Source organism: Oryza glaberrima, chromosome 7 (genome assembly GCF_000147395.1).
Source record: "Oryza glaberrima chromosome 7, OglaRS2, whole genome shotgun sequence".
In the NCBI taxonomy this organism is placed as follows: Eukaryota; Viridiplantae; Streptophyta; class Magnoliopsida; order Poales; family Poaceae; genus Oryza; species Oryza glaberrima.
Window position 1 is genome coordinate 15,130,326 of NC_068332.1, and position 64,798 is coordinate 15,195,123.

The 64,798-nt window shown below is 42.1% G+C and overlaps 3 protein-coding genes and 1 pseudogene across 4 annotated transcripts; 3 read left to right on the forward strand and 1 right to left on the reverse strand.

Moving 5' to 3' along the window:
- Nucleotides 1-542: 542 nt before the first annotated feature.
- LOC127780947 (protein SET DOMAIN GROUP 40) lies at nucleotides 543-3,854 on the forward strand. The gene is made up of 6 exons (XM_052307942.1): nucleotides 543-724; nucleotides 815-968; nucleotides 1,680-1,811; nucleotides 1,894-2,034; nucleotides 2,401-2,658; nucleotides 2,787-3,854. Exons 1-6 carry the CDS (start codon nucleotides 606-608, stop codon nucleotides 3,420-3,422), a joined length of 1,440 nt encoding a protein of 479 aa, XP_052163902.1. The 5' UTR covers nucleotides 543-605; the 3' UTR covers nucleotides 3,423-3,854.
- Nucleotides 3,855-8,326: 4,472 nt separating this feature from the next.
- On the forward strand, nucleotides 8,327-15,004 carry LOC127778680 (protein argonaute 18). Its single transcript, XM_052305302.1, has 21 exons — nucleotides 8,327-9,297; nucleotides 9,379-9,722; nucleotides 9,824-9,954; nucleotides 10,051-10,172; nucleotides 10,257-10,363; nucleotides 10,484-10,616; nucleotides 10,722-10,838; nucleotides 10,940-11,047; nucleotides 11,139-11,210; nucleotides 11,842-11,964; nucleotides 12,051-12,213; nucleotides 12,520-12,644; nucleotides 12,735-12,869; nucleotides 12,954-13,057; nucleotides 13,151-13,213; nucleotides 13,310-13,373; nucleotides 13,566-13,698; nucleotides 13,794-13,867; nucleotides 13,983-14,077; nucleotides 14,177-14,208; nucleotides 14,579-15,004. Exons 1-21 carry the CDS (start codon nucleotides 8,434-8,436, stop codon nucleotides 14,731-14,733), a joined length of 3,264 nt encoding a protein of 1,087 aa, XP_052161262.1. The 5' UTR covers nucleotides 8,327-8,433; the 3' UTR covers nucleotides 14,734-15,004.
- Nucleotides 15,005-26,601: 11,597 nt separating this feature from the next.
- On the reverse strand, nucleotides 26,602-29,897 carry LOC127778721 (uncharacterized; annotated as a pseudogene).
- Nucleotides 29,898-55,913: 26,016 nt separating this feature from the next.
- On the forward strand, nucleotides 55,914-62,772 carry LOC127780792 (transcription factor bHLH123-like). 2 transcript variants are annotated; one of them, XM_052307761.1, is made up of 7 exons: nucleotides 55,914-56,385; nucleotides 57,511-58,345; nucleotides 58,653-58,781; nucleotides 60,221-60,292; nucleotides 60,701-60,766; nucleotides 61,958-61,996; nucleotides 62,399-62,772. In XM_052307761.1, exons 1-7 carry the CDS (start codon nucleotides 55,979-55,981, stop codon nucleotides 62,567-62,569), a joined length of 1,719 nt encoding a protein of 572 aa, XP_052163721.1. In that variant the 5' UTR covers nucleotides 55,914-55,978; the 3' UTR covers nucleotides 62,570-62,772. The 2 variants fall into 2 exon arrangements, with proteins under 2 accessions (XP_052163721.1, XP_052163722.1); XM_052307762.1 differs by having other exon boundaries at nucleotides 57,511-58,336.
- Nucleotides 62,773-64,798: the final 2,026 nt, after the last annotated feature.

Sequence of the window (64,798 nt, forward strand, 5' to 3'; positions counted from 1 at the left end):
GCCATTTCTGAAAAATGGTTTGAGAAAATCGTGCAAGAAAAAAAAATACACTGTTTATAAAAAACAAGCCGCTTATTAAAATAGAAACATTATCATTGACATGATTATGCATGAAAAACATATATTATCATTAGAATTTTTTTACCCGTTGCAATGCACGAACATTTTTGCTAGTAACAAATAAGTGTGAAATTATAATGGTATAAGTTCAAATAGCTGAATAGTAATGATATATTTCAAAACCGTAAAAATTATAGTGGCATAACCCATACAAAATACTTGCTATACTAGTTGCTATGGTTGTACAGCTATGTTTGGTTTCGAAACTACTAATGATAATCAGAATTTTAAAAGTTTAACTAAATCTTATCCAAATATCGAATATTTATAACTGTAGAGTACTTCATATATAACACATATTAGAGTTATCAAAAAAATTCAAGGTGGAAATTACAGTAGCAGAGTAGAGCCAACAACAAAATAATTCAGCTTGGACAATTAGTAGTAATGACTAGTGGGCTTTACACAGCCAAATAATTCAGATTACCGTAAAACCTCCGCCCCCAGCTAGCGGGCTGGTGTTTCCTCCGCCGCCGCCGCCGCAAATGGAGGCCCTCCTCCGGTGGGCGGCGGAGCTGGGCGTCTCCGACTCCCCGTCCGCGCCCTCCCCCTCCTCCTGCCTCGGCCGCTCCGTCCTCATCGCCGACTTCCCCGACGCCGGCGGGTAAAAACCCCTCCCTCTCCACCCAAACCCTAATCTGCCTGTGTTCACCGCCTTTTGCGCTTCCTCGCGCCGTTTGGTTTCCCACCTCAGGAGGGGCTTGGCGGCGGCGCGGGACCTCCGGCGCGGCGAGCTGGTGCTGCGGGCGCCGCGCGCCGCCCTGCTCACCAGCGGCCGCGTCATGGACGATGACCCCAGGATCGCCTCCTCCGTCGCCAGCCACCTCCCCCGCCTCTCCTCCGTCCAGGTAATTTCATATGCCTATGTCAGGCTGTCTTCGAATTGACTTGAGTTGTTGGATGGTTTCGATTTGGAGTGCATTGCTCTCGTTGTTTCCGCAACAGTGGAGTGCGTTGCTCATGGTGGTGGTAGGTTAATACCATATTAAATCTTTGGATGCACCGGAGAATTCGCAAAATGTGCTGGCACGATAAAGGCATCATGAATACTGGAGTTGGAATAACCATATGCTTCTCACAATAAATCTTGTGAAATAAATTTGTGCGAAGAGGCACGGCCTTGGCTTTGAGAAGACCAGAAACAAGTCTGGCCTTAAGCGCACCGCAGTTGCAGGAACCAAATGCTGCAGACAGTTGGTGTGCTAATCCATTAGATTGGCTCTACATATGTTGAATTGGTTTCACTATTATGTTTCAGTTTGGACAAAAAGATTGGATGGATTTGGCAATTTTGGGGAGGGTAAAAAGATCACACTAACACATACTAGTAATTTACTAGATAAAATGAAAATGAAAATCTTCGACACAAATAACTCTATCGTGATGTCTTGATGATTCTATTTTTTATTTGACTTTGAAAGTGTCAACTCAATCTTGGCCTTTCTATGCCCCTTTTGATCTTGTAAGGGCAATGAAAGAAACTTTCATGCTTGGTCTCCTTATCACATCTTTTCAATTGCTTCAATGCTTTCACTGATATTCCCTTTGTATCTGAGCAGACCCTGATCATATGTTTATTGTCTGAAGTGGGAAAAGGGAAGAGTTCAAATTGGTATCTATATTTGTCTCAGCTGCCCTCCTACTACACTATCTTGGCTACCTTCAATGATTTTGAAACTGAAGCTCTCCAAGTACAACTCGGTAGTTCTGTCTACAAAATTTTAGTTTTCCATTTCGATTGCTTCATGTTACATTCAGCTCACTTCTTTTCAGGTTGATGAGGCTATTTGGGTTGCTCAAAAGGCTCTTCGCGGAATAAGATCAGACTGGGAAGAAGCAACACCACTGATGAAAGGGTTGGGATTTAAACCTAAGCTTTTGATGTTTAAATCATGGATCTGGGCTTTTGCAACGGTATAGTTTTTTGAATTTTAGCTCAGTTTATACCAGTTCTCTTTGTTGTTTGACATACCAGCTTTGCTGTCTAGTTTTTTGTAAGGGAGTTTGTCGTCTAGTTTAGTTACTGCATAGAATGAAAGTAATGGAACTCACCTTACCTTTTGTTTTTTAACATGGCTCTGAGTTTTGTAACGTTACATTTATATATTCCTTGCACGGGGATAGCCTTTCTCTTTCATATTTGACATGCTAGCTTTGTAGCCACTACAATGAATCTCTGCTGACTCAAGAATTTTATAAGTTTGTTAGTCTTAATTTCTGTTCTATATTTTCATGGTGGAAAGATATGAGGTTTCTGAAGTTTCTTTTGACAACTTGAAGGTATCTTCAAGAACATTGCATATAGCATGGGATGATGCTGGTTGTCTATGTCCTATTGGTGATTTGTTCAATTATGCTGCTCCTAATGATGACAATTCATCAACGGATGAAGATAGAGATGATATGATGCATCAGGAGACAAATAAGATGTTGGACCAGACAGATTTTGATTCATCTGAGAAGTTGACAGATGGGGGATATGAAGATGTTAATGAATACCGTCTGTATGCTCGGAAAAGATATAGAAAAGGAGAGCAGGTTTCTTCTGATATTTGCCTAAAATATATGCCCTTTTTTGTCTATAGGATGCTCATGTTCTCCCGTATCACATTATCTGCCTTCTTGTTGTTCTGTACTTTTGAATTAAACTTTGTCCTTTCGTACAGGTACTTCTGGCTTATGGAACGTATACAAACTTGGAACTTCTTGAGCATTATGGTTTTCTTTTGGGTGAGAACCCTAATGAGAAAATCTACATTCCATTAGATTTGGATTTATGCATGATCGGTTCTTGGCCAAGAGATTCCTTGTATATTCTGCCAAATGGACATCCCTCATTTGCATTGCTGTGTGCATTAAGGCTTTGGACAACTCCCAGAAATCGTCGGAAAGCCTTAAGTCATCAGATCTACTCTGGATCATTGTTATCTGTTGAAAATGAGCTGGAGATTCTGAAATGGTTGGTCAAGAAGTGCAAGGAAACTTTGCAGCAATTACCTACGACTATAGAATTTGATGATAATTTGCTCGTCCTTTTATGCAAGCTACAGAACAGCACTAGCTGCATAACAGAAATGAACCGGTCAATCTTTGAGCAAGAATTTGCTCCATTCTTCAGATTTCATGGCTTCAAGCTGGATTGTTCTATACACAGTAAACTCCCAGTTCGTCTTCTACGATCCCTGGAAAGATGGGGATTAGCTGTCCAGTGGAGATGCAACTACAAAAGAACCCTAACCAAGTGTATTGTGCACTGTAAAAGTTTAGTTCACGAGCTTTCGTTGCAACAAAATCAACAATAGCTCAAAGATTCAAGCTAACTATGTTCTTTAGAATGCAGAAGTTCTTGATACAACAAAAATCAACAATAGCTCAAAGATTCAAGCTAACTATGTTTTTTTAATGCAGAAGTTCTTGATACATTTTTGCTTAACAGCATGTCAAATTGTCAACACTCAATAGCAGGGCGAGGTGCTTTCATAGTTCCATGCATCACACTTTTTGGGGTTGCATAGTTTAAGCAAAACAAGCGTTCTGTGGAATGCCTTCTGTGGAATGCCGCTGAGATACTGATAATTGATTATCAGGCATGCATATGATCTTGTCAATTACCTCATTCAAAGTGTTTTTATGACGTGCTTATTTTGTTTTCTTTCACTGCTTAAACAGTTATTTTTATGATGTTGCAAGCTTTTTAAAACACAAAACTTTGGATATTGCACATACAAACAAAAACTTATGTATTTTAGAAATTATTTAATTTTCATCTAAAAAGAGAGAAGTTATTTAATAGCATGCTTTACGATTAATAACAAATAAAAATCTAAGAGGCTCTACATTTTGCTATCGACAAGTGTCCGGTTTTACGAAATGTTACCGATGAAATCAAGTTATACACAATGGTATGGTACAAACGTCTTTATCTTGTTTTTGCCACCATAAGGTTTCTGTCACTTTGACATTAGTTTGTTTTTGTGATTGTGGACACGCCTGACCTGAGGCCCGATGTCCTAGCGCTAGCAGGCACAGTTGGATTTATTTTCTGCATACGAGTACCCGAGGGATTTTAGCCCATTCTTACATCGTGCCCTATTTGATCCATGATAGTAGCCATATGTCCATATATATGCTATTGTGATTGGAACCCTAGCTGGAGCCCCTCCTAATCCCCCTCCCTCCCTACTTGGTCCCATTTGTAGTCTCCCTCCCACAGCGACGGCCATTGCAGCGGCGCAGATGGGCCATGGACGTCGCCACGTCGGGCCATGGATGCATAGATGAATATCTTAAGATCATTTGAGTTTGATAAATGTATTATGTCAAATATGTGGCCGGTACCCATCGGTTTCTAGGAGCTTGACGGGCACAAGCGTAGTTCTATGTTGTGCCATCAAAGGTGTCAGGTTTGGGCCGGGCACAAGTACAGATATATTCGTGTTTGACCTGAGCCTAACCCAACTCTTTGGCATCTCTAATCCTGTGTTGACAGAAAACACGAGGTCTGGGAGATCTGCTTAACTCCAGTGCAGGTCCAAAACTCGCCTTCGGATACGTGAGCGTGTCAGTTGATTTGATCCTGCAATCAACAAGAAACAGAGACAAAAAAACCGTGGTTAAATCTATAAATGATAGCCGATCGGCCAGGTGCCGATGACATATCATTTACGTTTGGGCCGATGTCATATATAGATCGATCGGCAATGGAAAATAGATAATAAAGAACTAAATCTATTCGATTCTTATATCGACATATACTTAAGTGATTGGGATAGATCGGCCATCATGCCGAGACAGTATAAATCACTTGGACTGAAAGATATGTTAATAACAGAACTATATACGTTTACAGCATAGCCGATCAAATAAATCTAGCATGCATCGGCTAATACTCCGATGCAATTCTATGTTAAGATATTATAAAAAGCAGAATATACCAAACAAAAGCTTAATATATGTAAATGCAATAATATTTTGGCATGAAGGGTAGATTTAACATATCAGTGCGACATATAAAGGAAATATGGTTAAATCAGATAAGATCGGCTGAAACCCCGATACTATCCTAATCAACAACCAGAAAGCAGGCTAGAGATTGCTATTCTAAGCACGACTTAATAGATCAAACTCAACTGATGCAGCATTAAGTATGAAAAGAAGAACAATATCTAGACAATCAAGCCACTGGAAGATTCATAGAATGGTAGATATCTTATATAATCCAAATCAACGTCGAAATCTAACCTAATCGGCTTCTTTTATATGCAAACGTTAACCGATGATAGATTAGACAGAGATATTGATGAGGATTGTGTAAGATATATGATAACTCGGCAAATTATATAAACGAGATTAGAGTGTCATAAAGATGTAAGCACTAATCCCTGAAAACACAATTTGTCATAACGAGTTTTACCTCTTGTTGAAGATCGAAACCGATGCAGCTCAACCCGAAAGCAAGAACTCGTCGAAATAAAACAAAAGCAAAAGGTGGCGATGCACCGGAATTGTATTGAATGTGTATCTCTCGTTACATAGGGTTCGGGGTCTATTTATACCCGAGGATTACAAGATATGTTCGTACCGGCCACGACCATTATCTCTAACAAACTCTAAAATATCACGAGTCTTTGCGGCAGACTCTTGCCCACACTTATCTATAAGGAATTTACATAAATAATCTAATTAATAGATACAATCGCCTTCTCAGGACTCTATCCATACATGGCAATCATCTTGAAGCACATCAACCTGAGCCCGATGTCGCGCACAAGTCGTATTATCAGAATCGGCTATACCAGCCTACTTAGCCTAGCTCAACCTTAGCCGATCCTAGCCGTAGCCGATCCAGACTCTAGCCGATCCTTGCTCTGTTCCAGAACTCGATCTCCGTCTCCAACTCTTCTCCGATTAAATCCCTTTTCCTGATACGAATACTTACCAAATTTGGTTGTTAACATCCTGGTACTATTGAACAAACCTAAACGTTTTGGATGACCTCACCATAAAGACCAACATTTCAAAAGGTAAGTGGGGACCACTTCAGGACCCTTGATTCTTCCCCTCCCAGCTATAAATACCACCCTAGTCTAGGACTCCATGGTGCAAAACTCCAAGCCACAGAGCTAGCGACAGATAGAACGCCTGCAAGGCCAGGAGCGGAGGTGCTCTTTGACCAGTTCGACCGCACGCTCTCCCTTAGGCTTCGGGCCAAGGTGACAATACACTCACCTCAAACCCCATGTTTCCATCGTTCCCTTTCTTTTTCCTACCTAATTTTTTGATTCTTCATGTTCTTTTTATGTGGATCCATGTTGTTGTTCTTGGATGATGCATTTTTGCATCAGAAGTGGATTCCTCTCGTTTAGTTTGATATGATTTTCTTGATTATACTTTAGAAGGGTTGGACTGATTAGGGTTTTTTTTTGTTTTGTATGATGGAAACAAGTTCTTTTTTTTCCTCTTGTTTTTCATAGTCCTCGTTGGTTCCTATGGTGGTTTTTCAATCGTCTAATATATATTTGGGAATCTTGAATTTGGTACATAGTTTGTTTGTGTCGATTGGTTTTTTTATAGATCTATTTATCTCTTTTTTTGGAAGTAAAACTCGAGAGGAAGGACATGGTTTGTATTGAGATGAATAGATCTATGTATTGTTACGGTTGTTTGTATGTTGGTTATGTCGTAGAAATGATAGCTTGGCTTGACTCTTAGGTGAACGAGATTATGGGATATGTGAGATAGTTATATTTTCACGGTATTAGATTGAACAAGGATGCACCAAACGGTTTTAACCAAAGATGTTGGACATTTAGAGGGCAACGACAGCCATGCATGGTAGATGAGGCCATCATAATATGTGTTGATGGTGGTAGCAAAGGTGAATGTAATTTAGGAGGAGAAAACTTGCGGTAATAGAATATGGATATATGGGATGAGGAAATTAATTGTTGAAAAATATGGTGACGGCCACGGTGGTGGTGGCGGCGGCGGCGGCGGAGGTGGAGGCGATGATGAAGAGATTAGGAAGGGGTGGGGATTTTAGGGTTATGGAGGGGTCTTGTTGGGCCGGGCCTAATATCCATGCCTAAAACGGTAGGTTCACATTGGTCTTGGGTTTGAAGGGTTACAAATCTCAAAGGATGATCAAATGGATCAAAATACACTCGAACAAAAATTGAAGGCCCTTCATTTATAGAAAATTATAAACAAAGGACTCCTGATATATGACAGTAGCCTAAAATATACTCCTTCATTTATCAAATGAGCTAGATGGATTAGATTGTGGGATATGTGAGGTTGTAATAAATTCACCATATAGTTGTAGTTAAGGTGTAGGACAGATGGAGCAACACTAAACATGTACTCCATTGATCGAAGGAGTTACGCAAATTAAATTATCATTATATTAGAAAATAATATTTTACTGTCTAGTTATAATAAGTTAAAAGGTGACACAACCAATAGTTTTGGTACAAGGATGGTGCAAAATTAGGGACAAACACCATGAATAACAGATAGAGGAGACTAGGAATGTAGGGAGATGGTCTTTTGTGGGTTGAGCCTAACTTTTTACTCCTTGTAATAGTGATCTTTACTAGAGTTGTCGTGTTAGGGGGTCATGATGTATGCAAACATCGTTTCATTCCGCTATAGTCTCGTACACCCTATATCACATAGTTTAATCACTAATAAACACATGCATAAAACTATTTATTAGGAATATATAACTGACCACATAAATCCCAAGTCCCAAACTAAGCGCTGCCATATACCAAATATGCCATACATCCACGAAGGCGAAGAGGTTTGACTTCACATATTGACTTCCTTCCCTTCATTTTTCTTTTCCTAGTTAATTAATTAATTAGTTCCTCAACCAAGATGAGAAAGAACAAGAAGACACCAACATGAACTTGATGTTGACGTAGTCGTGCCAACCGTGCACACATGACGTCTTTAGATTTGGAAATTACTGGAAGGCCTTTTCTTCCTCTTCTTTTTTTTTTTTTTGAAAGAAACTTATTTGGAACTTGGAAGGTCTTTTCGCTCGTTAGGAAAGCGCGCCCGCTTCCATCCCAGAAAAATTTCCACGAAGGCCACGACCCGCGTCGCGCGCGCCCGTTTCCATCCCAGAAATTTTTCCTGTATAAATAAATAACACCCACACGAAGTCCACGACCCGCGTCGCGTGGGACCCTTCCAGAAGCAGAGCCCTTCCTGTAGTCGTCGTCGTCGTCGTCGTCGTCGTCTCCTCTTCGCGTTGGGTTTGATTCCTCTTCTTCTCGTCTCCCGCAGCGGCGGCCGTCGATCGGAATGGCGAGCCGAGGAGGAGGCCAGCACCAGCGCCACCAGCAGCAGCAGCAGCAGCCCGGCGGGTACGGACGCGGCGGCGGCGGCGGCGGCCGCGGGCGCGGCCGGGACGGGGCGCCGTACTCGGGTGGTCGTGGGCGCGGTCAGGACGGGTCGTACCCTGGCGGCCGCGGTGGGGGCTATGGCGGTGGTGGTGGTGGAGGTGGGCCGCCGTACTATGGCGGAGGAGGTGGTGGTGGTGGAGGAGGAGGAGGCCAAGGGCGTGGGTACTATGATGATGGCGGCGATGGCCGCGGGTACCAGCGGGGCATGGAGGGAGGCGGAGGCCGTGGAGGTTATCGCGGGGACGGCGATGGTGGCTACGGACGAGGCGGTGGCGGTTATCACGGGGACGGTGAGCGTGGCTACGGCCGAGGCGGTGGCGGTGGCGGTGGAGGCGGCGGCGGCTATCGTGGGGATGACGAGGGTCGTAGCAGCTACGGCCGAGCCCGTGGCGGTGGCGGTGGCGGCTATCATGGGGACGGCGAGGCTGGATACGGCCGTGGACGCGGCGGCAGGGACTACGATGGCGGCCGCGGCGGCGGAGGAAGAAGAGGAGGACGCGGCGGCGGTGGTTCGAGCTACCACCAGCAGCCGCCCCCCGATCTGCCCCAAGCTCCGGAGCCGCGCCTCGCCGCGCAATACGCCCGCGAGATCGACATTGCCGCGCTCCGGGCGCAGTTCAAGGGGCTGACCACCACCACCCCCGGCGCCGCGTCGTCGCAGTTCCCGGCGCGGCCTGGGTTCGGCGCCGCCGGAGAGGAGTGCCTCGTGAAGGCCAACCACTTCTTCGTCGGCCTCAAGAACGACAACTTCCACCACTACGACGTAAGCATCCACACTACTACAGTCCACAGCATCTCCATTCCCATCTCCTCGTCGATCACCTCGTCACCGTTTGTTTTGCAGGTGGCGATCGCGCCGGATCCGGTGCTGAAGGGCTTGTTCCGCACGATCATCTCGAAGCTGGTGACGGAGCGGCGGCACACCGACTTCGGCGGCCGCCTCCCCGCCTACGACGGCCGCGCCAACCTCTACACCGCCGGCGAGCTCCCGTTCAGGAGCAGGGAGCTCGAGGTGGAGCTGTCCGGCAGCAGGAAGTTCAAGGTGGCCATCCGGCACGTCGCGCCGGTCAGCCTGCAGGACCTGTGGATGGTCATGGCCGGCTGCCCCGCCGGCATCCCGTCGCAGGCGCTGCAGCTGCTCGACATCGTGCTGCGCGACATGGTGCTCGCCGAGCGCAACGACATGGGGTAGAAAGAACTCGATCAGCTGCCTCGATTGAGATCTCTTGAGGATTTCGTAAACTGGGAATTGATGAATTCGTGTAATCGTTTTCGTTTTGAATGTGCAGGTACGTTGCGTTTGGTCGGTCTTACTTCTCACCGGGGCTCGGATCGAGGGAACTCGACAAGGGCATCTTTGCGTGGAAGGGGTTCTACCAGAGTTGCCGGGTCACGCAGCAGGGCCTTTCTCTGAACATAGGTCAGATTTGTGTTTCAGTTTGTTTCTGAACTTGTACTTGATCGAGTTTACCTGCAATTCATGAGAATGATTAGGTGATGGCATTTTTTTTTGCAGACATGTCTTCGACTGCTTTCATTGAACCTGGTCGGGTGCTGAATTTTGTAGAAAAAGCTATTGGACGTCGAATCACTAATGCTATTACTGTGGGATATTTTTTGAACAATTATGGGAATGAAGTGTGTAATCCAAATGCTTTCCCCCATGATTTGTTTGCGTGGAGTTGATCTTGACTTGTTTTTCCGTGCTTCGTGAATTTGCAGTTGATGAGGACCCTTAAGGGTGTTAAGGTTGAAGTCACTCACCGAGGAAATCTACGCAAGAAGTACCGCATTGCTGGCTTCACCGAGCAGTCTGCAGATGTTCAGACGTAAGGAGCCTAGCTTACCTTCTCCCTGATCTTAACAGTTTCTGTGTAATGTTGCTATTTGAATTCTCTTGCATAGCTTAAATCTTACCAATTATTTTGTTGGATCCCAAAACTATTAAGGTTCACATCATCTGATGGTATCAAGACTGTCAAGGAGTATTTCAACAAAAAATACAATCTGAAGTTAGCTTTTGGTTATCTTCCATGCCTGCAAGTTGGCAGCAAGGAGAGACCGAATTACCTGCCCATGGAGGTTCGTGCATATACTTCACATTTAACTGAAATGTTCGATTCTTTTCTACATCCTCTGCCTTTACACATGCTAATTCTTTGTGTTGAAATTTGATTTGGATTTCAGCTTTGCAATATAGTTCCTGGACAACGATACAAGAACCGGCTCAGTCCGACACAGGTTTCCAATCTGATTAACATAACCAACGATCGTCCTTGTGACCGTGAGAGCTCCATTCGTCAGGTTCCTGCTTATGCTTATTTTCTGTGATATTTTGTCAGGTTTTTACTGTGTGGGTAAATACGTTTTTTATTTCTCTCTAACCCATCTTTCCTTTTTCTTAGACTGTTAGCAGCAACCAGTATAACAGTACGGAACGCGCAGATGAGTTTGGCATAGAAGTTGACTCTTATCCTACTACTTTAAAGGCTAGAGTTTTGAAAGCTCCAATGGTAATCCTACTTATTTTTTTCTCATCAGTATCTCCTTTTGTTTTTCAGTTTTTCCGTACTTCTGTCCTTACATTTGTGAGTAATGTTGTAGCTGAAGTACCATGATTCTGGAAGGGTGAGAGTATGCACGCCAGAGGATGGGGCGTGGAACATGAAAGACAGGGTACATCATGTTGAACTGAAACATTTCTTAAACTTTTTCTATAATGTTTTGTAAATTTATTACTATATCACAGAAAATGGTTAGTTTTAGTGATGGGGTTATTGTTCTTCATCTCTCTAGTTTTCAAATAAAAGTATTGATGACTATTACTGTTCCATTTTGACACCTAACAACTCTTAAATTATTAAACTGATGAACTACCGAAGTTTCATGCCTATATGTCTAAGATACAATACACTTCGATAATACTACTATAGCATAAGTTTTCTTTTTTCTAAAAGAGATGAGTGGTCTCGATGACAACTATTTACAAATGGATGGAGTACCTGTTTATTGTCTATAGTTGAGTGTTGATATGTTGCCAGACAAGCTACAGTTGGTTCAGAGTCTTGGTTCCCTCAAACTTCTTATTTGCTTAAACAAAATCTGTAGAGCTCTTGTGGATTGTTCCCAAAAAGAGAAACTGGTTGGAAGATCCTGGTCTACCAACCCTGTGCAATATTTTGAAGTTTGCGCAAATAGTTTTAGGAACTGATTTCTTTTTAGGTTGTATGCTCTGTCTATTCCATTTACCCCCTTCTATATTCTTGTCTTCTCTCCACACTGTTTGAACAATTCTTTTGATGCGCAGAAAGTAGTTAACGGTGCTATAATTAAAAGCTGGGCATGTGTCAACTTGTGCGAGGGTTTGGATAATCGTGTTGTTGAAGCATTCTGCCTTCAATTGGTCAGAACGTCCAAAATAACTGGACTGGTAATTTAGCTTTTCATCATCCTCTTTTTGCTGTTTTGATCATTTTATTTGATGTACTCTTAGCTAATTTTTTACTTTGATTTCAGGACTTTGCGAATGTGAGCCTTCCAATATTGAAAGCTGATCCTCATAATGTTAAAACTGATCTTCCTATGCGCTATCAGGAAGCATGCAGCTGGTCGAGGGATAACAAGATTGACCTCCTACTTGTTGTAATGACAGATGATAAAAATAATGCCAGCTTATATGGTAACTAGCATCCAAATTCGCTCTAATGTGTGGAATAATATTATTCATTAATGTCTCTTTATAGGTTAGAGTTATATTGGCTATTCAATATAGTATCTTCTTCTACCATGCATCTACTCTGTTATAATTTTAGCCCCAACAAAGTTCTTAAAATCTCTCTGATTAACTTGATGTTTTTTTTTTGCTTTTTTTAAAGGAATATGCAAGCCCAGTTTAACAAAATTAGAATTCGAATAGCAAATATATATTTCTTGTCTTGAAGAAAATTCTCACTTGTGCCATGCCTGATGACACTTATAACCACAGGTGACGTTAAAAGAATCTGTGAAACAGAAATCGGTGTATTGTCACAGTGTTGTCGAGCGAAGCAAGTCTACAAGGAGAGGAATGTTCAGTACTGCGCAAATGTTGCTATTAAGATCAATGCCAAGGTAAACTTGATCACCTCCCAGAATCTTTGTTTCGCAAAGCTTATTGAACCACAAGATTCAAGATGTAATATATATTCACCATGTCTGCAGGCTGGAGGAAGGAACTCGGTATTTCTTAATGTAGAAGCAAGTTTACCGGTTGTTTCAAAGAGCCCAACTATTATATTTGGTGCTGATGTTACCCATCCTGGGTCCTTTGATGAAAGTACCCCTTCCATTGCTTCGGTAAGATATATATATTTCTTTCTATCAGAAAATATAATTGCATCTATTACTGTAACAGCTTTCATCTGACGGGGTTCCATTTAGGTTGTTGCCTCCGCAGACTGGCCTGAGGTGACCAAGTATAATTCTGTTGTTCGTATGCAAGCTTCTCGTAAGGAGATTATACAAGATCTTGATAGCATTGTTAGGTGAGATCTCATGCTGCTCAGCTAACTTCTAGAATTGCATGCCAGTGTGCCACCATTTGGCAGTTCTTTAATTTCTAAAATATAAAATTGCAGGGAACTTCTCAATGCATTCAAAAGGGACTCCAAGATGGAGCCGAAGCAGCTCATTTTCTACAGGTTCATATTCTCCATGTTTGTTTTTTTTTTCTTAATTGTACGTGCTCCTTTGTTGATCATACCGAGACACTGATAATTGTCCTGTTTCATCATCAGGGACGGCGTAAGCGAGGGTCAGTTCCAGCAAGTTGTAGAGAGCGAAATACCGGAGATAGAAAAGGTATAAGCAATTTTTTTCTTTTCCTGGTTACGACTCTCCATGGTTGTAATCTTGTACTTTTTTCCTGCTCTATCAATAGAACTTCGCACCGTCTCGTGTGAGTCGTTCAAAAAATTTGATGACTGAACAGTGCAAAACGTTTTGACCATCTGGTTAAAAAATATTTGTTATCGTAGTTCACTGTTTCTTCAGGCTTGGAAGTCTCTGTATGCTGGCAAGCCACGAATTACCTTCATAGTGGTGCAGAAGAGGCATCATACAAGGCTGTTCCCCAACAATTACAATGATCCACGCGGCATGGATGGGACTGGAAATGTTCGTCCAGGTTGAAAATCGATGGCCTCTCCCGTAAACGTTGTTTAATTACCCTGTTTGGTCAATTGCCTAACTCGTTTTTCTTCTTCTGTAAATAAATTCCAGGCACAGTAGTTGATAGAGTGATCTGTCACCCTCGAGAGTTTGATTTCTTCCTGTGCAGCCATGCCGGGATCAAAGTAAGATGCCTATTGCCTATAGCACGCTGCAGAGTACAAATGAGTGAACTGTCCTCTAGTCTAATTACTTAATACAAGAGGGTGCCCTAACGATGTTTAAATTGTAACATTGCAGGGGACAAGCCGTCCTAGCCATTACCATGTGCTGCGCGACGACAACAACTTCACCGCAGATCAGCTTCAGTCTGTCACAAACAACCTGTGCTACATGTAATTGTGCTCTGCTCTTCTTTGCCGTGATTGCTGATGTCTGCATTTTGCACTCGCGCGGTTGAATGATGACTTCTTTTTTTGCTGTTTACTCGACAGATATACAAGCTGCACTCGCTCGGTGTCCATTCGTAAGTCACTTCTCTCTTAGCTATGAGCTCTGTTTTATCACAGAAGAGTATTCAAATAAGCTTTTCTCCTAAAAAACCATGAATGTCTGCATTTTTGATTCTTTTCTCCTAAAAGTCCATTGTGCTGCAAAGAACTTGAAGTTTTTGTACAGTCATAAGTCGAGTGAAATTCTATCAAACTCAAGGGTAGTTAAATAAATGATAGAACTATTGGGCTTTCCAAAGAACATGAAGAGGGATTTAGGAATGCATGAATGGAACTAGAGATTTTTTTTTAAGATAGTCGATAAAGTCCGGCCTTTACTACTGCTACAACTATCTCAATTTGTCATGCTGTTCTGTCTTAACATTGTCTTGTTTGCTGTTGCAGCACCTCCTGTTTACTACGCTCATAAGCTCGCATTCCGCGCTCGTTTCTACCTCACCCAAGTTCCCGTCGCCGGTGGAGATCCAGGTGCTGCTAAGTTCCAGTGGGTACTTCCAGAGATTAAGGAAGAGGTGAAAAAGTCCATGTTCTTTTGCTAGTCGTCCTTGTGCCCCCCTGAAACTGAAGCCTGGAGCCAGCCGGCAAGCTCTGGAAATGCTCTGAATAATCAAACTTGGAAGAATAAGCACCTGCCCAGGTTGCCATTCGTTTCCATGTGGCATGGAGGATGGCATCCTGAAAAGGATATTGTCATGTTTGTGTGGTTTTTAAACGACATTGAAGTTTATCTCCGGTGTTACTATCTCAGCACTTTGGATGTTTTATTTTGTTATGTCTGAAGATATAGACACAAAACTTCATTTTTGTTTCTGTTTCTGGTGATTCTGCTTGCCGTTTATTTTTCTGGATATGCAAGCTAATTTATGCGTACCACAAAATTGTTTTTTAAAAAAATATAAAACCTCAATTTGTATTTAACCATCTAACCTTGGCACCTCGATTGTGTTTAGTATAAATAATTTCTAAAATTTAAATTCTTTAGCCATATGGAGAGACCTAATAACAGGCAGCAATATGGTCAAGATGGACTCTTGTAGAGTTGTCTGTTGTGAAGACAAAGGGCTCCACCAACGTCATTTCCATTTATTTTCCCCTTCTTCAGTTAGCAAGAAAGTGGCAGTGACAGCTAAAGAGAAAAAGCCTGCTTGTATAATTCAACCGTTTGCTGCCTTGGAGTCAATTATCACTTCAATCTCCTGCCTTTTCTCTTTGATTTTTCCTTAGATTTTGTCTCTCTTTAAGAAAGGAATGCTGGGCCTATCTTTCACTTTGGCCACGTTTGTCTTCTTGGGGTGAGCTAGTATAGCAGCTCCAATTTAAGCCCTTTTCTTTTCAATTTTTAGCAGTAACATAGCTACTGTAATGAATGACCAATTCTTAGCAGTAGCATAGCATTTTAAATATAACATCTAACAAAGGTGAAACGATATAATCGTGCCTGTAAAGAACATTGAGATAGATGAATGAAGATAGCTTAGGTTGAACTACATGCATGCACACAAATACACGATAGTGTTTAAGGGGAAGGGGCCGGTTTTCCCAATCCGCTGTTAACATGTGGTAACTACGATAACTATGGCAAACTGTATAAAATTTATCAAAATTTTAAATTATTTTTAAAATTTATTTGAATATAAGGAGGTTACCGTGGTTTTTCTTTTACCGTACCTGTACCCTTTCAGTAAGTGCGGTAACCATGCGGTTACCAATGGTTTGGGAAACAAGATGAATTTTCTAGCTGGTTAATTTGATATTGATTTGTCTTCGAAAGTGATATGTGTTTAACTTGAAATCCATTTTAGAAATTTGATTCTGTTTGAGATGAAAGGAGTTTTGAGCACCACTGTACCATGGCACAATTTCTGTAACTGAAACTCTGCCGGCAGAGGTCATTACATTCAAGGTCTAATTATCTATCGGTAAAGGCTTCCCCCGACCATTGTCCGACAGAACTTGTGGGGTCATGGTGTCATGTAGTACTCCTCATGGTTAGGGCATGCAGCTTGAAATAAGTGCTAAGTACGGTCGATCGATCGATTAATGCAGTTGCATAAATCAGGACATACACATCCACGAAGGCTCTACATATTGAGTGTTATGTTTGGTGTACACAAAAATGTCATTGTACCGTGGAAACTGTATTACGATCAAACCTTTTCTTTTAAAAAAAATCATAACATAAGACACGGCACAAGGGTACTGTTCTTTTGTTTTACCGTAAGGTTATAGTTTTCAGATAAAGTGATACTTATCTAAAGTTATAGCAAATTAGTATCCTATGGTTTGAAGGCTATCTCATGTTTACTTAATTATATGGACGAGGCGTGGTTGTTACAATAAAATGACCAAATCTCTCTTCTTAATCGATATACTATACCTTGAACGTAAATCTAATTTGTTTACTTTGGACATACAATATAATATTGCAAATCGTGAAAGGGTATGTAGCTTAGTAGTTACAAAAGTCTCAGTAGCACCTGAGGTCCTGGGTTCGACTCTCTATGGGAGCGAATTTTCATGATTTAACGGCGTTGCGCTTTCAATGGTTTTTCAGGATTTAACGGCGTTGCACTTTCAATGGTAGGGCGAGGCGCTAGTCTTTGAAGATTCACAGGGTGAGTGCGCGTGTGTTGTGAGTTTCTGCGTTGTACTGTGTAATTCTAAAAAAAAAAGTATAATATTGCAAATCGAAGTGTTTTCTTTCATACTAGTATGTAAAAAAACAAATCCTAGCTATGTGTGTCCAGATTTCTAGCTAGGATTTGATTTTTTTTTTTACGGAGAGTACTTCTTTAACCAGACAAATCATTTTGTATTGGGAGTTGTACCTGTCACTAGTGCTGGTAAAATTCTATCCATTGAATCCTTAAAATTCGTATATTAGAGATACTTGCCGCGTCCTTGAATAGATATCATTTCAGAGTGCATATATATGTAGTGAAATTTAAAATCTTTGCCCCGCTCCCCCTAACACGTTTCGAATTAGTACACTAAATTCAAATGTGCATACTAATGAAAGATGACAAAGAGACACTTTCCTGGACCACATCACACTACTACATGATTGATTTTCTTGAACGCCCCCCATAAGTGAAACTGCACGGAAAAATAAAGGGACCGACGCCAGTTTATCACCCGCACAGAAAAATTAATTTTTGTGTGCGGGCCACTTAACAGACCCACACGCAAAAATAATGTGTGCGGGTTTGCTAAGTGACATGCACACGAAAATAGCCCACCCCACAAAAATAAAGTGGCTCCCTCACCCGGCTCCTCCCACAGACCCACAATTATCCTCATCCCTCCCACACTTCTCCCTCTCCTCCTCCCCTCCTCCCATCACGCTCTCCCTCTCGTCCTCGGCGACGGCGGCGCCCTCGGCTAGGGTGGCGGAGGCGGCGGCATCGACTACGGCTCCTCCCCCCTCCCATCGCCCTCTCCCTCTCCCTATTGTCCTCGGCGACGGCGGCGCCCTCGGCTAGAGCGGCGGAAGCGGCGGCACTACGGCAACGGCATCGGCTACGGCTCCTCCCCCTCCTCCCATCGCCCTCTCCCTCTCCCTCTCGTCCTCGGCGACAGCTATGGCTAAGGCGGCGGCGGCTGCATCGGCTAAGGCGGTGGCGGAGCGTATCCGTGGCAGGCCACCGCGGGGAGGCCGGATCCGTGGCCTGCCACCGCGGGGACCACGGCGACGGGCTTCGGGAAGGCGGCGACGACAACGGCAGGCTTCAGGAAGGCGGCGGTGACGTCAACGATGTTGATTTTTTATTAGGGTTCGTGGGTGGATTTTTATTTTTTCCCTTTTTTATTATTCCGTGCGGTTGGTATAACATGACCGCACGGGATAATCGATTATTCCGTGCGGTCGGCCCGCCCGCACGTGAAAATAGCGATTTTTCTAGACGACCGGCTACAGACGGGCCGGACCCCCGCACGGGATAATCCAAACACCCGCATGGAAAAATGGGTATTGTAGTAGTGTCAACCAAAAAGGAGATACATTCTTCATCCAAAATTGACGAAGATTTTCATGACCGCTCTAAACTTCAAGCATGCAAAAATGTATGAATTTCTTGTCGTTATCACACCTTAATTTGTTATATGAGTATATTATTTAGATAATGGATAATCCGACGTTTACTTCAAAAGAAGATATAGCCACTCTTATTACAAAGTTCTTAGATAAACCAAAAGCAAAAGTTCAACCCAATCAAGTTGACGAGAAGATATACTTAATTAACCACAATCAACCACACAAGGAGACAATTTGTTCAGGAAAACAATCCTATTATTATATTTATGAATATATATACTGAGATTGGAGAGTGAGATAAAGTGATATATGTGAGTTCATCACCACTACAGATTCTATTTTTCCATGCAGCCAAAATCGATTTTTTAGGCGAGTGGGTGGCCCGGTGTCTGTGAAAAATCATAGTTTTGCATGTGGGTAGAGACGATTTTCGCATGAGGTCACTTATAGCAACCACACGAAAAAATAATTTTGGTGAAAAAAAATAAGATTACAAAACAAAAAAAATCAGTCGAAACCCTAGCCTACCACCAGCAGAAACCCTAGCTTCCAAGGCGTCGTCATCGTCCTCGACGCAACAACAGTCAACGTGGGCTGGCGCCACCAGATTCGCCGCCCCTCGCCGTTGTCGTTGTCATCGTCCTTATCCTCGTCGCTCGAAGTAACCAATGGATCCTCGCGTGAGGCAGGGTGGAGTAGTGGCGGCGAGATCCATGCGGGAGGGGGAGGGGGTGCCGGATCCGCCCTGGCGTCGCTGCCACTGGCAGATCCACACGCGTAGGGGCCAGAGAGGTGGCGGAATGCCGGAATCCACGCGGGAGTTGGAGGGGCGCCAGATTCGTCCCTCCCATCGCCGTTGCCAGTGGATCCGCTTGAGGGAGGGGAGGGGGGAGGTAGAGCGGCAGCCGGATCCAGGTGGGAACAGAAGGGGGTGGGATCCCTCTCATAGTCGACCGCCACCGCTGCTGCCGCCGCCATTGCCCTAGCCCGCCTCGCCCGAGCCTACGAGGAGAGGGGGAGGTGCATGGGGGAGAGGTGGAGTGGAGGAGAGGAGAGGGATGGTTGTGAGCAGTGGGGAGAGTGAAGTAGTGAGGTGGACGAGAGAACTTACTGGGAGAGAGAGAGGAGACACTGGTGGAGAAACCCTTTGTAGTCCCGGTTTGTAACCCCCCTTTAGTCCCGGTTTCCAAACCGGGAGTACCAATCCGGGACTAAAGATCGCTATCTTTAGTCCCGGGTGAAATAACCGGGACTAAAGATCGATCTTTAGTCCCGGTTGGCACCAACTGGGACTAAAGATCGAGCTGACCTTTTTTTTTGCATGGCCCTGTTGCTGCATGGTTTATATATATATATATATATATATATATATATATATATATATATATATATATATATATATATATATATATATATATATAAACCATGCATATATATGTTTCAATACATATATATGCATACATATATATATATATATATATATATATATATATATTATATTATATTATATGTATATATGGTTAAGTACATATGTACATGCATAATATATATGTATTTATACATATATATGTTATGCAAATGCATATGTGTATATATATATACATACATACATATATATATATATATATATATATATATATATATATGACCAAAATATATTTACATTATAGAAAATGTGTACACATGCATATAGAAACATATGTAGTCATGTATTAATTACAATCCATTATATGTCCTAGCTAGCTACGATTTCGACGTAGTAGTAGTCGCTGCTAGCTCAGAAGCTAAGGACCGGTGAATTGTGTTTCCGTCGTAGTAGAATTCACCTTTGGGATCAAGGATTTCTTCGTTGATGAATCCCATGAGTTGTTCTTGAACCGCCGCGATGAATTCCTTGTGTGTGGTTAGGTATCCCTCATGCGAATAAACTATATAATGTATGAAATTGATTAGTAATTAAACAAGAAATCGTTACGTAATGAAATTTTGAATTTATTTGTACGTACATCGAGCTCTCTTGTGGTGATGATTTGGTCTGCAAGACAGTGGCAATACTCGCACACGTAGTAGCCGCACAAGTTAGTTCCCTGCTTTTGCTTTGCGCACTACAAATAAATGACAAATTAACGGCGTGAGATCTAATTAATATACACTTGTATGTATTAATTTGAATCGGAGAAACATAAATGTAGAGCATGTGTACTCACAGGAAATTTGAACCTCCGTCTAAGTATTTCTCTCCAGTTGCCGCGGACCAAATGACGGAACCGATACCAAGCCCTACATGGAGTTTAAAGATATGATTCGTAGTAGAAATAATTAACATAACAAGAATTTCTTAATTAACAGAGGAACTTATGCCAGTACCTGTCTATAAGTTCGAAAACCTTGTCAAACGTAGACTCTTTTTTATCCATTGAGTCATATACGTTGATGGTGCAGGCCGACAGGTCGAAGAGTAAAAGCACCCAGTGGAATCTGCAATATGCGTGGGATGCATTACATATGAAACACTTAGCAAGTTCGTACGGGAATGAAATTTGGTATGTAGGAAGATAGTAAAATTAAACTAACTCTGTGTTGTACGGCAACAGTATGAACGTCTTGTAATGCTGCGCCTTCAGGAGATGGACGAGATTGTCCTCTGTTTCTTGTGGATATTGGTCGAGCATTGCGACGTTTACTCTCCGAGGGTCGATGAATCCAGTATCGAAAACCCTCCGCCGTCGGGCCCTTTGAATCTCCATTCTACAACGATAAAAGGGAGTATTTTATTTTATATAGTCTACTTATATACAAGGACCTAATTAATTAAAGGAGACGTAGTAATTAAGAAATATAACTAAACGATATACTTACAAAATCCAGCAACTCATAATAGAGACGTCGAGGGCGTCCAGCTGGTATACTTCGTAGATTCCCTTGAAATTGATCCAGAGAATATCATCTCCTTGCAAGAAGTCCGGGTCCCTGATCCTCGCTCCGATCATCTCTCTACCAGTGGCGCTCATCTCCATGTACAGCTGATGGAACTTGTACATTTGTGTGGGTAGGGACTGCACCAGCTCGGGCTTGACAAGCGGTTTACCGAGTTCGTACATGTATTTCAATTCCGCCTTTTCTATTGGTTCAACTCCTAGCAATTGATCCGTAGTTAGACCGGTGTCAATAATAAATTCTTCTATCGTCATGTCTTCCCCGGTCACCAACGGCTCGATCTCCTGGTTTGGTTGCTCTCCAAGCTGAGGGACTGGTTTGGACTTTCCAGAAGATGCTTTCTTCAGCGTTCGCTCATAGTCTGATAGCTTGATGCCCTCCTTGACAGGTGCAGACATACCCCTTAAGAAGTTCCTGACACTAGGTCTATAGGAATCTTCTTTTCTGGACTTCGAGGCTTGAATTGTCTCTTGACTTCTAATGCAATGTAAGCGTCAAGCTCCTCTTGCGTGCAATCGTAACCCGGGTCCTTGTTCTTGGCAGCGTCAACTTTCGCCTTCTTCGTTGCCCTTGTGTGGGCAGGCGGTGGAGCTGGGGGGGCCCTTGACTTTGAAGGTGCCGGAAGAGGAGCTTGCGGAGGAGTAGGTGTAGGAGCCCGAGGAGGAGTCGATGCAGGATCCTGAGGAGGAGTTGGTGCTGGAGCCTGAGGTGGAGACGGTGCTAGCGGAGCATGAGGAGGAGACGGTGCAGGATCCTGAGGAGGAGATGGTGGAGCCGGAGGAGATGGTGCACGAGACGCCGCTTGTCACCCAGGGAGGATGATGTACCGTCTGCGCCATAGAATAATGCCATGGCTTGTGTCTCGTAGATGCGTCTCACCGTCTCCTCCAGGGTAATCCAGCTCAAGGTCCTCGTACGCGCCTTCGACCAACTCAACTTCGACCTTCGAGTATCCTACTGGAATCGGCCTACAGTGGTAAGTACCTGAAGGGTCCGTTGGGATGGCCATGCCCGACGCCACCTTCATGTTGTGAGAGATTATTTATTAGTAATCAACATATATAAGCAGCAACTAACGGAATGGCTAAATCTAAAATATATAAACTACGAGCTTACCTTTATTGATAAGTTCTTGAAAGGAATATGCAGCTCACATGGTGTCCGCTGAGTGATGTTATCAACGGGACAGGTCGATTCGTCCTGTGTTTGCATGGCGTCCATGCTCTGTGATCCTACCTGCCCCGTTGAGGCGCAGCTGCTACGGTTTCCTGACAGGCTCACCATTGCAGGAGGAATGGTCGGCTGGGGATCATGGGACCGATGTGCGGCCATGCGTTCATCAACCTTCCTTGCCACCTCCTCTTGCATGCTGAGTTCGTAGCTCGATACCCGGAACTCTAGATCTGCAATCTTCGCCTCGGTATCTCTCTTGCTCCCCATCCGACTCCTGTACGTGTGGATGTCCTCCTTGAAACCAATCTTCCAAGGAATCACCCCTTTCCCTCGTGTTCGTCCTGGATGCTCTGGAGTCTGCAAGGCGAGTGTCAGCTCGTCCCTATCTCTGTCCGGTCGGAATGTGCCCTGAGAGGAGGCTTCCACTGCATCTGTTAGTCGTCGCGCAGCCTCTCGTATCTGATCGCCGAAGACCAGTGAGCCATCAGCTGGGTTGAGCGTTCCACCGTGAGCATAGTACCAGAACTTTGATCGTTCCGGCCAATTGGTGGTTGCCGGTTCGATACCCCTCTCAATCAAGCTAGCCTCCATCTCCTCCCACTTTGGCATCGCGACGCTATAGCCTCCTGACCCCAAGTGGTGATGGTACTTCTTCTTGGCGGCATTTTCTTTGTTTCTTTCCATCATCGCCTGCCCTTGTTCACCTGTCTTATATGCAACGAACTCATCCCAGTGATCCCTTAGCTTTGGGAATGTGTCGAAGTTCGGTGTCTGCCCCTTCAGGATATACTTCTGGTACAGATCTCTCTTGAAGCTCTGAAACTGTTCTGCCATTTTCTTCAGAGTCCACCTTTTCACTTTGTCCTCTGTACCTGCAAGAAGGGTGAATGTCTCGAGCATTGTGGTCCACAGCATCTCTTTCTCCGAATCTGGGACAAAGCTCTCATGATCTCCGCGTGCCCTTGTTCTTCGCCAGTACACCGTACTACCAGGCACGTTATCCCGCACAACCCAACTGCTGTGACGTACATAGTTCTTGGCGGCTTCGGCCTGGGCACTAGGACGTCCATCTTCTTCCACTTCCGTTATGATGTGTTGACCCTCAAGCTTCTTCGCTGCACCTCGTTGCCCGTGTGCCCTCTTCTGTCCAACGGAGGGTTGACTACCACTAGCCTCCTCCTCCTGTTTCCCCTCCACATCCCTTTCCACGTGCCCCTGCTGGTTCCCCTCCGCATCCCTCTCCACGTTCCCTTCCTCGTTCAAGTACTGGTTTGGATCCTCGTTCCCCTCTTCTTCATTCCAGTACTGGCTGCTTCCCTCCGCGATTGTATCGTACAATATCTGTTCCTCATCGCGGTCAGCCATCTGTTGATACAAGAAACATCTGCTAAGTCACGAGACATTTATGTTTTAACAATCTAAGTCATGTATGCTAAGTGTAAATGTCGTACATTAGAACCCTACACAACCTTACGTGCTAAGTCTAATTACAAATCGTGATATAAGCTAAGTCTAGGTGACGTATATTATACAACCTTAGCTAGTAAATAATTATATACTAAGTCTAATTACAAATAAAATAATCTTATATTAAAACTCAAATAATATTACATGCTAAGACTAAAATAGTCATGTATATGCTAAGTGTTTCATGCGTATATGCTAAGTCTAATTAAGACTACAATAGTCAATTGCTAGGAGTCGCACCAATTCCGTAGTCAATAATTACATACTAAGTCTAATTACAAAATAAAGTAATCTTATATTAAAACTCAAATAATATTACATGCTAAGATTGAAAGAGTCATGTATGCTAAGTGTAACTGTCGTATATGCTAAGTCTAATTAAGACTAAAATTGTCAATTGCTAGGAGTCGCACCAATTCCGTAGTCAATAATTATATAGTAAGTCTAATTACAAATAAAATAATCTTATATTAAAACTCAAATAATATTACAGGCTAAGACTAAAATAGTCATGTATGCTAAGTGTTTCGTGCGTATATGCTAAGTCTAATTAAGACTACAATAGTCAATTGCTAGGAGTCGCACCAATTCCGTAGTCAATAATTACATACTAAGTCTAATTTGCAATACAATAATCTTATATTAAAACTCAAATAATATTAGAACACTACACAATCTTATATGCTAAGTCTAATTACAAGTCTAATAATCTTAATTGCATTACAAATATAACAATCATTTATATTATTACGTCACTTGCCTGCACGAATTCCTTCTAGGGCTAGCTCTTCCACTCCGGCTTGAGGGACGACTCCGACAACACGTCTTTTCTGCAAGATACAAAAAGATGTATTAGGATAAATGCGAAGTAACATATATATATTGCATTTCACGTTCACGTTCGTTCACGTTCATTCGCTCGTTCACGTTCCCTAGCTCGTTCACGTTCGTTCGCTCGTTCTCATTCACGTTCGTTCGCTTGTTCTCATTCACGTTCGTTCCCTCGTTCTCGCTTGTCTTCATTCGATCGTTCTCATTCACGTTCGTTCCCTCGTTCTGGTTCACGTTCACGTTCGTTCCCTCGTTCTCGTTAATTCGCTCGTTCGCATTCAAGCTAGTTCGTTCACTCGTTCACGTTCTCGTTCACGTTCGTTGTCGTTCTCGTTCACGTTAATTCGTTCGATCGTTCTCGTTCTCGCTCTCGTCCGTTCGATCGTTCTCGTTCTTGTTCATGTTCTCGCGGCAACGTACGTTGACGTGTTCGTTCTCGCTCTTGTTCGTTCGATCGTTCTCGTTCTCGTTCACGTTCTCGCGGCAACGTACGTTGACGTGTTCGTTCTCGTTCACGTGTTCGTTAACGGCGGTGTGGCGGCATCGGGCCGGTGCTTGGCGCGGCGGCGTGGCGGCGGCGGCGGTGGCGGCGTTGCGCGGCGGCGAAGGCGGCGGCGTTGCGCGCGCGGCGGCGAAGGCGGCGGCGTGGCGCGGCGTCGGCGTGGCGCGGCGTCTCGGGGTGGGCGGCGCGATGGAGAGAGTGATCGAGATCGGAGATCGATGAAGGGAGAGGCGGCGGCGGCTCTCACCCCAGAGATGCGGCGGCAGAGGAGGAGGCGGCGAGGACGACGAGCTCGAGACGACGGCGAGATACGGTGGCGTCGGCGCGGGGATTTGCCCTAGGCAGTGGCGGCGATGGAGAGAGGCCGAGAGAGATCGATCGGCCGAAAACGTCAAGTGTTGGTGGAGAAGACGAGGGCGCTCCGGGAATATATATACCCCCAGATCTTTACTCCTAGTTGATGAGAACAACCGGGACTAAAGATATCTTTAGTCCCGGTTGTTCTCATCAACCGGGAGTAAAGATCTTTTCCCGCTATTTCTAAATTCTTTTTAAACCCGGTTAGGGTTAAGAACCGGGACTAAAGATTATAGCACTGCATATTATTTTCGCTTACATATGTGTTTCTAAAATAAAAGTTAATGCATTAACATTATTTAAAGTACAAAGATTAATGACAATTACTTCGAAAAATTATTTTTGTCTGTAATAAATTAAGTGGATAAATCGTAATAAGCAAATATATGACTTAAAATTAATAAAAATTCCAATAATCATATATACTTAGCATATGAATGATATTATTAAATTGGTAAAAACTCTAATTAAGATATGTATGTACATACTGCATGATTTAAAATTAATAAAAATTGTAATCATCATATATACTTAGCGTAGGAATTATATTAAATTAAATGTTAAAAACTCTAATTAACATATGTAAATGCCACATGCATGATTTAAACCTTTTAAAAATTCGAATAGTCATATATAAGTAGCATATGAAAGATAGTAAATTAAATTGTGAAAAACTCTAATTAACATCTGTAAATGCCACATGAATGATTTAATACTTTTAAAAATTCTCTAGTCAATTATAATTAGCATATGAATGATAGTAAATTAAATGTTAAAAACTCTAATTAACATATGAAATTGCCACTTGCGTGATTTAAAACTTTTAAAAATCCTCTAGTCAATTATAATTAGCATATGAATGATAGTAAATTAAATGTTAAAAACTCTAATTAACATATATATGAAATTGCCACCTGTGTGATTTAAAACTTTTAAAAATTGTAAGTATCACATATAACTAGCATATACATGATTTAAACTTGTTGAAACCTCTAATAATCGTGCGTAATTAACATATGCCATACATCAATTGATTTATATGGATAATCAATACATCCAAAATAGTTTACATCGTGTACACAATAATTACGGCATTACATCGGCGGTGACGGTTGACCGCACGTACTTTCTCCTCACTATTGTTCCCTCCTTGTGATCACTGCGTGAGTAAGGGGTGTCTTCATTTGATAGGAGGATGCTAGGGTCAATCGTCACCGTGAAAGGGGGTTGCCCATCCAATTGATCGTAATCCTCGTCAGTCTTGTCCTCAACTCTGACGATTTTTCTTTTGCCTGGGAGAACCACTTGACGCTTAGGCTCGTCAGGCCCTCTGCCCTTCTTTCTTTTGCTAGACATGTCCTTCACGAAAAAGACTTGCATTACATCATTGGCAAGGACAAAAGGTTCGTCCGAGTATCTAACCTTGTTAAGGTCAACAGTTGTCATACCACTGTCATCAATCATTACGCCTCCACCAGTCAACCTAACCCATTGGCACCGGAACAGAGGAACCTTGAGAGGACCATAGTCAAGTTCCCATATGTCCTCGATGGCACCGTAATACGTGGCAGTTGTTCCATCGTGTCCCATGGCATCGACACGAACAGCGCTGTTTTGGTTCGTGCTCTTCATGTCTTGGGCTCTCGTGTAGAATGTGTACCCATTGATCTCATATCCCTGGAATGTCGCAATCGACCCAGACGGTCCCCTCGCCAGGAAGGCAAATTGTTGGTTGATCGACTCGTTACCCATTAGATGTTGTCGTAGCCACGTGGGGAAAGTATCAATGTGATGCCGTGTAATCCATGCATCGGACTTACCGATGTTCCTGGCGCGAACTAGAGCCAAGTACTCATCGATGTAAGGAGCTACCAATGAAGAGTGTTGCAGAACAGTGAAATGGGCTTTACGGAATAAATTGTTGTCTACTGTCATTATTGCTTTCCTTCCGAGAGTTCCCTTTCCCCGTAGTCTCCCTTCATGGCGTGATTCAGGTACCCCGATTGGGCGAAGGTCTTCGATAAATTCTACGCAAAATTTGATGACCTCCTCTGTTCCATAACCCTTGGCGATGCTTGCCTCTGGACGAGCACGGTTACGAACATACTTCTTCAGAATGCCCATGTACCTCTCGAAAGGAAACATGGTGTGTAGGTACACAGGCCCGAGAATACTGATCTCTTTCACAAGGTGACAAAGCAGATGCGTCATTATATTGAAAAATGAAGGCGGAAATATCAACTCAAAACTGACGAGACATTGCACCACTTCATTCTGAAGGGCTTCTAATCTATCCGGATCGATGACCTTCTGCGAAATTGCGTTCATGAATGCACATAGCTTTGTTATTGTTGCCCGGACATTGTCTGGAAGGATACCCCTTATTACAACTGGTAGCAGTTGTGTCACCAACACGTGACAGTCATGAGACTTTAGGTTTGTGAACTTCTTCTCCTTCGTGCTTATTATTCGCTTGATATTCGTGGAGTATCCAGACGGTACCTTTATGCTCTCCAAGCATTCAAACATACTTTCCTTCTCTGCCTTGCTAAGAGTGTAGCTAGCTGGACTCAAGTAATAGCTTCCTTTCTCCTTTGGTTCCGGGTGAAGGTTGCCGCGTTGTTCCATATGCTTCAGATCATTACGTGCTTCCAGTGTATCTTTCGACTTTCCGTATACACCTAGGAAGCCAAGAAGGTTTACGCAAAGGTTCTTAGTGAGGTGCATCACGTCGATTGCGTGGCGTATGTCCAAGAATTCCCAATATGGTAACTCCCAAAATATAGAGTTCTTTTTCCACATCACCGCGTGACCATCTTCGCTCTCTATAGGCTGGCTTCCAGGCCCCTTTCCGAACACTACTTTAAGATCTTTAACCATAGCAAACACTGTTTTCCCGCTGCGATGTTTAGGCTTCGTACGGTGGTCGGCCTTATGTTCGAAGTGCTTGCCTTTCTTCCGTACCGGGTGGTTTGCTGCAAGGAATCGACGATGACCCCTGTATACAACCTTCCTACAGTGCTTAAGATACGTACTTTCTGTTTCATCCATACAGTGAGTGCAAGTCTTGTACCTCTTGTTGGACCATCCGGATAGGTTGCTAAGTGCAGGCCAATCATTGATGGTTACGAACAGCAGCGCTCGTAGGTTGAACTCCTCCTGTTTGTCCTCATCCCACACGGGGACACCTTCCTTCTTCCACAACTGTTTAAGATCTTCGACCAGTGGTCTTAGGTACACATCGATGTCGTTACCAGGTTGCTTGGGGCCTTGAATAATAATCGGCATCATTATGTACTTCCTCTTCATGCATAGCCAGGGGGGAGGTTGTAGATACACATCGTAACGGGCCAAGTGCTATGGCCGCTGCTCATCTCTCCAAAAGGATTCATGCCATCCGTACTCAAACCAAACCGTATGTTTCGTGTGTCCTTTCCAAATTCTTTAAATTTTCTGTCGATGTTTCGCCACTGCGAACCATCGGCGGGGTGTCTCAGCATCCCGTCCTGTTGACGCTCTTCAGCGTGCCATCGCAACATTCTAGCATTCCCCTTGTTCCTGAACAAACGCCTTAGCCGTGGTATTATGGGGAAATACCACATCACTTTAGCAGGAATTCTCTTCTTTGTTAGCTGCCCGTCAACTTCTCCTGGATCGTCTCGTCTAATCTTGTATCGTAGTGCTTTGCAAACAGGGCATGCTTCTAGGTTCTCATACTCCTCACCGCGATATAGGATACAATCGTTCGGACATGCGTGAATCTTATGAACTTCCAGTCCTAACGGGCAGACTATCTTCTTAGCCTCATACGTTGTCTCGGGCAATTTGTTTCCCCCCGGAAGAATGTTCTTGACGAGTTTCAATAAATCGCCAAATGCCTTGTCACTAACCCCATTTTTTACCTTCCATTGCAAGAACTCCAGAGTGGTATCCAACTTTTTGTGCCCCTGCTCGCAACCTGGGAACAACGAAGTTCTGTGGTCCTCCAACATCTTGTCCAATTTATGGGCCTCCTTTTCACTTTCGCAGTCCTCCTTGGCGTCCTGCAACATCTGACCAAAATCATCCGCAACGTCGTTACCATCAGCAGCTATTTCCTCCTCGCCCGTTTGATTTCCTTCAAATCCAACATACTGAGCAAAGTCCGGAATATTGTCGCCTTCCATTTCATCTTCTTCCATTTCAACACCTTTCTCTCCGTGGGATGTCCAACAATTATAGCTTGGCATGAACCCTGACTCAAACAAGTGGAAATGAATAGTCCTGGATGCAGAATACTCCTTCTGATTCTTACACTTATTGCATGGACAACAAATAAAACCCCTTTGCCTGTTAGCTTCGGCCACTCTCAAAAAATAGTGCACGCCGTCAATAAACTCTTTGGACCGCCGGTCAGCGTACATCCATTGCCGATCCATCTACATGAGTCAAAAAAAACCGTACACAAATAATTATTCTTACAATAATGACAGTCATACAATAATTATAAGATATCTTTATTCATACAAAAATCATAAAATATTACACCAAATAATTCTTAAAAACTATTTGTAAAGTTTTAAACTAATTTTAATGTGTTTTACTTCTTTTAATTTTCATTTTAGTTTGTTTTCTATTATTTAAGATTAACTTTCACTAGAGTTTTCCTTCTCAACTATTTTATAAAACCTTGTTTAGCAAATGAACTAAATTTCTATATATTCTTTCTTCCCCACACACATTTTCTCTCTCATCAACTTACAACTAAATTTTGGAGACAAAAAAAGTGTGCAAAACATAGGTGCAAATGTAGTATGACAAAAAAAACATTGGAGGATGAAGTTGCAAACCTTTTAGGCACCTTCGATTTGTATGTAATCACCAAAATAAATTCAATAGAAATTTTGGCATAACCTCCCCTCTTTTTTGAAGAAATTTTGAAGCTTGCTCGGGCAGCTGGAGGAGGAAGAAGACATATATATAGGGGTGGGACTTTAGTCCCGGTTGGTAGCACCAACCGGGGCTAAAGATCACCGGGATCTTTAGTCCGTCCCGGTTGGTAATACCAACCGGGACTAAAGTTACAATCTTTAGTCCCGGTTGGTAATACCAACCGGTACTAAAGATCCCGGGGGGCCTGACATGCCCTGACAGCATTCGAACCGGGACTAAAGATGATTACCAACCGGGACTGAAGATCAAATATGCCCGTTACCCTTTTGAACCGGGACTAAAGATCATCTTTAGCCCCGGTTTTTATTGCATCCGGGACTATTGTGGAAATCGGCCGACCGACGAAACATGGTTTCTCCACCAGTGAGAGGAGAGGAGAAAAAAAGAATGGGAAGAGAGAGGAGTATTTTCGCATGCAGGCCACTTAAGAGGCCCGCATGTGAAGATAGACTTATTTTCGCATGCAAGCCTCTTAAAAGGCCCACCTGCAAAATTTGATTTTTATGCGGTCTTTAATCTCTGCACGGGAGATTGAGTTTTGCAGGTGGGAACAATTATGATCCGCATGCAACCTAAAGGGGTTTCGTTCAGAAAAATTGATTCTGTAATACTGCTTTGTCAGATGGGGAAGGTCAATGTGGAATCTTCAATTTATACCTTCCATATATTGGTGTTATCAATCAGGCAAGGTATGGCAGAGGGGTTGTCGCGTTGTTGTCACAAGTTCTTCCACATTTATAGTTAGAGAAAAAAAGATGAGTAGTTTTCCTAAAAGAATAATACTCAACTACCGTATCTGAATGGAGATATTATATATCTGATGTGTCAGTTTTTTTCTTGGGTTGTTACACAAAGCACAGTTTTTCTTATTAATTAGCAATCAAAAAGGAACATATATATATACATATAATGTACACCTCACCCACACTAGAAGCTTGAACCTATTATTGATGTTCATGAATCTTACGGAAGGCATATACTCTTCTCTCCACAGCTTTCCTTCAAATTGTTAATGGTCGTGCAAAAAGAGGAACTCTAATCCAATTTGTTCTTTTAAAAATTCCTACTTTTTAAAGACATGGTAAGTTGATGATTAATATCGATGAAACGTACTAATTGGCTATGTAAACAACAAGTAAAACTTGCTCTTTGGGTTCATTTTTGGATGCACCTGGTACCAAAGATTAAAAAAAAAACTTGAGTCTTTTTGTGCGCATCCTTACTACCAATTATTGTTTTTTACAATTTAAAAAGTTAAAGTTCACTCTTCCGTATGGTAAGGGGTCTTGTCCTTGTCATAAAATGAGGGCATTTGGATTATAGAGGGGTACCCCTTTAGAACAAGAGAAAATCCATGAAATGCCATTGACAAACACTCTAATCCCAGAAATGCCAATGACAAGTGCAACTTCCTTAAAATACCATCATACAGGCGTTTTTCTCCCAGAAATGCCATCACAGCCATACTGCTGTTAACTCCTCCCCGTTAAGGGGTATGAAAAGACAATCTTACCTCTGGGTAATCTTTTTGCTCAAACAACATCATTTTCTATTATTTGCTCACACAATATTATTTTGAATTGATGCCTATTTAAATTCACAGAAGTGTATTATTTAGATATCAATCAAAATATTTCAAAATTAAATATCTTGAATTCACATACGTGAATATTTTGAATTGATGCATATTCAAAATTCACAGACGCGCCGCCGCTGGGAGCGCCACATCGCTGCCGAGGGCTGCCACACCGCTGCCTGGGAACCCCGCGCCGCCGCCGGGGGCCGCCGTGCCGCCGCCTGAGGGCCACGCACCGCCGCCGCCGGGGGACCCCGCGCCGCCGCCCGGGAGCATCGCCTCGCCGCCTGCGAGTGCTGCCGCGCCGCCGCCCGGGAGCGCCGCCTCGCTGCCGCCTGCGAGCGCTGCCGCCTGGGGGCACCGCATCGCCGCCGCCGTCGCCCGATGTTAGGTTTAGGGTTCTTTTTCCCCCAATTTCTTTTCTTTTACCACCTCTGGATAGTAAAAATTGGAGCGAGGGTAATCTGGTCATTTTGGTAAAAAAAAAATTTTCTAACGGTGTGGACTAAACGGTAAGTTGGCTGTGATGGCATTTCGGGGAGAAAAGCGCTTGTACAATGGCATTTTGAGGAAGTTGCGCTTGTCAATGGCATTTCTGGGATTAGAGTGCTTGTCAATGGCATTTCATGGATTTTCTCTTAGAACAAACGAAAAATGTGGAATGCTAGCTAGTGCCTAGTAGATGATTTAAATAGTATGAAAAGATATTCCTTTTGAGATAGCCCTTTAAAACAAAGAATTTATTCCTAAAAATTCCTTTGAAATCTTATAGAATGAGCTATATTATAAGGATCTCAGCCAAACAATTTTGAGGATTTATGAGTTTCTAAATAATGAGTTTCTAAATAATGGGACATGTCATTCTATTCCTACGTGTTTCATATGTTACTATGTTCCGATGATCTTCCCGTTCCAAAGGAGCCACTTTTAGAGCCACAGCATCATGGAGTTGGAGTAGAGAAGATGAGTTATAATTGACAAGTTTTTCATCTATATATAGAATATTAGAACCCGAGCGCCAAACATGCATCGGCCCAGGCCCACCCCACCCCACATCCCATCATCCCACTCTTATCGTTGTCGGAGTAAACGATTTACTCCTATCGCGTGGCTCTACCACCCAACTTTATTCGAGTAAACGATTTACTTTGATAATAAAAACAACTTCCCTGCTTCCGATCCCACCCTACGTCCCGCATCATACTCCTACCGTTATCGGAGTAAATGATTTACTTCGATAAAAACTTCTCTGTTTCCGGTATATATTCTATTTTTCCTGTTCCCAACCAACCACTCTCGCCCCCACTTCATTTTTTTCTTTTCTAGTTTGATTCACATGTGAGTAATTTTATCGCTTGTGTGTGATTGAGCCTATAATTTTTTCATTCATATGACTATTTTGTGATACAGATCAATAATACTCTTAGTATCAGTTTTTACTCTTATACTGTATATTGAACACATCAGTAAACATATTACTACATGGTGGCTATGAGATGATGGCTATATCGAGAGGAATGTGGTAATTGTTTTACTCGCAGACCAGGAAATCTCAATTTTTTCTCAAATACTGTGTAGTGAACACATCAGTAAACATACTACTACACGATGGCTACGAGATTATGGGCTATATCGAGAGGAAGGCAGTAATTATTTTACTCACAGACCATGAAATCTAAATAATATTTATAATATTGGTAAAACAATTACTAGCGTTGTAAGCTGGTAGTAATTATTTTACGACCATCTAGGTATGGCGTCATACGATGTGAAGGCATTAATGCGAGTAAATTTGTTACTTTTGAATGAGCAGATGCGAGAGGCTGGGAGTAATGAAAAACTCCACAGAGTAAATTCGTTACTTTTAAATGTGGCAAGATACCAGAAAAACGGAAAACTCAGAAAGAAAAACTAGACGGTAAATATTTTACTAAAACACGAAAATAGAATAACTACAGAGAAAGAACGAAAAACAGAAAAATCTGGATGGTTAATATTTTACCGGGCCTATTGATGAAGCACGGATGAGATGTAAAAGAGAAAAAAAAACACGGAAGAAAAACAGAAAAATCTGGATGGTTAATATTTTACCGGGCCTATTGATGAAGCGCAGATGAGATGTAAAAGATAAAAAGGAAACACGGAAGATAGGGAGATAAAATACGAAAAAAAACGAACCGAGAAAAGGTGGGATGCAAAGGAAAGGTAGGTGGTAAAAAATGGGAAAACCGGACAGAGAGGGGTTGTGCGGCGCTCGAACTAATATTCCGTGCTGTAGCGCGCGGATTAGCGCTACTGATAAAATATTACTAATATATGTAATATTAGTGCGTACGTACAGGTGAATATATGTAGCAAATTAACTTTTCCATATGCAATTAACGAGGCACACTTGACATTCTCTGATGTGTAGGAACTTGCATGCGTCGATTAAATATATGTGCACATCCACATCATTTAGACATTTACTTTTCTAAATTTTCTCATATTAATCCTTTTTCTATTACTTGCATCAAATGGCTCTTTGTGTGGTCTTTGGGAATCAGGCTATATTCTCAAAGTTAAAATTTCAATTTAAACAAGTCAAAATTTGAGGACAACAATGTGTTTTTTATGCCAAACTTTTAACTTCATACATATGAAATGAAATATTTTCCGGTGTTATAATTTTAATATATAGAACTAAACAAATAACCACAATAATAGCTTCAAACAAACATAGTTGCTATTTTTCTCTTCATAAAGTTAGTGCATGACTTGACGTGAAAGAATGATTCAACGTTGGAATAGAATGTTATTCTTCGCAAGAAGTGATTGGTGCAATAACTTTGTTTCCTTACGAACAAGGAGCTAACAATAAACAGAGGGTATTAATTCCATCTCTTGATATATATATGACGATGGCCAGCACATAAGAATTCCTACAAAGTTTAATAGAAATATATTAGCTATATATGACAAGTGGTAAAAGGCTCAAAGGTATGCATATGTCTTAGTTAAACGATATGCATGCTATAGAAGGCTTCTTTTCTCATATCACAAGATTTGCTAGTTTGTGGTTAGCTAGCCATAACCTAGCTTTTCCATTATCAAGAAAAGTCATAACCTAGCTAATTAATTAACTGTGGCCTGAAGAACACCCTACCATTGGATTGCCTCCAGAACCCATCATAGCCATCTGATCTTTAGTTTTTCCTAAATAATATTTAGTTTTATATATGATTGTTATGTTTTTATTAAGTAGCCATTGACGGTCCTAAAACTTGTGCATAGGTGTCATGCATCTACATCTATAGACTTGAAAAATGCATCTTAAGCCCCTAAAGATGCTAAATATATTCATGCCTCCAAAGTTCGACTTGGAATGACACAAATGTTAACATGAAGCCTTCATCAACCCAACGCTGCTGACAAGTAGGGCCAGCCATTTTTTCTTTCTTTTTCTCTTCTCCCTCCTCAATCTCTTCTTCCATGGCTAAAGGCAGCTGGCGGACCTGGGCTAGTGGCTTGTGGGAACAAAAAGAGTATCTCAAGTTGGTGAACCCGTGGGCACGTGAGTGGCCTCTCCGCCGCTCGGATTCTGCGGCGGTGCCCCTCTCCCGCCCTCCGCCCCCCGGATGCGGCGGCGCCGCCCCTCTTCCACCCTCCCCCGCACGACGGCAGCAACAACAACGACGAGATGGCCAGGATCCGGCAGCGTGCGCCTCTCCGCCTCTCCCCGCGGCGCGGCGCCTCTCCGCCGCTCGGATCCGGCGGCAGCGCCCCTCTCCCGCCCTCTGCCGTCCGGATCCAGCGGCGGCTCCCCTCTCCTGCCCTCTCCCGCGCGACGACGACGAGGTGGCCGGGATCTGGCGGCGAGGCACCTCTTCGCCTCTCCCCGTGTTGCGATAGCGACAACGACGAGCTATAGCGATGGCGACAACGAGACGAGCTGTGGCAGTGGCGACGGCTACGATGATGACGATTGGCGACGGCAGCTAGGGTTTCAATTTTTTTGTGATTTTTATTTTTTTTTGGATTTTTATTTTCGCGTGCGGGCGACATAATCACCCCGCACGCGAAAATGCGATTTTTGCGTGCGGGTGTGACACCCACACGCTTTGCAGACCCTTGGGTGTGTGCAAGCCGCCCACCGACACGTGAAAACCTGTTTTCACTGTGCAGGTAAATCAGGTTTTCACCGCGCAGGTAAATCCTTTTCCTAGTAGTGACAGGAGCACATGCATGAGGTTAGAGACTAGTCAAGGTGGCTGTTGATATTTCTTAACGATATTATTTAAAGAGTAAATTTCACAAAACTACAGGTATTTTGATCAAATTATCACAAAACTACAGATTTAAGGAGTTGTATCACAAAACTACACATTTAGCACCAAACTTTTCACAAAACTACAACTTTTAGAGTTCAAATCCCTAGCACTATTGTTATGGTGGAGCTATAAACATTATTACTTTGTAATTAAATTGGTTTTAAACCTGTAGTTTTATTATAATTTAGTTACTAAACGTGTAGTTTTGTGACACTTCATCTTAAATGTGTAGTTTTGTGATAAATTTGGTGCTAAATGTGTAGTTTTATGATACAACTCCTTAAATCTGTAGTTTTGTGATAGTTTGGTCATAGTATCTGTAGTTTTGTGAAATTTACTCTTACTAAGAAAATATAATTCCCAGCAATGATACTGAAATATTCTTGGCATATTATGATTTACAGATATGATCCGTAAGCGCATGGATATACCATTGTAGTATTTCACCCGGAAGTATTCCAAGGTATCGTATTTATTTAGTCCAAGGAAAGATTGATAAGAGAGAACTATGCTAATAATTTATATGTTACTTGTATAAATCAGAGTCTATGCAGTGGTTAATTAATTCAAAGGGATAGGATGACACAAAGAAAGAAGAACTAAGATACTCTCAATAAATAAAGTCTAGGCTAGGTGAAGAAAGAATAAGAAAAGAATTTATTCCTATACTTCTAATATACAGGCATCTTTAATTTACACTCATTAGTATATAATCATGTAGCCAATACCCCCTAACTATGCCTTCCTAGTATTCCTGATTGCCGAGTTCCTTGCGACAATCCATCATGGCCATCCAACCGAAAATATATGGAGGACTACCCATACCAAAAAAGTGTCTTAGGACTATATATACTAACGTGGAGGAATACCCGTACTGAGCTGTCACCATCAGCAGTCCACCTCTACTGTTCCGTAGCATATAACCCCAAATAATGATATCTAATAATATAAGCACCACACTCACATTATTAAATACTACTCTATACCTCCCGGCAAGACATAGAGCAATCATTCACATGAACATTAAACCTACACCAATGCGTATCTCTGGTAAGCTAGCTACATAATTATATGGGCATAAGTATGAAGTAAAGTTGGTAAAATACGGAAGCTGAATAAAGAAGAATATTCTATTAATTTCATAAGTCTTACAAAAGAGAGAGAAGCTACTAGAGTCATACCTGTATTCTCCTGAAGACTCGAGGACTATGAAAACTATTCTAATTCTATTCCACTAGCACTAGAACACTAAATAAACTTGAGAGAGAGCTCTTGTTCTTATTCCTTGAGTGTGTGAGGGAGAGAGTGAGGTAACCCCTTTATATAGCCTCCCAATGACGGTTAAAACGGTTGGAATTGTCGGAAATGCCCAGCAACCGCTATTGGGAGTGCATCTGGAGCATTGACCTAACGCGATGGCATGTCTGGTACACGCTCATGCCGGGCTCCTAATGGCCATATTCATGAAGATAGCAATAAAAGAAGAGGAGGAAAAAGAAAAATAGGAGAAGGAAATAATAAAAAAGAAATTTTGTAAGTGGATCCCACTTGTCAGCTGATTTAGGGTTAGTGTGATATCACGTAAGCGTCCTTGTCGTATGTCATATTGGATTTTGGACGGGTGTTGATACATTCAGCAAGTCTAGGGTTTAAAGATGCATTTTTTAAGCTTATGGATCCTGATGACAAGTACACATAATTTAAGGTCCGTTGGCGTATTTAACTCGTTTTTAGTTTCTATCCAACCTTTGGTTTTTCACAATTGAGGGCCCCTTTGAAACATAGGATTATCAAAACATAGGAATAGAATGTCATGTTCATTGGATTCCTACGTGATTTGAAAACACATGAAAGTTTCCAAACTACCGCATGATAGTCACACATGAAAACCATAGGAATTTAAGACACGGGAAGAAGAAAACATAAGGTAAGACTTCATGCTAATGTTCCTCTAAAATTTCTCTACAATAGTTCATTCCATAGGAATTTCAAAGAAATTGATAGGAATCAATCCTTTCTTTCAAAGGATTTCATACGATTATTTCCCATACACTACTACAATACCCATTTTTTCGGGTGGTTGGAATGATTATCCCGTGCGGTCACCCGGCCCGCCTGCAGCTCCTTGTCTGGAAAAATCATTATTTCCGCGTGCGGGCGGGCCGACCGCACGGGATAATCATTTTTCCGTGCGGTCGTGTTAAGTGGACCGCACGGGATAATCGATTATCTCATGCGGTCAAATAATGCCACCCGCACGGAACAAAAAAAACCAAAAATAAAAAAAAAAGCAAAAATCGCCACCCGCCCACATCCGGCCGTCGCCACCGCGAGCTGACGAGCCCGCCCGCCTCCCCCGAGCTCGCCGGCGACGGATCCAATTCTACCGTGCCCACTGACGATGGATCCGTCTCCCCCGAGCCCGTCATCATTGTCGCGAGCTCGCCGAGGTCCGCCGTCGATCGAGGTCATTGTCGTCGTCGTCGTCGAGGCGGGCCTCCTGAGGCAGCGGCGAGGGCGAGCGGCTGCCGCGCCTCCGCCAGTAGCCGCCGCTTCGCCCGGCCGTCGCCGCGCCCAGCTCACCACTGCACCCGGTCGCCGCCTCGCCCGCTCGCCACGCCGGCCAGCCGCCTCGCCCGCTCGCCGCGCCGGCCCACCGCCTCGCCCGGCCGTCGCCGCGCCCGGCCCGCCGCCTCGCCCGGCCGCCGCCATGCCCAGCCGCCGCCTCGCCCGCTCGCCACGCCGGCCCGCCGCCACGACCAGCCGCCACCTCGCTCGCTCGCCGCGCCGGCCTGCCGCTGGGGAGTAGGGGAGGGGGAGGAGTGGAAGGTGTGGAGGGAACCACACGGGGTAAGAGATAAGGCAGAGAGAGAGAGAGGGGTAGTTGAGAGATAATAAAAGGGAAGAAAGTAAGAGAGAGATGATGTGAAAAATTTGAAGTGGATGGGAGGGAAAGGAGGAAGGTATTTTCCTGTGCGGTTCACTTTAAAAGCCCGCACGGGAAAATCGATTTTTCCGTGCGGTCCACTTAAATCGACCACACGGGATAACGATAATTATCCCGTGCAGTCGGATTAGGTGGCCCGCATGGGAAAATCGATTTTCCCGTGCGGGCGATAGTCCCAAGCCGGTACTCTTATTTTTTTGTGCGGTTTCACTTATGAACCGCTTGGAAACAAGATGGGGTGATGTTCAGGATAATCTATCATGTAGTAGTGATAGGATATAAATCCTTTGAAATTTCTATGTTTTTCCTTTGTTTCAAAAGGGGCCTGAACTTTTCATTTATCTAGATCTTTTTACTAGCGATGGTTACCTTTTCTTTTCTTTTTAGTTATTGTTTTCAAGGTTTTGCTGCCACCTGTAGGCATGGGACTTGGGGTTGGGGGGGGGGGGGGGGGGGGTGTTAAAGACAGGTAACACACAGACAACGACCTAACCCTAATTATGGCTAGGGACCTTAGTTTCATCCGAACAAGGTTAGGAACTTGCAAAGTACGTTTTCATGTTGTTTGCAGTACAGTTTTCCAATTATTATCTTTCCAGTTAGTGGTATGTGCTAAGTGCACTCTCAGTTCATCAATCTTATCAACAAAGTGACACAGATAATCCAAATATATAAGTAACTAGCTAGCTAAATTAAATGCATAGCTTCTGCTTAGTGGTGGTTGACTTTGTTAATTACTTACCTAGCATGCATGCTTGCGCATGATATTGCAGATAAGTCACATTGACAAGTCAACTAATTAATGACAGTCTCTAGCTGTCGATCATGTGGTGCTATACAGAGGCGGTTAAGTTTTGACACATCGAATTGACCACTCAATTAGTGAGACTTGAGGGAGAGACTAATTAATATAAAAGCTTTTAGCTTTTAATTAATCAACCACAGTGGTGTACCGTACATAGTTGCAAGGTAGGAATGCGATGCCATGCACGCTGCATTATCATCTAGGAAAAGTACACCATATGAATGGGCTGACATGGCACAATATTATACTGCCGTTCTTTTTTTTTTAAACCACCAAAGTAGGATTATGTTGGGTATGAGTGCCTGTTGTAATATTAATTTAGGACAGAATTAAATTAAGGAGGAGGAAAGGTTGTGGCTAAAAAGCTCATCAACATTTGTTTAACAAAAAAAAGCAAATGGTAGAGTGAGATTGATATCCTTCTCACAAACATTCCTTTTGGTTACGGAATGTCTTTCGTATACCTAATTAAAGGTGTTTGTACAATTAATTTCTCACTCTCTTGTACCAGAGGATTTTGAGGTCTATTACTGTGTTTTTTTTTTCCTTGCTGGAGGGGTATATTACTGTTACTAGATATAGAGACTTTTAACTAGGAAAATTAATTTAAATCTGAAGTATGTCAATTAATATTATAACCTTGTATGACTTACCATTGAAAAGTTCAGTTGCACATAGAGTGTTTGTTTTCCACTCTACCAAGAAAATTTGGGCACTTCTTTCACACGATGAATATTGAAATGTCTGGTGAAGAGAAGCAAAATTAAACATGATACCAAAGCTAGAGAGCATATGTAACAATTAAAGTGCAAGCTCATAGCGACAGGTGAGTATTGTTGTAGATAACTAGGACCTCCGGATTAATAATTGAGGGGAAAGAATTAATTGGCGTGAGACGGTGGTTAACGATGAGCGGAAAGAGATCAAATTTTAGGGGTGTTTAGATCAATGGCGTAAAGTTTTGGCGTGTCACATCAGATATATAGACTCACATTTAAAGTATTAAACGTAGACTAATAACAAAACAAATTATAGATTCCGCATGTAAACTGCGGGATGAATTTATTAGGCCTAATTAATCCGCCATTAGCAAATGTTTACTGTAGCACCACATAGTCAAATCATGGAGCAATTAGGCTTAAAAGATTCGCCTCGCAATTTACACACAATCCGTGTAATTAGTTTTTTCGTATATATTTAATACTCCATGCATATGTCCAAACATTCGATGTGACAGGATGAAAGATTTTGCCAGGGGATCTAAACAGGCCCTTAGGGGAAGAGAGGCCAGAGAGGAGAGGAAACTAAAAGTTAGACTTGCAAAGTGATCATCTGCTCACCAAAAGCAAAGCTCAAGCTATAGATAGTGGAGAAAGATGTCACACAATTGCCTAAGGCTGGGGCTAAGGTTGAGGCTGGGGTAATGTGGTGTGGGGAGCCACCACTCCCCATATCACAACCACCAACCACATCTATATAGCTCTGGTCTCAAGTAAAATGCCAAGCTTTCAGCAAGAGTGTGAGGAAGCTTATGTGATGGTCCAATTAAAGGAATGCACTGGTTAATTAATTAAACTAATTGAAGTGAACTCCTAGAAAGCATATGGAAGTCTATCACTTTTTGGAGAGGGGCTCATTGCAAGTAATCCATATTCAATTCTAGTGTGTTGACAAAATTGTCATGATTATCAGTGTTGCTAGATGTGTATAGTTATATGAGTGGTGTTTTGAGCTTGCCTATCACTTCTGTGCAAACCTAACCACTATGATTGGAGCAAAAGGAATGTTCTCTATGGCTAGGAGAAGAACAATTTGTCAATGTGGGATGGAAACAAAAAGTCATGTCATCAACCTCCCCATGATCTGAGTCCGGATCCCATAGAGAACTCATTACTAAAGGTAATAACAACACAAAGTAGATTTACTGGTCAATTCACAATCAAGTGCAAGCATGCAAAGAACCATATATAGGTTAATTAGATAGTTAGGGAACTAGTCTAAACATGCCCCACATCTTTATTTCAGCTTAATTGGAGGCAGTTTCAATACGAAACCTAACTACGAGCTTTATCGCCTGTTCTCCAAAATTGTCCATGCATGCAGAAGTTAATTAATGGCAGACGGCTTGCCTACATGGCAGTTGATGGAGTCAAGTTCAGGGCATATATCATCGATGGGGGCCTACTGGTGCCATTTGCACATGGCAGATAGCCGCTTGGATGCAATCCATCTTTTAAGTTGGGATCCAGCAATGATGCTGCACTAAAGGAGTTGTTTTGGACAATCGGTTATATATGACAGTATCTCCAGTAGCAGGACCCTAAACAGGTTGTGTTGGGACTAGCTATACACATCTGTCGAAAAATTTGTCAGGTTTAAATATAATTCAATCATAGTATAGTTGCATTGTAATCTGTATGTAACTATAATACAATTTATATATAGCTTTAAAAAATTCCACGGTAACAGCGAAGGTTACGAGACTGAATCTCCTAACATGTGTCCGTACTATGATTTTTCTTCTTTCCAACTCGCATGAATTTTGAAGTAAATATAACGGTTTGAAATTATGTGATAGGTATATATAAGTTACGCTGTAGTTACATATAAGTTATAATATAATTATACTACAATTATATTATATTTATATTTAACAAATTTTATCAACAAATATATAGCAATATCAACACCAAATAGTTTTTAGGTTGAGAGCCCAAAACTATAGCCCCAATCCGCAGTTATGGTGGCGGTGGTGGGAGGACATTTCCACTAGCCCCCGCCCATCCTCCCTAATGTGCAGGCACTAGCGCACCGTTAATCCTACTCCAGCGGTTTCATACAGACTGTTGCTTTCCTTGTCCTCCCTGCATAACCAACGTGCCTCTTGAGCTCGACTGATGACGTTCCACCATCCTAATGCCACGCTAGGAGCTCAGGTGGATGTGCTTATAGGAATCATCCCCAAGCACCTCCACCTCCCAAGCTCCAAGCCAATCAGCCATGCATGTCACCGCCCTTACCACACTACTACAAAATTGATTTTTTTTTTCCGATTGAGACTCCCTCTAGATTACAGTTGGACCATAACAGCCCCCATATGCAAAAATCACTCCCCAAGGATGGTTCAAGGACATATGACAAAATCAATTTTCATATAAGGGCGTCTGAACAGGGCTATTTTTGCATGCGGGCTTCTTAAGACACATCAATGCGAAATTGCCCCTCTCTCTCCCACTCCCACTTCAAGTCCACTCCTCTCTTCTCCCCACTTCTGCCACTCCCTCTCCCTACCTCTCTCCCTCTCCCAACAACGGTGGGCGGCGGTCTCAAGCGATGGCAGGCGGCAGCGTTGCCATTAAAGGATAGACTTCTCTCCAGTCTCTACCCCCCTCTCTGTCTACTCCTCGGCTTCTCCTCTCCTGACGGTCAATGGGCACGGGATCCACAACCACCAGTTGAGGAGTGGTGGGCAGCAAGGTGGAGGGTGACCATGACGACGTACCAGATACGTCGGCTGCAGGCTCTACCGGCGCGGATCCAGCAGCGATGGGAGGTGATAGATCCTGTCGGGACGAATCCAACGATGGCAGATCCAACGACCGCAGCTCCTGCTAGGGTGGGTCCAGCAGCACCGGTACTGGGAGGCGGCGGATCCATCAGCCGTAGTCCTGGCCAAGGTGGATCCAACGGTGTCGGCATCCTTTTTGCCCCTACCACTCTTCATCTCCTCGACGGGGACAACATCTACGACCACGACCTCCTTCTCACGACGACAATGGGCGGCGGCGTGGGCCTATCCCGAGTGGATCCAGCGGGCTTTGGGCAGCGATCGAGTGGCGGAGAATCTGGCTAGGGCTTCGATTTTAGAATTTTTTTTATTTTTGTAGGGATTTTTTTCTTTTTGCATGCGGGCGGCTTAACTGACCATCCACGAAAATACAATTTCTGCATGCGGCTAATCTAAACGCATGCTAAAATACTGATTTTCACATACACTTGGGTGTAGGCGGGCCACCCACCTATCTACGAAAATTGATTTTGACAGCAAGGAAAAATCGATTCAGTAGTAGTGTCATAGTAATCCCCACCTCCACCATCGCACTGCCGACCACCTCCTGGTGCCTCTCCTTAAGCTATAGCCATGCCGCTACTCTCCCTACCCTAGTATTTGCCATCTAAATTTATAAAAAAAATTGTTGTGGTTTTGAAATTTCGAATTTGAATATGCATGGTTGAATCCTAAGCGTTAGATATTCATATTTGAATTGGTGTGGTTGAACTGCCACATACTGATTACCTTGGCCAACGCAACCGCATACAAAGCGAAGAAATTAAAAAGGACAACGATCGATATATGTATATATACACCCTAATTAATTTTAATCAACTTAACTATTGTTCCATTAGTTTGATCTGGCTAACTAAAGACGAAGACGATAGTCAAGCAACTGTAGGATCGTAAAATGTCTCTCACCCAAAAACTAACTAATGAGATGATGGGCTTCTTTGCTTATTATATATTAGGTATCTTGCCCTTCATTAGTGAAAAACGATTTTCCTAGACGAAGAGCTATTTAGATTACAGATGGACCGTTTTCATGTCTGCACGTAAAAATCGGCCTCCCATTTTTGCGTGCGGACCCTTTAAGAGACCTGCACGCAAAAATAGTGATTTTTACAGACACTTCGTTGCAGACGGTTGGAAGATCTGCACGCGAAAATCACTTCCAACCGCACGGAGAAATCGTTGTTGTACTAGTGCTTTCACAATCAATCAATATGAAACTATTCAACAGCAACTAGAACCGATATATGGAGCGCTAAGCTATAGCTAGCACAAGACATAAATTTATATATGGTGTGGTCGTCTCGTGTGGCCGGGCGGGGGCGGTAGGCGCGTAGAAAAAGACGGGCGTGAAAAGACGGCGGGTGGTCGCGCGTGCTCCGGGCCGCCACCCACCAGACATGTCCTCTCAACCCAACCCCTCTCTCCATCTTCTCTTCTTCTATTCGATCGTTATTTGTTAGTTTTCCCGGTCGCCACCACCTACTAGCTGCTGCTGCTGCTGCTGCTTTCAAACGCCGATCGAATGCATCCAAGGAAATAATCCTGGGCTATAGCTAGAGCGAATTCGTCGTCAGTATTCCGTGGACCATGCAGCAGCGGCAGCATGCATCCACATCCGCTTCATGCACTAGCGTTTGTTTCCCGCCCTCCCCACGCTAGCGCGGTCAATTCTCGCCTGGCCATCATCATGCCACACCAAAGGTTTATCTTATAGTATATATGCGATATACATACAAATTAAGTTGTATATACTCACGTATATCTCTACTATTATAAAAATTGATGATATTTTTACCGGTGTTTTAATACGTCATCCGTTTATGAGTCGGTAATAAGATTAAAATATATAATAATAAGATTAAAATAGCCTTCACCCATTGCAATACACGGGCATTTTTTATAGTATATAAACATATATACCTTGTGTATATTGTTTGAATTGGAACGAAACCGAATTCATTTATATGGGTACACACACAAGGACTTCAATTTACATTAGTATCTCCCTTTATGATAAAAAACCAATAAGGCAAATTTTTGCTACAGGACATCACGACTTTGTGGTTTTAGCTGTAGGACACCGCGTGAAATGACTTTTAGAGGAAAACAATATGTAAGTGTAGTTATTTGCCACGAGACACCGTATCCATTAAATTAATATTTTTGTGCTGACGAGGCTAGAAAGGGGCCACTTTTTTACACATCATGATCGAATTGCCCCTCTTCCTCTTCCTCTCTCTCCCTCCTTTCACTCTTCTCTCTTCTCCGGCGAGGTGAGTGGCAGTGCGACCACCAGAGCCGCAGAAGCACGGGGAACCACTCCTCGCGGCGCCACCCAAACGTGAACTGTAGGTACGCCGCGAGCAGCAGCCATGCCACTGCGGGCACCGCCTCGACAACGGCCTCCAGTAGTATGTTCCCGGCGGCGAGGAACACCGCAATGTCGCTGAGCTCGACGCGGAGGTACAAGAGCGAGTCACCGGTGGAGGGGATCTTCGTGGTGAGCAGAGGTCGACGCGGAGCATCGGGGGCACCAGATCTAGTGCCTCGGCTAAGCTCGAACCAAGGAGAGAGGGGGGGCAGGTGACGACGGCGAAGACACAACTGCCGCTGAAGTGGCCACAGAGCTCCCTGCCACCGCTGAGGAAGATGAAGATGACAATGACAACACCGCATCGATGAGCAACAACCGAAGGCGGCGAGCAACATGCTGGCCTCCGCCGCCTCCGACGAGCGGCTCCCGAGGCGGTCAACCAGCCGTGGCACGGTGGCCGTGAGCACGCCGTCATAGGACCACCAGCTCACGAACGACGGCTCCAGGAAGGGCTCACGAGCGGCGATAGCAAAGGAGATAGAGAGCTCACGAACGACGGCTCCAGGAAGGGCTCGCGAGCGGCGATAGCAAAGGAGATAGAGAGAGAAGAGAGATAGGAGAGCTAACATGTGGGCCCAAGGGTATTTTTGATATTTCATGTGATTTCTCTCTCCTCTTCAACCGGAAATTAGTATTTTAATGAGCGCGGTGTCCACCAGCAAATATCCAACTTTTGAGAGTATCTTCCCCTAAAAGTCACTTTGCACGGTGTCCTACAGCTAAAAACACGAAGTCGCGATGTCTTGTAGCAAAATTAACCAAACAATTAATATTGTCTATGTGAATATAAGCTTGTACAGTATCATGCATTCTAGTTTTTATGATCGTTGAGAGGTACCAAAAGGTCCCAAACATTTTAGAGTAAAATCCCTCTTGGGTGATATAAGTCATTTTAGAGGTGGAGTTGGAGCTGGAACTGGAGTTGTGCCAAACAGGCCCTAAGTCATGGTAACTCTTGGCATCTTTTGATAAAATCCCTCTTGGTAACTCTTGGCATCTTTTGATAAAATCCCTCTTGGGTGATATAATGGATTGATATAATTAATGTGTAGTGTTCCCTTTTAAATAATAATAAAAAACTTAAGGTTTATGAAATTTTGAGCTTCTACGAAGACTAAGGTTATGTATGTTATACTATGGATTATATATGGCATACTTTCTAAATTTCTGAAGGGCACGATCTATTGCAAAAACATTCTTCAGCAACATTACTTCGAAAACTCTTTTTAAATCCACTTTTCATATTTTTCTAATATATAACTTATTCGTTTCTATACTCTCGAATAACTGTCATAATTAACCATTCAGCACTTTACACTCTATAGAAAACTCTCTAGACGTCGAGAATCAATTGGGGCCTGCCGACGATCGAACTGCATGCAAGCGAAGTTGAAGAACCCTAGCTAGCTGAGCTCCAAACCAGCACTACCTAACACTAACAGCCACACGTGCGCGCGGCTCGCATTCAGCCAGGGTTGGTCCAAATTAAAGCCAAACAGTGCCGAGAGGGAAAATGACTGTGCCTAGATTCCATTACGATCCATACGATTTGCTGCTGCTGCTGTGGTAGGTGATTTTGACACTGGCCACCAGCAGAGCATGCAGCTGCTTGGCCGGCCACGGGCGCAGGTGCATGGGTGGTCCTTCTTCCATCCCAATATTCCTCAAGCGATCTGCAGATGGTGATGCTACTGATGGCGATCGATGTACTCCATCACACCGAAGAAAACAAAATTTTACAGCGCACATTCAGCTAGCTCAGGGTCAGAGTCAGGGGCATATGCTTATATGCATATTGCAGCTGCAAACAAAACAATGCTCAATCGCACTACTGGTGTGTACTGCTGCAAGGACATTCGGTAGGGTGCGTGTGGGCTCAAACGCCGGTCGTTTATATATGGGTCCCATATGTCTGCAGGCTGCAGGTGTTTATAATTCAGTTGGAGCTTTACCTCCATGGTGTTCATAGTTGGTAGTACTCCCTCTGTTTCTAAATAACATATTTTAGGTTGTTTAGCAAATATTAAATTTTTATAAAAAAAAAGATTCCCTTTCGATATGTCCTAGTGATAAAATTTTGAATTTTGAATTATTGCTTATATTCTCCTTCCAATCATCTTGTTGGTTAAATTGCAGAGGGTACACTGTGAAAACAAACAATATGATGATTGATATATCACACTGAACTTAGTAACAATTAATAGGCATCAATTTTCATATATTCATAGGGCGAGCATGTACATGTAGAAGACAAAATACCCAAAGACCACTAGCGAATCTAGAAATTTTCTTCTGATCCAGAGATCTGCTTATCTTACAAGAGTGATTTTGGCTCACAAAAATGGGCAGATTAAGCAATTCCTGCTACCTGTTCTCTCATAAAAACCTAAAAACTAGGATAGATTAAAATTTTCAACAGTAGGGATGGATTAAATTAGCCCTAGTTGACTCTGAAGGGTATGTAAGTGGGTTTGTAGAAAAGAAAAAACAACACCCTTTTTCCTGTCATAGTGAGGTCAAAATTAGTTGTGTGCCGCGTGTTCATTCCATGGTCTCAGATTTTTCTTCTCTCCCTGGGGAATCTGATTAACCTGCCTTTTTGGCGCCTGCATATCCATGAAGTGGCGATCGACATGAGTATGCGTAAAGACTAATCTTGGATGTTAGCGTATAAGGTCAGAGATCAGTTAAAAGGAATTTCAGCTTTGCCGCAAGATTCAATGCAAGCCCACACACACTACTGATGACTACTGCATGCAGAGCTAGCTACACACTCTACTAGCAGCTACTAGCTTCTTCAGTGTGCTGAGCTGCATGTGGTCGCTTTCATGGGCACATTGTTTGCTCCTTTGACATTCTTCTGTGGTCTTTGCTGCACAATACCTCACCTTTAGTCCAAATCACATCCATATCACTCGGCCCTTTTCTTTTTTTTTCCTTTTTTTTTTTGTCTTTGCAAAGATGTGATACACCAACACCACATCTTGCACACACACAATAAGTGGCATCTCCCTCTCAGAGATGAAATTAACTAATGCCTTTGTATAGTACAATATTGACTTTTCATATATAGCTGGTAAATATCAATGCTAACTATATATGTCAACCACACCAACCTCCTCGATCGTTCAAGACTGAGAGTCAGAGAGTGTGTGCTAGCTTCTAAAGAAATTGTGGATATGGAATTAACACATGCACAAAATATATACTTTTGGAAGTAATATTGCTTATAAATCAAATTTGTAATAAATAAAAATTGATTCCTAAACTAAGTTTAGGAAAGGAAAACCGTAAAGAGTTGACATATAAGATGCCTCGTTGCAACCTTTTACTAGCTATAGTAAAACTAGCTAGGTGCTTTTATAATGTCAATACTTTTTTTAAAGAACATATATGTATGTAGCGAGACTACAGTCGCTATTTACTTTAGAATTTTGGCTGGTTGGAGTACGGATTATATCTGAGTTGACACACTAAGGGCCTATTTAGTTCGCGAAAAGAAAATTTTTTGTGTCATATCGGATGTTTGACCGGATGTCGGAAGGGGTTTTCGGGCACGAATGAAAAAAACTAATTTCATAACTCGCCTGGAAACCACGAGACGAATCTTTTGAGCCTAATTAATCCGTCATTAGCACATGTGGGTTACTGTAGCACTTATGGCTAATCATGGACTAATTAGACTCAAAAGATTCGTCTAACGATTTCCCCCTTAACTGTGCAATTAGTTTTTTAATCTATATGTAATACTCTATGCATGTGTTTAAAGATTCGATGTGATGTTTTGGGGAAAAAATTTTGGAGAACTAAACCGATGTAAGCGGGCGACAAACAAATGCGCGAGGGGAAGGAGGATGTGGGGCTTTACAAGGCTTACTCGAAAACGCGTCTGAAATTATTGGAGAGCATGATGACAAGCAATAGATGGCAATGTTGAAAAAATCTTGTTAAGGTTGAAGTCTCCACTTGAGCCACTACCACAACAAGCTAGCATGCTTCAGCTCACTTACCTTTCTTTTTTCCACTGCGCCTTTCGGATTCCACTACATATGAGTTGAGCCCAACGACAGAGAGGTAGGTCAAAAACTTAGGTAAAGATTCAAAAATTTCAAATAAAAGCACTTCCGAAATCGGAGTAAATCCAAATCCAAATGCCTATCATGCCTTGTGATGTGGACCACCACTAATTGTTTTGTTTTGACATGCTAAAGGGAAACTGAAAAAGATAGATATGCTGACTAGCTGCTGAAGGAGATATTTACATGGGTGGACCAAAGTTAACTCTCATTCTGGCTATGATTGGCTCCATGACCAACTTGTGACCAATTGCAGAGAACTTTGTTTTTGCCTGAAATGCATCACACGACTCTAAACTTGGCATGTAGCACAGCTTTGTTTGTGTTCTGTTACTTAGGTTTTAGTCCCTTTTTCTGCTGTAACATAGGGTGCATGCATGCATGTAACAAATTAGTTGTGGCATGGAATCGTTAAAAGATTGTGTCCTGGTTAATTTGGTTGGCATGGCCTCCCTCAACAGAAATTCCCATGATCGATCATGAGAAGCATGTACAGCTGGAAGGACACCACCAAGGAGGGCAGAATCAATGGTGATTTCTCTTGTAGTTGCAATAATGTTCCTTCCTTTATCCTTGTATGTGTGCGTGTGGTATGTGCGACTGCGAGAAGTAAGGCTAAAGGTCGTGTGCCGACAATTTCAAGATTCTGGGGGTGCTTTCTTTGTTAAAAAAAGTTATATGTGTATATTACATGATAAGGACAATACTTGGAGTATTTCCTTTCTTAGTCCAAAAAAATGTTGATTTTGACTTGGCTTCTGGACCTCCAAATTGAAATTGTATTTTGCAATTAATCTTCGCCATTTCATGCATGGTAAGCAAGATTTATAGAACTGTACTATATTAACAAAGTATTTTTCAGATTTTGGTGGCCTTTATGTTGTCCTTTTACTTAGGATTAGTTCTTTTCTCGCCCTAGGGTCTATGGGCATGTGCGCCATGCCTTTGTCTTTTTTTGTTTTACTAGCTAAATACATGTACTTTACTACGGGTAAAAAGGGAAAAATCATAATATTGTCTAAAATAAATAAAAGCATATTTTTCAGGAAATATGTTGGCCACATTTTTACTATAGAGAATACTTACCTTAGTTTAATTATATATATAAGCTATCCATTCACTAGTGGAGAAATCGTTTTTAGTCCTGGTTCGTAACCCCCTATAGTCCCGATTTTCACACCGGGACTACGAATCCGGGACTAAAAATCCCTATCTTTAGTCCCGGTTGGTGTTACCAACCGGGACTAAAGATGGGAGTGGGCAATAGTTTTTTTTTCATTTACTTACTATTTAATCTCTAATTTATTTTCTCCCAAATTAGGTGGGATGCGTACCATCCCAAATACACAAATCAATCATATACACTACAGATTATACATCCCAAATCAAACCCCAAATCAAAGAAACATCCCAAATATACAAATCATACACAAATCATGTACATCTCAGATCCATACAATGAGATTCCAAAAAAAAATTATACATCTCAATCCATACAATGAACCACAGATTCTTCATCTCAATCTACACATGGATCACAAATTCTTTGAAAAAAAAAAGAAAAAGAAACGAAGCAAAGCCGCCGGCCGGCTGAGCCGGCTGCCACCTCCCCTCCTCCCCGGCCGCCGCCGCGCTGCCCTCCGCCGGCCGGGCCGCCCACCCCCTCCTGCTGCGCACACTGGATCGAGTTGGAAGGGGAGTTGGGAAGGGATAAGAAGAAAAAAAAGATAAGGAGGAAGGGAAGAGATAAGATTAGAGATGGAGGGAGAGAGGAGTGGGTGTGGATGAGAAAAGAGTGGACGAGAAAAGAGAATAAGTAATAGGGATTATATAGTACGTTTTGATCTTTGATCCCGGTTCGTAACACCAACCGGGACTAAAGATCACGTGATCTTTAGTCCCGGTTGGTGTTACGAACCGGGATTAAAGATCCGATCTTTACTCCCGGTTCGTAACTCCAACCGCAACTAAAGATGCTGGAGGGGCCTGACAACACCTGACAGCATGTGAACCGGGACTAAAGATCACGTAGTCTCATTCCACTTATAAACCAGGACTAAAAACCATCTTTAGTCCCGGTTTTTACTGCATCCGAGACTATTGTAGTTTTTGGTTGACCGGGCAAAGATGGTTTCTCCACTAGTGATTTAGATTTAGCTGTTATATTAATTTAGGTGAGACGACACATTCATTGCCATCACAATTAGTCTTTTTTAAAGGAGTATAGATTTTGTTTTGGTTGTGTGTGTACTTCGTGCAGAGGCTGGTCTAGGTGTAAAATGGCATTCTCTTAATTATTTAAAATTAAAGAAAGAATTACTTTAGACTGATTTTGCATGTTTAGGTATCTATCTTGTGTGCAATTTCATTGATTATAACACATCAATGGTGAAGGACTTGAAATGTTCTGACAGATGCAAATAATCGAGAAATTCACTTTTGAACTGGAATGGTATATATAGTTTACCTAAAAAAATAAAACTACAAAAGAAAATAAGGAAATTATAATCCATGTTTTCCTTATTCTCAAAATGGCATTTGTTTTTTGTCATGTAACATCAAGATTACTGGCCTACATCCGCTCCTATTATCTTATCAATTAAATTTAAAAATATAACTAGCATTGCCTTCGTATCTTGACTTATACTTCCTCCGTTTTTTAATATATGAAGTAGTTTATTTTTTAAAATAGATTTGACCATTTATTTTATTCAAAAAGTTATATGTAATTATCATTTATTTTATTATGATTTGATTTATCGTCCAATGCTCTTTAAGTATGACTTGTTTTTTATATTTGCAAAAAAAATAATTTGAGCAAGATGGATGGTTAAACGTTTGTCAAAAAGTTAACGACGTCATATATTAAAAATGGGTGGAGGTAGCATATCTTTAGTAGCGCGCATGCTCTCCCTCTCTCTCTAACCTCAATTGACATGAGAGAATAAGTTAATCCTAAGCCCTACTTTGATCTTCCTCTTGACAAGGTAAACAACACCCTGAGCTAGAGCGCTAGCGCGTTGTTTATATATGCTCATGCATGCGTGTGCGTTGCACCGTGCGCTTGCAATGATGCCACAAATCTCCAGGATCTCAGGCGCAACAAATTGTAACGGCTGATATATATGTGTATGATGCATGCATGAGCGGTAGGGTCAGATGTGAGAGAGAATCCGATGATAAAAGGAGTGCTCCAGCCATCTGATCGAAAGGTGATCCATGGCACATTGCAGCTTTGCCTTTAATTTGTCTTTTCTTCTGTCAATCACACACCACATTTATATTATCATGCATTAATTTCAAATATCTGTAGTTAAAAGTCGTCTCACTACTTAAAACACATAATATATACTCAATCCGTATTTAAATGCATAACATTGTTGACGCTATTAATAACAATATATAACAAAATTATAATATTGTAAAACTACTATATATAAAGAAAAATCGATCTAACCATATGAATTTTTACATTTTCAAACTAAATATTTTTATAGTTTTAAAGGCACCACTGAATATATACTCAGATGCATATATGCACTAAAATTTTTCATGTAATTTTTGGGGGATGATATTGTATTGGATCCTATTATGAAAGATAGTGTATTGGATCCTGTTCCAAAATAGCAAAATATTATATAGGTACCAAGTACATGTTAGATACTACACAGATATCAGTTGGTTCCTACATGGTTCAGTCTTGATAACCCCAATATTAGGGATGCGGTTCCAGTGCAGTGGCCACTGTGACTGCAAGTTAAGCGGTCATAAGAGCATCATTGGATTTAAAACAGATGGCCCAGATAGCATTGTAGCACTGTAGCGTTTTTTAATAAAAATGTACGGCTCTAATTTTACTGTAGCTCACAATTTAGATTATTGGATCAATAAATAGAGGGTTGAGATTGTGTGCAGTTGCTATTGTGCCGTCGCAATAGCAACTACACTGGATCTCAATTCCAATATTAGGTTTAAGGTTAGTTCCTGTGATACCAAGCATGCTACCCTTGGTAGTAGGCATGATATCCTCTTTGTATCAGGCTAATACATATTTAGTGTGAAGCTAGATCCAAGAAAAAAAAACTTATCGGCATAGACGATGAGACATTTGAATAAGGACAAGATCTTTGACAATACGGGTCATGGCGCCTCGTGCCCCAGCACCGCTGTGCTATATATAGGTTGTTGTAGCCACGCTTCTCTGTATCTAACCCATCGCTGATAGAGTCAAGCAGTAGGGGTTCCGACAGCCAGACATCGTAGACAAGATCCTCCATCGCCAAGGCCAATGACCCCCTATATGAGCCCCTCCACCGCCGACAGTGGCGGAGGTAGCGTGGGGGCTACAGGGTCTTTAGACCTCCTACCCCCTAATGAACCATTAGAGGCCCTATTAAGACCACCCCCCCTAAAATTAAATCCATATATCTATTACAAAGGGGCTAAAATAGACTTTGTCTGAGATTGTTATAAGGTCCAAAAGGCTGAGGAACCCCTACTATAATTTTATCATAACTCCGCCACTGACCGCCAAGGTCAACAACCTCCTGGACGAGCTCCTCCACCACCAAGCCGACGAGCTCCTCTGCCGTGGCAAAGTCCATCATCAAACCAAGAGAAAGAGGAGGCTTCTAGCGGTGATGTGTGCTCGGTGGACGGGGATATGGCCATAGGCGGTGACGAGCAGTGTGCCAAAGCGCATGTGGAGGAGTGGAGGAGATACCGTGTGAGGGCCACTAGCATTTCCGATGATCTCATTGTTTTTCTTATACTTATACTTATAAGCTAAATTTTGAATTTTAAAACTTAGTTTTGAATTTGAGTTTTTGGGTTTTTTTTCATCGTAGTTTATATTACATCATTTGCCTTTGATCGAGTCACTAAGGGCACATATATAAATGTTTTACTCACAAAATATTTTTTTAATAAGTTATTTGGATAAGCATATGAGTAAGCAAAACAATGGGGTTGCTAGTATGATTAATTTTGGCCAGGCATATGTCCAGGGGCAGAGAGATAGGAGTAGGGCAGCTAGGGTTGCGAGCCCTACTCCTGATCCTAAATATTCGTTGATTAGAAAATAAAGGAAAAACTATATAAATTCAACTAATTGAGTCCAGTTTAAAAAAATTATGGCTCCGCCGCTGATATGCCTAGCCTTCTATAGCTGGTCACATAACAGCCTTCATTTTAACCGGACTTACGATAAACAGACGACTGAACTCCTACCAAATTTTCATGCAGTAAATAGATGTCAATAAGGCACGCAGTAATTAAGTAGCAATAGTAGTACTCGCTCCGTCCTATAATATAAGGTATTTTGCGTTTTTGCTTGCATTGTTTGACCACTTGTCTTATTCAAAAAATTTAGGAATTATTATTTATTTCTTTTACTTACTTTATTATCTAAAATACTTTAAACACAACTTTTTGTTTTTTATATTTGCACAAATTTTTTGAATAAAATGAGTGGTCAAATATTGTAAGAAAAACTCAAAATCCCTTATATTATGGGACGGAGGGAGTCCAGTACACTACCACTGCATTCACTCTCACACAGTACATATATACTTCCTCACTAAGCATACACACACAGTACATATCGCTGGTTAATTACATAACCCCAGCCAGCCCCAACCTGAAGATGAAAACTAGTTAAAGCTTGAGATGTCTACAGATGAATTAATTTATTCAATTAAAAGATGATGAGGACAGACAAGGACAAATTCCACAGTAAACCATTTGGTGACATCACCCTCACGTACCCATCCATCCCCCCTCCTTTTAAAAGCCCCCCTCACACCCACAAACTCCTATCCCTCTCTCCTTAATTTACTTCTCCCTCCTCCATTTCTCCTTCTCGATCCTCCTCCTTCGGCCAGCCACCACCACGCGCATGCAGTGCATGGCGCAGGAGGGCTCCGAGGCCTCCGTCGCCAGCTCGCCACCGGCGCCGCCGCCCCCTTCCTCCTCCTCCTCCTCCGCCGCCGCCGCGGCCTCCTGGTGGCGCGACATGCACCACCCGTACGGCGCCGCGTCGGCGCCAAGCTGGCTGCCACCGCCATCGGCCGCGGCGCCGCGGTGGCCTCCGACGATGGCGGCGGCGCACCAACACCACCACCACCGGACGTCGTCGTCTGGCGCCGAGGACGACCTGTCGGCGTCCAACGCCACCATCACCTCCTTCACCAACACCTCCACCACCAACCACTCCGGCCTCAGCATGGACTCCTCCGGCGAGGCCGCCGCCGCCGCAGCCGCAGCCGCCGCCGAGAGCCACCTCATCTGGAACCAAGTACTCATGTGAGTAGAGTACACGTATATAGATGTTTATTTGCATATATATCATATAAAACAATTAATTACATGTAAGTATATAAATTTGCATATTCGAAGAGGGCGTGAAAAGAAGGCATGCGTCCACTACCCTTTGTCCCAATGCGTCCAAAGCGCCCTCACTTTGCCTAGATTCTAATTAATTTAAAGAATAAATTTGTGCATGCATCTCTCTCTAGCTAAGCTAGCTAGCTACTGACATCAATCCCTAATAACCCTGCTTAATTCCCAGCTAGCTAGGCTAATAAAAAATGAATTAAAAATGGAACAAGAATATGTGCAAGTATATTAGAAGTGAATATATAGTATAGCCAACCAAGCAAGATAGCTAGTTTCTAGTACTAGAGAGATAGAGAGAGAGAGAGAGAGCTAAAGCAAAGCAAAGCAAAGCCAAGCCAAAGAAAGGAGCTTTTCAAATAGTGTGTGATATAGGGGAGGCTTACATGTGTGTCTAGGCATCTATTATGATTCTTTGGCTATAAGGTTCTCTAATTATCTCTCTCTTTCTCTGATAGATTTTTTCCTAGCTAGCTAGCTAGATAGATAGATAGGTTCTTTGGAATTGGAATTAGCATATGTGAGATTTCTTGCATGGGATAAGATTTCCCCATTAAAGAACTAAACAAAGTAAATTCCATGGTGTAATATATGCATGCTTGCATGGTTAATTAAATTCATGCCTAGCTATCTAGGCTTTAATTTGGTAGAACAAACCTCTAGGTACTCTAGCTTAGCAATGCCAAACTAGTAGGCTGATTAGAGATAAATAATTAAGTGCAGAAGCAAGCAACTACTAATTGCAAGGATTTGTTTGGTACGGATCCCAAAAAAAGTGGAACCATATCAACAGCATCCATGTCTCCATATAACTTGCAAGTACTTTAATCCCAATTCCCAAAGATGATCCCTCTCTTTACATTCTCCACATGTAGTACTAGCTAGCTAACCAGATACTTTAATCGATTGCCTAATGATGCAATGGATTATCATTAGCAAGCATAATAATATGCAATTATATATATGTGCAACTCGATGGCTAGCTAGCTTGTTCACTTCAGCTCATATATAGCTCATCTGTTCGATGATGGCCAGGGGCGCCGCCGGCGGCGAGGTCGGGAGGAGCATGCCGGCGGTGCACGACGCCCACGACGACAGCGAGAACTTCCTCGAGCTGCTCAACTCGAGGACGCTCGCGCCGGAGCTCTTCGCCGAGCCGCCGGCGTGCGACTACCTCAAGAAGATGGAGTACGGCGGCGGCGGCGGCGGAGGAGGGGGAGGCTGGCCGGAGCACCAGTTCACGGCGGCGGCCGCGCTGGAGAAGCACCTGAGCTCCGCCGCCGCCGCTGGTTACGGCGGCGCGCTGGCGCACCACCACCACGCCGCGGGCGCGCCGGAGCGGCTCACGGCCAACCTCTCCGACCTGGTCAGCAACTGGTCCATCGCGCCGCCCAACCACGGCCACCACGTCGGCGGCGCCGCCGCATGCGATAACCCAGCGGTGGCCGCGGCCATGGCAGCAGCCCACGGCGGCGGGAACGTGAAGCAGTCCGGCAGCAGCTTCCTTGACAGCGGCGGGGGCGGCGGCGGCGCGATGCTGCAGCAGGAGAGCAGCAGCAGCACGGGCACCGGCGGCGGCGGGCAGGACTTCCTGAGGCCGATGGGGCTTGCCGCCGGGTCGTCGTCGTACAGCTCCATGCTAGGGCTGAGCAGCAGGATGTACGGCGGCGGCGGCACGGCCACCATGGACGTGCCGTGGGGGAGCAGCAATGCCAGCGCGGCGAGGAGCCTGTCGGACCTGATATCGTTCGGCGGAGGCGCGATGGACAAGCCGCCGCCGCCGGCACCGTCGTCAGCGCCGGCGAGGACGTCGTCGGCGGACTACAAGAAGCAGCAAGGGCAGCAGGAGATCTCGTCCCCAGTACGTAATGTATATATACATAATATTTCTATCCAAAATGTATTACGCCGTCAACTTTCCATATAACGTTTGCATTATTGATCTTATTAAAAATTTAGTACAAATATATAAAATTTAAGTTAAGTTATAGTTACATTAATAAAAGAAAATCATACCAAAATAAATAATATTTATATAATATTTTTAATAAGACGAATAGTTAAACGTTATAAAAAATTCGGTGACACGAAGGGAGTAATATATATGGTTCATCGCCAGTGATCGAGCGATGCACGCACTGATGATCTGATCATATACGTGTTGCATTCACATGCAGGTGAAGACGAGCAGCAGCGGCGGTGGCGGGAAGGAGGGGAAGAAGAAGAGGTCGGAGGAGGCGGCAGGGTCGGAGGGGAGCACGAAGAAGTCCAAGCATGAGGCCACCTCTCCCACCTCTTCTCTCAAAGTACGCCCCCATCATCTCTACACTACACGCATACATGCATTCCTTATGCATCCATATATCATGATCTAGTAGGTATCATTATACTCTACGTATTGTCAATTTTTTTCAGAATTTTTTACAACTATTTGCATCAAATTTGGAAGAAAAAGGTATACGAGGGGATATCCCCTCGAGGGATTAGAATCCACTCCCTTTCTAAATTAATGTACTATTTGATTATTGTTTTATTCAAAAATTTAGTATGAATGTGTGTAAAATATTAATCATTCTTAAAATTCTTCAATTATAAAAACAAGTAATATATTATAACCAAATAAATAATACTTGCACAAATTTTTTTTAAGATGAATGATCAACAGTAACATATATGAAAACAGGGTAACACAATTTGTTCCTAGCTCTTACGCATGTTGCACTGGTTGTCCTTCACGTGCATGAGCAAATTGCAAGTTGATCATTATAATTGATCAGTCATATATGCAATATACGCAGGTCAGATGATGGGGTTTAATTAATTTAATTTCTGCCAGAACAAATTAATGTGCAGTGATTAACAAAGTGAACTCTACAAATTATTTGACCTAAAATAAATATAAATATGATGTTTCTATCGATCAATTATCCATCATCTAATAGTACTATCCTGTAGGACTTTTCTTTTTGAAAAAAAAAAAGACATTAAGGCATCGTCAAGAACATAAATTTTACATGTATCAGAATTTCCATAGAAATCTGGAAAAGAAATCCCATGTTTTGAGGAGGGTATTATCCTGAGAAATCGGAGTGTTGCATGTTTTCGTAGTAGTGCAAGCTCATCGACATTGTTACCTAGTAGCTCATACCATGCCAGCATGCTGCAGGCCTTTATTTGTATAACAGTATTCCTAGAAAACTTTTGCAAGTTTTTTGTCCCCAAAACTTTCATATATATACTTGTGACCATCAGATCGCTTCGAGGTTTGTGCATGAAGGAAAAAAAACTGCTAGAAAAAAAATTTCAGACATGTCACCCGCAAGATCCTAATGCTAACCAGCCAAACCATAGTTGAATATAAGTTTTATATACGTTATATCATAATTATGGTGCAGTTATAGTGCAATTATAATTATAATTACATTGTAGTTACAGTGCACTTCAATTATACTATTACATCTCAGAAAACTTGCGACAGTTTTTGTATACTCTCTTTGTATAATGCCCAACGAACAGATGAACAGCTTACTTAGAAGAAAATAATTAACGGTTGTCAAATCTCCTCGCAATGACACTCATGCATTATACATTATATACATCCTTACTGAAAAATTAGCCTGTATTGTAAATATACATGTGTAAGCAATTATCTCAACGTACAGCAGTGCAGCAGTACATAAGGTGCTTTTTATATAGCTTTTATATATCTATCTTTTAGGATTGCTGATGCTGCTTGGTTTAACAGTCGCAGGTACCAAAAGTAAAGTTAGGGGACAAGATCACTGCACTGCAACAGATAGTCTCACCATTTGGAAAGGTAAAGTCCGATTCCAATATGTACAATTCGTTGTTTTTGTGGTAATTTTTACGTATAAACTAAAATGTGGTCAAATGATGCAAAATTTTACAAATTTATACTAATTATTCCTATACTGATGCAATAAGTTTGAAGAGGGGGGGGGGGGAATTACTCACTCCTGTACAATATTTAATGATCTGTTGACATACGTACAATTTAAGAAAAATTATATCAATTCATTACAAATTCTTGTCTGTTTTTTATGTGTTCAGTTAAACTTACAGATTATACATAAGTTACCTCAAATATGGATCCCATCTGAGGAACCTAAAATTTACTTTTTTAGGTGACCTATAACATTTATATTTTTATGTTTGTGAAATCAATTTCTTTATAGTGAAGTTTGCTATTTATGATCTGTTTCAGACTGACACAGCATCGGTGCTATATGAGGCGATAAATTACATTAAGTGGTTGCATGAACAAGTGCAGGTAAATTGCAGAAATTTTTTTCTATTTTTATTTCTTCTCAAATGCAATATATACATGTGGTCACTTTTTAGGTCAGTCCTCAAACATAATTGTAAATATTTAGAAATAACCGCTCATGATTGTCAAAAGAAAAGGGTAAAGTCAACTTTTGGCTCTCAAACTCCTCTTGGAGTCCAATTATCCCTTAAACATAAAAGCCAATTATTGCTCACGGTTAACTTTCAAAACCAGGCAAATAACACCTCAAAACTTGTTTCATGGTGATTTTGATTGATACGACGATAGTTTTTGCTAACATGAACTCCTATTATAGGTAAGTTCTGTTGATGTAAACCTAACTAAGTGACATCCACGTCAAGAAAACATATATAGTAGGAATTTGCACTAGCAAAAACTACCATCATGTCAAAAAGAAGAAGAAGAAGCAATGCATGTCAATAGGGTCTAGCTAGTACTATAATGCGTTATTTGTTTGGGTTTTAAAGTCGATGGTGAAAACAATAGGTATCATTTTAGGGCCGGTGAAAAATCGACTTTTAAGACTCAAAGGCCAAAAGCCAAAATTTACCAGAAAATACTTTTCTTTTTTTGTTTTTAGAAATTCCTAGCTATGGAATATACTGTAAAGAATGTGGATTAGATCAATAGCTGTGTTTCCCCTTTTTATGTTACGAGAAGAAAGAAAGTATGGGCTTAGCTTTGTGTCATTGCCTACATTTTAATTTGGTAATGGAGAACTTTACACAACCTTTTTATGACTTGTGTAATATAATGAATGCAATTATTGCTTTGTCAAAAAGGATGTTTTTAAGAAAGGCCCCATATATATTTGATATTTCCATTGGAAAAGCCGCATCTAATTAAGATTATATAAGATGAATTGCTGCACCACCAATTATTGGGAGACACGTGTCGAACCTGCAAAGCCTAGCTCAGCTCATACCCTTCCTAGAGGGCCCAGGATAGCCTTCCTTTTGTTCGTATTTTGCACAACATGAGTGTTACTAGTGCTGCTGCTTTTGTGTAATGGAATTCTTTGTCATGGCCCCGTTACACACACCCTTTTTGCAGTTCGGCTCTATCAGTTAGTTATTCATTATATGCAACATGGAAAAGTTTCTAAGAATCAGTTTGTGCGACCAACTATATACAATTTAATTTGACTCCTTATTTCATGCTTAATTGTTGCAGTTGTTGAGTGACCCATACATGAAGTCGAGTAGTAGCAAGGTAAGCTACAAACCTTCTTAATTGTGCACTCCTCCACCAACATATAATTTTAATTTAAATACATGTATATGTCCACGTCGAATATGTCCATCAAACTTAATTTCTAGCTAGCTATAGAATTTTGATCACACTAAGGGTCAAATTCTACATACGCTCACTCCGTCTTAAAAAGAATGCAATTTCTGCATTCAAATTGTACATCAGAGCCATGCATGCATAATCTATTCTTACACCAATCAAATGGCCCAATTAGAGACTAAGCTATAGTCACCATTCCATATATATATATCCCAAATAAGGAGTGCCTCCATTATATTGTTCAAAGGATAACACACCACTAAGACACATAATTAATTAGATTATCATCCAATACATTGTTGATGATTTATATATATTTTTCAGGATTACAATGCATGGGGAGGGTTGGATAGGAAGGAGAAGGCAGATGCAGAGGTTGACTTGAGAAGTAGAGGGCTGTGCTTGGTGCCTGTCTCCTGCACCCCTCAAGTGTACAGAGATAACAATGGCCCGGACTACTGGACGCCACCCTATAGAAGCTGCTTATACCGATGAATTTATTATATATTATTGTTGTTCATTGTTTATTATTATTAATTACTGAATAATGTGTGGTGGATATAAGATTAATTATTAGAAGAAAAAGGATATTCATAGCCAAGTAAGTTTAATTAATTAGAGCTCTATTTGTGTACGGCCACAAATTAATTGAACTTTCTCAATGTATCTTCAGCTGGTTTGTTGTTGATTTGTAGGTATATATGGTTCGTGTGATCAGCATCGAGCTATTAATCGATTGCTTTCCTGTACTGATTTAACCTTTTTTTTTTACTTCGGAGTTATTTGATCAATTTAATTGAGTGATAGTTAAGTGTATATATTGTTTCTTTATTTGTGCATATGATACAGCACAGGTGGATACTAGTATGCCACACATGATTCATGGCTTCATGCAGCGTGATGATATCAGTTTATTTGGGGCGCCCTAAAATATGCTTCGCCACTTTCAGATCATCAAAGGGATAAAATTGGTGTGTGGATGCTTGATTTGGACAGTTTACGGATACGAATTATATTCACCTGGAAATGAACTTAATTACTCCTTCCGTTTTAGGTTATAAGATGTTTTGATTTTGGTCAAAGTCAAACTCCTTCAAATTTAGCTAAGTTTACAGACAAATATAGTAATATTTATATTACCAAATTAGTTTTATTAAATTAATAATTAAATATATTTTTATAATAAATTTATCTTTGGTCGAAAATATTACTATTTTTTCCTATAAAGTTAGTTAAACTTGAAAGTTAGTTAAACTTGAAGTAGTTTGACTTTAACCAAGGTCAAAACATCTTATAATCTGAAACAGAGAAAGTAGTCATTTATTTTTTAACCGAGTATGGATGCAACAACAATATTATCTAGAAAAAAAATGTGGATATGGATTATCAGGAGTTTGACGCACTACTAAAAAAGGATTTTTTTTTTCATACAACCAAAAACGATCTTCGCAAGGGGTCGAATAGCCTGCCTACATACAAGTGTATGTGGAAACAGCGCAGTAGCCGGCCTAACCGCATGAGTAGACCCATTATCGTAGGTGGGCCTCTTAACGTAGCTGCCTATGAAGATAGATTATCGCAGGTGGCCGCATTAAGAGGTCCTTCTTCAATAATGAGTTAATTTTTATATGCGGCCTATAACTCATGGTTGTTTGGGAAAATTACGCCCGCTATCTAATTTTGCATTCCCCGTTAGTTTTAATCGAAATTTGAAATGCTACACACAGGATCTAACCAAGTTTTCGTTCTTAGCACAGCAATTAGAATCTACAATAAACAAGTTTTCAATATAGAAAACAGAAAACATTTATATACGTATAAACATGTTTGTCCCATATACTACAAACGATCAGTGATGTCAAATGAACAGTAATGTGAGAGAAGAATATGCCACGTAAATTGTTTTTTTATGTGGAGGCGAGAGAGTGGGGAGAGAAATTATTGTTTGTTAATTACCAATCTATCTGACAAAGTGGCAATTATACTCTCTATATAACTAAATCACTATAATTGTAGTATGTACATAACTTATTATACGGTTATCTGTATGTTTAAGTATAACATGAAAATACTACATACAGCGGCCCTCTAAACCATTGTTCATGTTGTTAACTCGTAGGCTTATCTTACTCTAGCCTGAATTTTTTAATTTTTTTAGAGAGAGAGAATTCAGAATATTTCCATTAACAACACGGTAGAAGGTGAGTCGCCGGCAACAACCAAATCAAGCACACGATGTTTTTTTTAAAAAAAACAACCACGAGATAGTGTGACGTTTCTATTGATATAGCAGGGAAAAAAATAAAGTCTATCGTACTGGAGACTATAGTCAGGAAAAAAAAAGACAACCACACCACGCGTCTACGTCTGATCCTATTGCTAAAACAGAACAAGCATACAACGCTACTATGGGATGGGTATTCTAAACAATGCCACTAAGGAGGAAAACGACACTAAAAGCACCGCCACCACCCGTCCTAGAGACAGGGGCTCGATTTTCACCTGAATAATTTATTGGGAGAGGAGAGAATATGTAGCAACGCCCCAAGGGGAAAGCGGCGCCCGCAGGCATCACCGTTGCCGGCCCGAAGGCTAGACTTGCGTCCATAGTTCCTACTCTCCCGCACCGAAGAGTGCATGTCAGATTCAGCAGAACCATCAGCTAATCCCCTTCAACGCGCAGCCACCTCGTTGATGCCTCGCTGCCAGCCAGCCATCAAAGTA

Bases quoted from the DNA above. Each gene is read 5' to 3' on its own strand.
- LOC127780947 (XM_052307942.1), top strand. From the start codon at position 606: ATGGAGGCCCTCCTCCGGTGGGCGGCGGAGCTGGGCGTCTCCGACTCC. The intron at 725-814 runs GTAAAAACCCCT...TTCCCACCTCAG, and splicing joins GACTTCCCCGACGCCGGCGG to GAGGGGCTTGGCGGCGGCGC. The intron at 969-1,679 runs GTAATTTCATAT...GTATCTGAGCAG, and splicing joins CCCGCCTCTCCTCCGTCCAG to ACCCTGATCATATGTTTATT.
- LOC127778680 (XM_052305302.1), top strand. From the start codon at position 8,434: ATGGCGAGCCGAGGAGGAGGCCAGCACCAGCGCCACCAGCAGCAGCAG. The intron at 10,173-10,256 runs GTGTGTAATCCA...GTGAATTTGCAG, and splicing joins TGAACAATTATGGGAATGAA to TTGATGAGGACCCTTAAGGG. The intron at 12,870-12,953 runs GTAAGATATATA...GGTTCCATTTAG, and splicing joins GTACCCCTTCCATTGCTTCG to GTTGTTGCCTCCGCAGACTG.
- LOC127780792 (XM_052307761.1), top strand. From the start codon at position 55,979: ATGCAGTGCATGGCGCAGGAGGGCTCCGAGGCCTCCGTCGCCAGCTCG. The intron at 58,782-60,220 runs GTACGCCCCCAT...TTGGTTTAACAG, and splicing joins CTCCCACCTCTTCTCTCAAA to TCGCAGGTACCAAAAGTAAA. The intron at 61,997-62,398 runs GTAAGCTACAAA...TATATTTTTCAG, and splicing joins TGAAGTCGAGTAGTAGCAAG to GATTACAATGCATGGGGAGG.